Below are 72089 nucleotides of genomic sequence, written 5' to 3' on the forward strand. Positions count from 1 at the left end.
ATTTTTAATTCTGAATATAATTTTGTCAGTGTGTTAATGTCGACCCGAGAAGCGATTGCTAGTTAACTAGACGCAAGTTTGAGGTAAAATGCACTTGGGTTGGCGATGTCAAAACACTATTTAAGCTGTGATTCAAGTAAGGGGCCGTTGAATTATTAGAAAAATAATGCACACCTGAGGTGGTGATTCGGTCACGACTCGAAGCGGAGTCAGTTGTTCCGCTTATACCATATAGACCGTGTGTTTTTTTTTTGTTTTGTTTTGTTTTTTGGGGGGGGGCGGGCCGCAACTTTTTAGGTCAGAGCAACTGCCCCTCAAAATTCCTGTGCACGTCCCTGTATATATATATAGTCTGATATATATTTGGCTGGTAGAAGTTTTTTTGAAGGATTATATATACAGCTATGGAAAAAATTAAGAGACCACTTCAAGTTCAGAAATCAATGTTAAGTGGTCTCTTAATTTTTTCCATAGCTATATGTATATATATATATATATATATATATATATATATATATATATATATATATATATATATATATAATATATATATTTATTTATTTATTTATATCGTCGTAAAAAAATTACAGAGTCTGTTAAATTATCTTTTAAATTATTTTAGTTTATGTACAGTATATGTATATTTGGTTATGGCATGTGCCATTAAGAATTTATTATAAAATAAAATGTATTTTGTGTCAAATAGCAGTCTGTTGTGTAAATCATTCGAAAAGTGAGTCCAATGCCGTTTGTTCAGATATGTCTCCTTTTATTTCAGGTACAATCACACAATCCATATACACAAAGCACATCTTACAGACATCTCTGGAAGATCAACGCCATCAAATATGATATTACAGCTAAAATAAATCAAAGTGTAACATTGCTAGCATTCACATTTAAAAAAGGATCACAAGTCAGTTTATATTCTGTCTTGTTGTGTCTAACATTGCAACTGTACTGCCACTATATTTACAGTCATGTTTGTTCTGGTATGAAAAATACCTGCAGCCACATGCGAGACAGAAATGCAAGATAAGTCTTTCTGTTCAGGAGAAATGCAGAGAGGAGTAAACAGTTGGCTCAGGCACTTGTTGTGGACAATCATTCTGCCGCCTCGAACTGTTCAATGCCACTTCTGCATACACCAACTGCATAAATAATGACAAGTAAAGAAATCAATCATATTCACTGATTAAAAGAGTCATGAATTGAGAAATTGTCATTGATCTTTTGACATATAAGAGGCCATTGTACTATAAAAATATCCTGTAAATTTCAGAATTCAAAAATTGTTATTCAAATATAAAATCCTTGTTATTCCAAAAACAGCTTTTACTGAAACCACGTTTTTTTTTTTGTCACATTATTACGTCATAGTGCGATGAAAGACCGCCTCTGCAGAAGATCAATGCCTACTTCTGCATCATTGCCTCTTTAGCCCCGCCCACTGATTCGCACATGTTATGTAGTATGAGACAGACGTAAACACAGAATTGTTCCAGCAACAAAATGATAGAGACGCCTCTGAGGATTACAAGATGATTTGCAGTGTCAAGTAGTGGAAAAACAGTCTTTGCATTGCCATCCTTGTGATACTAACATTTAAAAAATGTGGAAGAACTTTTTTAACGAAGCTCCAGTCAGATCGCATCAGTAAGATACTGTTCGTTTCACTGTTCGTTCATTTAAAGGGTTAGTTCACCCAAAAATGAAAACTGTCATAATTTACTAACCGTCATGTCGACTTGTTCACCTTTGAAACACAAAGATATTTTTAATGAAATCTGAGAGATTTTTGTCCCTCCATTGGCATTCCATAAAACTACTGTACCACTCTGACTCTTCAAAAAGTTAATAAAGAGATGGTAAAATGAATCCATATGAACTGAGCAATTTAGTCCAAATTTCCGAAGAGACTCGATTTGGTCAATTTACACATCAATTAAGGCGAACGGAAGCTCAAGCATGTTTGCTTGACGCGTGCGAGAACCAATGATGTTCATTCTTACGCAGCGCATTTGGGCTTCCTCAAGAGGTTTGTTCTCGCGTGTCAAGCAGGTTCGGTTGAGCTTCTGATTATGTTTACTGATCAATGTTAATATATGTGAATAAAAGCCTAAATTCAATCTGTTCATCATGTAAAGCAATTGTGTCTCTTCGGAAAAGTTGGACTAAACCACTCAATTCACGTGGATTAGTTTTACCATCTCTTTATGAAGAGTCAAAGTGGTAGTTATGTAGGCTGTCAATGGAGGAACAGAAAGCTGTCAGATTTCATTAAAAAAAAAAATTATTTGTGTTTCAAAGATGAAAGAAAGTGTTACGAACATGAATGGGTACTTAATGACAGAATTAAAATTTATGGGGGAACTAACCTTTCAAATTTACTGTGGATTCATTTTTAAACAAGACAGTTCGCTGAAGGCTTTTCAGAGAGACTGAAAGTGAAAATAAAAGATGATGCAGTGCCAATTACATTGGATCCAACAGTTATTTTACAACACACAAGTGTGAGTAACAGTGTTTCCCTTTTGATACTTCACTCGTACTGCGTATGGGGAAAAGTCTCCCTTTTTCCCCGTCACTGAAGCCTTTTTCAATAACGCAGTGACCTATGGCTCTCTCGCCATAGGTCGCGCAGCTATGCCACGCCGTCATTGGTTCAACAACTCGTCTATGAGTGAACCAATGACGGCGTGGCATAGCTGCGCGACCTATGGCGAGAGAGCGCGCAAACTTTCCCGCCGAAATGGGCGGGGCAAATGGCTATATAAGCAGGCGTTTCGCCATAGGATTTCAGTCCTTTCTCCTTCAGCGACGACAACGCATCTCTTCGCTGATCTCCGCCTGAAGCCTGAGGAAGCTCGCTGCCTTCAAGAAGCTCCCGCCGCCGTCTGAAGAGGCCCCGCAGCGGACCCAGCTGAACTCGCCGGTCGGAGACAGCGCCTGCGCCCTCGCTGACTGCCGCCCCGAGCGCCGTCCTCGAGACACCCGCCTCCCGCTCCCGCTTCCGGCCGCCTTCTCAGCGTGTCTCCTGCCGCCATCCAGCGCGCCTTTGAGAGTTTCTCCCGCGGCTTATTGCCACTCTAAAAGAGCGTTTCCTCAGCGGTTCTACCGCTCTAAAAGAGCTTCCGCGGCCCTCGCCGCTCTAAAAGAGCCCCCCCAATCGCCGTTATAACGGCGGCGGCGTTGCTGCAAATGCCGCGCCACTCTTGTGGCACGTGCAGAGCCCCTCTGCACGATGACGACGGACACAGCGAGTGCGTCGCGTGCCTGGGCAAGTCCCAAGCCGACGGCGCGCTCGCTGGAGCCTCATGCCCGCACTGCGAGAGCATGAGCCTCAGTTCTCTGCACTCGCGGGTCGCCTTCTTCACTGAAGGCGATCTCGCCGTTCGCGCCCTCCCGTCTCCTTCCTCCCGCGAGCCGGCCATGTCTCTTGCGGCTTCTGAAGCGGAAGGATGGGCTGGCGAGCCGGACGAACCTGCTCCCCCGCCTCTTCTGGAGCCCATTGAACACAGCCAGGGTATGGATGCCGAGTTCTTCCGCATCCTATCCAGAGCAGTGGAAGAGCTAGACCTCGACTGGGCCCCGCCGGAGGAGCCATCACGCAGCCGCCTGGATGAGTGGTTCCTGCCAGGGCTATGAGCACTTGCCGCCCCTAGATGAAGCGGTGGCAGCTCACCTTTGTCCTCCCGCGGCTGTGGGGTGGAAAACCAAGAGAGCCCTGCCTTCCAAGCCCTGCAGAACCACCTCTACACTGGCTGGAAGAGCCTACACTTCTGCTGGCCAAGCTGCATCGGCGCTTCACACCATGGCGATCTTCCAGGTGTTCCAGGCCAAACTCCTCCGCTCCTTGGACGAGTCCGGCACTTATGCACCTGCCTTCAAGGATCTCCGCAGTGCCACCGATCTAGCCCTGCTGGCCACGAAGGCCACTGCCCAGGCCATCGGGCGTTCCATGGCCAGCCTGGTTGTGCTTGAGTGCCATCTTTGGCTCAACCTCACGGAAATCAAGGACCTGGATAAGACGGCCTTTCTGGACGCCCCGGTCTCCCCTTCCGGTCTTTTTGGGCCAGCGGTGGATAGTTTCACTGAGCGCTTCACAGCAGCGCAGAAGTCGTCTCAGGCCATGAGACACTTTCTGCCCAAGTGCTCCAGCTCTGCGTCTGCTCCTAGCTGCCCCAGGACTGCGCCGGCTCAGCAGACCAAGCCTGTCCCATCCACCTCTCAAGCAGCACCGCCTAAGGAGCATCGTCAGCGCCCTCGCCCTGCTAAGTGCCAATCCTCCTTCCCGAGACGCCAGGGACCCTGGCCCAAGATTGTGCTGGACCCGGTGACTCCGAAGACGTCCTGATCCAAAAGCAGGAAGGAAGAGGGTCGGGGAATGTCTCGTTACGACCGGACCACCCCAAAAGAAATGCTCTGTGTTGTAGCTGGGCCCACACTTGTTGCGCCCAAACAAAACGCCGTTTTCGCGGCGAACACTATTTTACTTCCTCAAAAAGAGAGCAAATTTCCTCTTCCACCTCCATCGGTGCACGGCCCCTTCCCAGTGGCCTGTCACACGACATCATTCAACCCCTTGTCCGAGGCCTGGCAGGTCATCCCTGACGTGTCAAGTTGGATCCTCGGGATCATAAAGCAGGGCTACTCGCTCCAATTTGCACGACGGCCCCCTCGCTTCGGAGGGGTGCTTCAAACCTTGGTGAACCCGGATGACGCCCCTGTCCTCCGGGCCGAGGTCATGACCTTACTGAAGAAAGGGGCTATAGAAATAGTTCCCCCTTCAGAAAGCGAGTCAGGCTTTTACAGCCGTTACTTTCTGGTCCCCAAAAAGGATGGCGGCCTCAGGCCCATCCTAGATCTCAGAGTTTTGAATCGCTCCCTCATGAGACGGAAGTTCAAAATGCTGACGCTGAAGCAGATCCTCGCACAGATTTGTCACGAGGACTGGTTCTGCTCGCTGGATCTGAAAGATGCATATTTTCACATCCAGATAGCCCCCCTTCACAGACGATTCTTGAGATTCGCATTCGAGGGAGTGGCATACCAATACACGGTCCTGCCCTTCGGGCTGTCTCTGGCTCCTCGCACTTTCACCAAGTGCATGAACGCGGCGCTTTCCCCGGTTCTGCAGCTCGGCCTTCTTCGGATGCGGCCGCTACAGTTCTGGTTGAAATCCCGGGTCCCCCCACATGCCTGGCGGCACGGCCGCTTATGTCTCAAGGTCAATCGGGCCTGTCTTTTAGCCCTAAAACCTTGGATGAACCCTGCTTGGTTCAGTCTTGGGGTACCCCTACAGGCGGTGTCACGAAGGACGGTGCTCTCGACGGACGCATCCAACTCAGGTTGGGGGGCTCTGTGCGAGGGCAGACCGGCCTTCGGCTCGTAGTCCCACGAGGAGAGCCATCTCCATATCAACTGCCTCGAAATGTTGGCAGTGATGAAAGCCCTGCAAGCTTTCCAGGCTCACTTGACGGGACGCCACGTCTTAGTCCAATCGGACAGCATGACTGTGGTGTCATATATAAATCACCAGGGCGGTCTTTCGTCCAGCCGCCTATGCGCTCTGGCGAAACGTCTTCTGGAGTGGGCAACACCAAGGCTTCGGTCGCTCAGGGCGACTCATATACCTGGCAAAACCAACCTGGGTGCAGATATGTTATCACGGAGCAACGTCCCCTCAGACGAGTGGATGCTCCATCCCCAGATGGTTCTCAAGATTTGGGAGCTCTTCGGGAGAGCAGAGATAGACCTCTTCGCCTCAGAAGACAACTCTCATTGCCCAACATATTTCTCAAAGGAAGTCGATGCGCTGGCCCACGCCTGGCCCAGCACACTCCTTTACGCATTTCCCCCGATCGCACTGATCCCGCAGGTCATCAGGCGAGTCAGGGAAGACAGGCACAGAGTCCTCCTAGTGGCCCCGCTCTGGAGGAGACAGACTTGGTCCTCAGAGCTGTTCAGGCTCTCCACGAGAGCCCCATGGCCCATTCCCCTGAGGCGGGACCTCCTCTCTCAGGCGAACAAAACAATCTGGCACCCACAGCCAGAGCTTTGGGCTCTACATCTCTGGTCCCTCGATGGGAGCCGACTAACCTTCCCAGGGACGTACTAGAGACCATATCTCAGGCGAGAGCCCCGTCCACGAGACGCCTCTACGCCCAGAAATGGTCGGTCTTTGTTGATTGCTGTTCCACACGCAACATAGACCCCGTAGAATGTGACGTATCTCCGATGCTGTCCTTCTTACAGGAGCGTTTGGATCTGGGGCGCACCCCCTCAACGCTCAAAGTATACGTAGCAGCCATCTCAGCGTTTCATGCTCCTATCGCTGGCCAGTCAGTGGGTCGAAACAGCCTTGTGGTTCGTTTCCTAAGGGGTTCTAGGCGATTAAATCCTCCTCGTCCCCTTACTGTTCCCACTTGGGACCTTTCCTTGGTCCTTAGGGCTCTCAAAGGTAACCCCTTTGAGCCGCTGAGTTCAGCTGACCTCAGGCCGTTAACCCTGAAAACCGCTCTGCTACTTGCACTAGCATCGGTCAAGCGCGTTGGCGACTTGCAGGCCCTCTCTGTGAGCCCTGCGTGCCTCAAATTTGGGCCTAATGACTCTAAAGTCGTGCTGAAACCTAGACATGGCTACGTTCCCAAAGTGCTCTCTACTCCGTTTAGAGCTCAGGTCATTTCACTCTCTGCTCTTCCTCCCTCCACGGATGAACACGAGCTGGAGTTACTCTGCCCTGTCAGGGCATTGAGGACCTATGTAGAACGATCGCAGCCTTTCAGGCAGTCGGATCAGCTCTTTGTCTGTTTTGGTGGCCGCACCAAGGGGTCCTCGGTCTATAAACAACGTCTCTCGCATTGGATAGTCGATGCGATTAATCTCTGTTACTCCTCCTTGGACATTCGATGCCCCTTAGGAGTTAGGGCCCATTCCATTAGAGGAATGGCTTCCTCCTGGGCCTGGTCTAATGGAGTTTCCATTAAAGACATCTGTGAGGCTGCCGGCTCTCCTCGCCGTCCACTTTTGTCCGATTTTATCATCTGGACGTTCCGGCCTTACAAGCCTGGGTCCTCTCGGTGTAACTAGGTGGCCTCTTCGAGTTCCACCTCTCACCGATCAGGAGTTATCTCCTCCTTGTAGTGTAACAAGGGTTTACGACGGCTTTGCCTTCTTACTTGTTCTCTTGGTCCCCCTTCGGTTTCCAAAACAAGTTATGTCGTTCCCTGCCGTGGCACGGCGTGGTTGAATTCGTTCCCCATACGCAGTACGAGTGAAGTATCGAAAGGGAACGTACTCGGTTACTAACGTAACCTCGGTTCCCTGAGATACGGAACGAGTACTGCGTTACTTGCCGTGCCACGAGGCTGCGGCTTCAGTGTCGTCGCTTCAGTCGATTGGCCTGAAATCCTATGGCGAAACGCCATTTAATATGCAAAACTGCTAATCATACCAAGTACTGAATGCGGCAATCCTATCAAAGCGGAGTGTTCGAAAGAGAGGATCAAAAACAGGATAGAATATAGCCTATTCTAAATTAGGATGTTTTGAGTAAAAATTCTTGATAACATTTTAAGTGGATCTCAGAGAACATAATAAAATGAATAAATAATGCAGTTCATAGCCCCTTTAAACAAACCCAGACAGAAATCACAAGATAGTGAGGTACTTACTTCCTTTTTTGGTTTCACTCTAGCTGCAACTAGAACAAGAAAACAAGTCAATAAACACTAGCCAGATAAAATAACAACTGTATTATATATATAATATATATTCTATATACTATATATATAATAAGAGTGAATCAAAAAATTAAAAGTGCGTTTAAAAAATAACAACCATGAATCAACACTTTAAACACATTAAAAATTAAATCAAATCTTAAACTTGTGTTTGTGTTCTTAAAAGTTGTTTTCCTTACTCTGTTCTTTCTGCTCTCTTACATTTTCTGCTCATATTTTACTCTTTTGTATGCTTGTACTGTTTTTCACTTTGCTCTGTTCTTGTATTTCCAAATGTTGCTGTTCGTGTTTCATGTAAATTAGGCCAGGCTTAAGCATCTCCATTGGTCCACTAGTTCTAGATTGACAGCTCCTCCTCTAGCCAATCAATGGAAGAGAGGGAGATGACATCACTTCAATGCGACTCATGGCTACTGATGCTCACTCATGCAGGGAAGGATCACCGTCACAGCTGGCAATTTCCAAGCTGGGGTAATATCTTTCCATGGCAGGACACTGTTATACTGTATATGTACCTGCAACTCGACCTGTCACCGGTACATATGTTTACCTGGACAATATTTTATTGTTAAATTCACCATCCTAATGACAGCCTGTCACAGTTGTTATCTTCACCTTTAATGCACCTACCACCGGACCTGGCACCGCGAAATTCAACTGCCACCATACCTGTTATATTACTGTTAGATATTATCAGTATTCATACAATAATAATAATCTATGCTTGCTTTTTGTCTCTTCATTCCTGTGTTTTGCACGAGATTATAACATGAAACCTACGTTACTAATGTATTTATATGAGTTACAGTTAAAGTAAGATATGCAACTGTTTAGATCATTGTATATTGCTCGTAATAGTAAACTGTCTGCATATTTTGTCATCTATTGTTTTCCTGTAAAGAGATTTATAGATTTTGTCTTCCATGTACAGTATGTCATTGACAAGGGTGTTGGTTTATGAATTGTATCATATTTTAGCACTGACATTATACAATTATAAAGTTAAGCAATAGCCTTCACACCAGCAAGAGTGCTTTGCCCAATGTTAGAGCGATTGCAAATGTTTATTGAGCTGTTGTATGAATCAATATAGCAATAAGTTAATTTTGAGTGTGTTTTTGCACTATTTTGATGAAAGGAGCATCAAACAAAGCCACAGCAGACGTGAGCAACACAGCAGTGTTTCGTAATTGAATTCTCGATTTGAACGAGACATTTAAATTAAAGACTCACTCATAAAGACAGTAACTTTCCGCCACCTACTGGCCATTTAACTTCATATTTCTATAACATGGATGGACAAGTGCAGAGTTTAGCTTCAACCCTAACCCTAGTGTCTTCAGGATTATTAATACTAGACGGGTGAGTTTTTTTTTTTTTTAATCGGGGTTGGAGCTAAACTCTGCAGGACAGCAGTACTCCAGAACTGAAGTTGCCTATCCCTGATCTATAATTTTATTTTTAAAGCTATATTTAAAACATTCATCTTATAGTAATGTGCAATTATGTAGTTATGTAAATAAACACAATAAGTGTGAATAAATCACTGCATATCAAATCCACCTGTTTTCTGTAACACTATCGCATAGTCAATGCAGAAATGATACATTCAGTCCTAGAATTAATTTACCAGGTTACCTATGATGTTTAACAACAACAATTAAGAAGTATATTAGCAACATTAGCCTTAGCATATTAGCATCATGAGCCAAGTAACATTTTAACACCAAATACCTATATCATGAACATAAAGATTAACAATAATTACAAGACTGCACATTAAAAAGAGTATCTCAAAAAGAGGAATTATTTGTCCATACTTCAGATAACTCTACAGCTTGAAAGTCCTTGTAAAGTATCAAATTAAACTGTTATCTTCCCCTGCATGAGTGAGCATCAGTAACCATGAGTCGCACTGAAGTGATGTCATCTCCCTCTCTTCCATTGATTGGCTAGAGGAGGAGCTGTCAATAGCTCAGCTGTCAATCTAGAACTAGTGGACCAATGGTGACGCTTAAGCCTGGCCAAATTTACATGAAACTCGAACCGCAACATTGGAAACGCAAGAGCAGAACATGGAAAGAAGAGCAAAGAGAAAAACAGCACAAGCGTACAAAAGAGTAAAATATGAGCAGAAAATGTAAGAGAGCACAAAGTACAGAGTACTAAAAGCAAGGAAAACAACTTTTAAGAACACATACGTTTAAGATTTGTGTAATATAATTTTTTTTATGTGTTTTGGTTCATGCTTGTTATTTTTTTTAAATGCGCTTTTAATATTTCAATTCATGCTTATTATATTTCAATCCGACCACGTTCTTTGCCATTCTGATAATTTTGCATTATTTAATTTAAGTTTTAATTATTAATTATTTAAGTTTGTGTTATATATTTTTTTTATATATTTTTACTTAAATTTTTATATTATTTTATTATTATTATATTATTTTATATTATACTTATTTTTTGATCCATGACCGCAATACTTTAGGCGGGAATCTAACCCCACATTAGATAGATAGACAGACAGACTAGAATAGAACAGAATATTTTTGCAGAATAGAGAGTTGGCTCTTACAGGTAGTGTAGGAGCGAGGCGGGACAGGGGGTGGTGATGGATGATCTCGGGTCAGACACCAAACTAATCCCAGAACAAGAGGAAAGCACACTGAGGCACTAAGACACAGCAGAACTCTATGATAGAGGTTTCTGCCCGGTGAGTGTACTGCTGCTGTCCAGGAATAAACACATTAAATGGATTTGATTCAGCCATGGGTTGATGAACCTATTCATACTTACTCATTTTATCTTTAGCAGTATTCTGTATGCCAATTTCAAACCAATAACGTTTCCATAATACACATATAGGTACCTGCAGTAACAGTAACATTTGTCACGTGCCCAGAGCTTGTGAATTGTCCCGGCCAGGTTATCATACACTTGTATGCTCCAGCATCTGACTGGTTGATGTTGTGAATGTCGACTAACAGATGTGTGCTATTGGCTGTTGAGCTGTAATTGGACAGCCCGATTCGTTCAGAGGGAGTGAGGCGAGTAAATCCTGTGGTCCCCATTTCCTGGAATTCCCATCCTCCAGTCCAGCCAAGGACCCCACAGTGTTGCACTTCACAGCTCAACCGGAAACTGCTCCCCTCTGCAACAAGCTTTGAAGCACGACTTCCTCGAACAGTTGAGCACAGTTCACATACTGAAATCAGAGTAAAACAAGCGAGTTGAGCTTTTAGTTAGTTGTTGCTACTGTGATCGAAAACGATTAATGCGAGCTTTTTTTAAAGTTGTTTTTGTAAACATATAAAGTCGCGAATGTGTTTCCTTTTGCAAATGTCACTTTTAGGGGCTCTGTGTAGCCTAAATGTTTTTGCATAAAAAAAAAATCTAAAAGAAATGTTTGAGAACCGTAAATGTTTACACTAGCTATACTAAAACATTATTTTTATTAAGATTTTTTTTTTTTTAAGTAGCCTACTTTTGAAAGTACAGCCGTTTTAACTATGAATTTGAGAAGTGACTTACCTTTTAAGATACACAAAAATGCCAGAAACGTCAAGGAACACCTGTAAGCGCTTTTCATCATTTATAATTTTCCCATACTATCTTTCGACGGTCCTCGCAGCCACAAAACAGATTCGGACGAGCTTTCACAGTTAATAACCGATTCTTCTGTCACGCACTCCGGAGTAGCCTACAATAAAAGGTACTTTTAGTTCTTCTAAACTCCGTAAACACCCACTCTCTTCATTCATTGTCGGGAAATGGACTCAGTTTAATCACGTCTGGCAGCTTCAGCCGTTTTGTAAATGTGCACTTGAGGAAGGAAATCTGTGCGAGTTCACTACAAACTAGGGAAGATCATATCCTTCCTGTTGCAGCAGGCCATTTTAATCACTGTTGGCATTCCAATATAACTGGACAGAAACTAGGAGACAAATGATGGAATCTGGATAGAGTAATATTTGCAACATTATGAACGTGTGTGGTCTGTCCAGCTGTAATTTAAGGCAAATTTTGCATTGGCCATAAACAACCTATAATAGATGGATGGTTTTCCTTCAATTTTTAAATGCAGTTGATATTTTCTTTTCTTTGTGTTGTTGCTTATATGCTACTGCAAATAACAATAGGCTCTTTTGTAATTTTCTAGTAAAACTATCTTAAAATAAGTTACAATTATGAGAAGAAAAACCGCATCAGATACAAAGAGTAAATAGAGAATATTTGTTCTAACTCCACTGGCAAATTATTTTCTTTTTTTTCTTTTTCTTATAACCTTTATTAGATTTATGCTTAAACACAAAACAGATAATGTGCCAATGATTTCCAGATATCTTAGCTATAGCCTACTGGAAAACATGAAAAAAAAAAAAAAAAAAAAAAAAAAAAAAGATTTTTATAAAAATAAAATAATAATAAAAAAAAAAAAAAAAAAAAAAAAAATATATATATATATATATATATATATATATATATATATATATATATATATATATATATATATATATATGTCTGGCATGTTGCCAGATATATCACTTTCTGTCACTATAAAATTCCATGAAGAAGAACTGGCCTGTGTCCCAAATCGATAAGCCTATAACTACTTTAATAGGGCACCATTTGAGGGGAAATCCATTTGTAGTGTTGTCCAAAACCATAGTGGACGTTATCGAGTGCACTCATTCAATCCCAAAATGCACCACGATAATGAGTGTATAATGTAGGCTACACTCGACAATCCCCATAGTGCACTGTAAGGGTCGTGCCGAATAAATTCCCGCGTCTCGCCAAAAGATGGCGCCCTAAGCTAAATCATCCATCCATCCAATATCATACAGGTATAAATTCCTTTTTAATGAATCATTACATTGTTTAATTAAGGTTTATACATGTTGCTAGTATGCTAGTTTCTATGACAGAGTTCAAGATAACACTTTTCATTACTACTGGAGCTGCTAGTTTACTTTGCTAAGTACAAATGATTATTAAACAGCTTAAGCAAGGCCCTTCTGGCGCTCTGTGTCCGAATTCACTCACTCGTTTTCAATGATTCCTTCAAATGGATTTAATAAGTGGAGTAATGTAGGGTATAGTGAACGAGAGTATCTTTGCAACCACAAGGTGGTGCTCAAAGTTAAATAGTTTCACTGCAGTCAGCTGGGAAATCTGGATTTATCCCTGCGCCTCAATCAGCTCCCTAGCTCCCTAGGTCGTGAATCAGTATATAATGAAAGTGAATGTGGCTGACACCCTGAGCAGTGCCCTGACGACTGAACTAGGGAGCTGATTGAGACACACGGTATGTTTGAGGCATAAAAAGGCATGTGTGGACAATTACACAGTTGCTGGAGATAAAAGCCTCAAACAGAACCTGCTGCTGCTCTGTTGCTTTAAGATGAACGACACTCACGTTGTCTTGATATACAATAGGCTACATTACACTTGATGAATCTGCTTAAAATCTATATTTAAAAAAAGGTCAAATTCATGATCAAAAAGAGAAGCCTTGAAAGTTAAAGGTTTCAGATTCTGAATGCCATTTAAGCAGTTTAATAGTTTTTTTAAAGGGATAGTTTACCAAAACCGAATATTCTGTCATTATTTACTCACCCTCAAACCTCCCTTATTTATGTGACAAATGTGGTCATTAACTGTAATATGGAAAGGTTATTAAATATATAGCCTATGCAAATTTCCCGCCCGTCCCGTATAATTTTATTTTTTCTAATACAACGTGATCGTAAAGAGGCGGAGCAATAACTTCGCTATGAACACACATGTTCTAATTATGTGTTTATTAGAGGTTGAATTCAAATCAAACTGCCCATACTACTTCTGAATAGAATGTCTACTTCATAAAATGTATGAAAATATGGAAACATATTGTTCAGATTACTCAAATAAATGGAGGCACCCTTAAATGGTCAGTAATGGAGCTTGGATGTCACCTAGTGGAAAAGTTTGGTACTGCGCCCAAACAAAATTGCACTGAAAGCTCATTTTTTTAAAGGTGCCGTAGAACGTCTTTTTAAGATGTAGGCCTAATATAAGTCTAAGGTGTCCCCTGAATGTGTCTGTAAAATTTCAGCTCAAAATCCCCCATAGATCTTTTTAAATACATTTTTTTAACTGCCTGTTTTGGGGCATCATTAAATATGAGCCGATTTAGGCTGCGACCCCTTTAAATGCTCACACTCCCCGCCCACGGAGCTCGCGCTTGCCTTAAACAGCATAAACAAAGTTCACACAGCTAATATAACCCCAAAATTGTTCTTTACAAAGTGTTCGTTATGCAGCATGTCTAATCACGTAAGTATGGTGTTTATTTGGATGTTTACATTGATTCTGAATGAGTTTGATAGTGCTCCGTGGCTAAAGCTAACATTACACACTGTTGGAGAGATTTATAAAGAATGAAGTTGTGTTTATGAATTATACAGACTGCAAGTGTTTAAAAAATGAAAATAACGACAGTCTTGTCTCTGTGAATACAGTAAGAAACGATGGTAACTTCAACCACATTTAACAGTACATTAGCAACATGCTAACGAAACATTTAGAAAGACAGTTTACAAATATCACTAAAAATATCATGCTATCATGGATCATGTCAGTTATTATTGCTCCATCTGCCATTTTTCGCTAATGTTCTTGCTTGCTTACCTAGTCTGATGATTCAGCTGTGCACATTCAGACATCCTGCCCTTGTGTAATGCATTGAACATGAGCTGGCTTATGCAAATATTGGGGGCGTACATATTAATGATCCAGACTGTTACGTAACAGTCAGTGTTATGTTGAGATTCGCCTGTTCTTCGGAGGTCTTTTAAACAAATGAGATTTATATAAGAAGGAGGAAACAATGGTGTTTGAGACTCACTGTATGTCATTTCCATGTACTGAACTCTTGTTATTGAACTATGCCGAGGTAAATTCTAATTTATCTTCCTAATCTTCCAAAGAAAAAAGTCATACAGGTTTATAATAATATGAGAATTTACATTTTTGGGTAAATTGTCCCTTTAAGCAACAAATGCTGCATTTCAGCAAAAGGAGGCTCCTTAAGAAGGTTCCTTTGAGCTGTGTGATTGTTTCCTACAGCGAGTAACTTGAGTCAACGGACCTTAATGGTAACCAGATGTAGGACGTCAGTGTGGGCTTACAATCTCAGGATATGTCTGTTTTTCTTGGAAAGCCCGCAGCACAACACCAACCCAAAGTTACGCAATGTCCACCAAAATCATTTAGTCATTTAGTTGAGTCATATCAATATAAGCTCATACATGCTGCAGGAGAACTTTTGTAAACTTTGTTAACGTCCCTTTTACAGATCTGAAAGTGAACCTGATCTCCAATCCTCAATGTTATCAATCAAAACAGGAAAACTGGACATTGACCACCTGGGAATGGACAGGAATAGGCATGTTGCTGGTCAACCCACATGCTTTAAAGCAGATAAGTAAAAGAAAACACTTAACAGGTCTGTGCTCAGGAGCAAACAATAGTGTTCAATTGACTAAACCGGCAATAAAACACTAATTTCTTCCATGTTTTCGACGTATACAGTGCCTTGCAGGACAAAGGAGTTAGCTAATGCTTAGAGCCATGTATAAATCATTTTTGTTCACACATGAAAAGATAGATTAGTGTCTTCTGAATAGGACAGCCCAAAGAAAGAACGATTTCTTGGCAGAACAGATTGCTTCATGATCAGATTACGTCCTCAGCCTTCGCTGAATGTACAAGGCTCTTTTTTTCCCCAAGCTGTGAGAACAGGCCCTCTGAGGTTTCTTGAATCCACACTGCAGAAGTATGCAAAAAAAAAAAATTACAAGTGTACGATGGTATTGCGCTAATGCGTTACATGGAATGCAAACATCATTATGTGGTCAGCACCTCTGCAAGTGATTTTAGCTACATCAGATGGCCTGTTCTGACACAAAACACTAACCCAGTTGAGCGTGACGTGTGAACACAGAGCCTGATGTGTCTATTCTGGTGCACAATAAAGCTTTTATTTTGCACAGTGTTACAGTGAGAAAGCCTCTATTGTGCTGGTTTTCTGATACTGTGAGACTTATGCTGGGTCTTTAACAAAAGGCGGAGAGGGAATGAGGATGACTGTACTGCTTGTGACGCCAACAACAGCTTGAGAATAAAACTTCAGCACACTTTAGGAAATATGTAGAGCAAAAAACTGGTACAGGCTGTTTTAAGGGTGTGCAATCTAGAGAAGCAAGTTATTTGATTGTTGTTTGTTTTGTTTTTGTTTTTTTTTGAACTAGATATCAGCTTACTCTTACCATCACGCCTTTGTTTATTCAAACGAGCACATGATAACTTTTAATTTGTTTGTACTGTGTGCACAACCCAATCTCACGGGTAACAACTGTTTTGCGAGGTGGTGATTTCATATGGTTTTTTTTAAACATTTTTATGAATCCGAATTGAAAATCAATAGCAGCATGCTTTCTGAAACAAGCATTGGCGTTGCACTTTGTAAGAATGCTTTTCCAATGAAAAATTCATGAGATTTTCATGGGTGAAATGTGACCATGGCTGCATTTTTTTCCCAGGCTTCATTCCATTTGTTGTTTGTGTTCTGGTTCCAGACATTGAATCCTTTTAATCTGACTTAAATTTGATTGTTCCTTCCATATCGATTCTCTTGTGCTTTCAGTTTGTGTCAGGTGTTTGGCAGCAGGCCATTGCCTTTGCTCTGGCAATACATAATCAGCCTTGAATTAACTGGACATTGGGAATCTGGGGTCGAGAGAGTTTAACAGACTAGAGGATTTTGCATTGTTGGTGTTTACAAGTTGAGAGTCTTCTTTATAAATGAACTCTCCATGCACTAGGGCTTTTCATATCAACATTGGTTCTTTGGCTAATGGACTGTGGCTCAGATTGATTATGCCATCAAATGATTCACCTAAGGCCCATTTAATTTCTGTTCTTATCTAAAGAGAGAGCAGGTGATATGAGACACTAATAGATTTACAATGGCTTTACATGCTGGATAGTACATAGAAGTCGAAGGAGGATAAATAAAATTCAGAGTAGTTCATAACTCATTGAACTCTGTGCTTACATCATCATATCTACTACAACCTCTCACATAGTAAGGCAAGTTGAGGCACATGAAAGATAGTGAAGATAAAGCAGCGTTTGTCCTAAATCAAATTTAGCAATTCACTGAGACATTTACAATCTTTTGTAAAGGAATAGTAAAGGTTCATTTGTTTGGATTTGTTAGGTAGGTCACAACAGTGAATTTGGCTTACCAGAGTCAACAAATGAGCACCGCTCTTCCTTTTTTTAAAAAAAAATAAGCTACATTTAATTTTTTTAAAACAAATAAATAACAATAAATTACAGCATTTAGTATTTTTCTTCAGGAAATGTGAATCTAGTTTGCATTTAAAGGATTTTATCTTCATAAAATGGTATTCTCCAAAGAGAAATGACAGAAAAATGGGGAGAATGTCATGAAAACATTCACTGTTTGCTCGTGACTGTTCTTCCTCATTGGCTCACTTTTATTTACATTACTTGTTTATCCTGAGCATTGCAGAAAGTGCAAAGTGATGAAGTGAAAGTTTAGCCATTAAGTAAACCTTTTTTCCACTAAGCTTTTGTGTAGAAAAGAAGAGGGGGATGTGTCTCTGGCATTAGTCTCCTAGAATTTCAAGGAGCTGGATCTTGGCAACTATTCAGAGCAGCTAAGGGGTGAAGAGTTTCGTTGCAAAACGAGATAAATCCGTTTTTAACATTTTTGTCAAAACATGTTTATTATTATGTTATCATGTTATTATTTTGTTTTATGGTGCTACATAGCTGTATTTTTTAAGTTATGAGGGTTTAAATAAAAAAAAAACAACTGCAGTTGAATTGATATTAATTGGAATGCACAACCAAAAAACAAGATTTTTGAAAAATTAAAAAAATGGATTTATCTCGTTTTGCAACGAAACTCTTATGAAGACTCGGTCTGTGAGGCCTACAAACCTAAAGCATCACAGGCTGAAATCATCTGTTCCAATTCAGCTATGAAGTCTTCTGCCCACCTAAAACTGCTGTCCATGGTTAGTCTGAGTGAATGGTTAAAGCTTTGTTATTGTAAAAAGAAAAACACTGGGTGTTTCTTATAAACGAATCATGGCTGTCTGAGTGCGTCAGACTGAGAAGAACCACATTAGTGAGGCCTATATTGTGACTAAATGCACTATGTGACTCAGAAAGAGCTCTGGCTTAACTTTGGAAGTTTTAATACTGTTTGGGGAAGTGAGCATTAAATCACAAGATTGAGCACAAATATACTGTTATATATGTAAAGTTGATTATATTTTATTTTGAGTATAGTTTCGTACAAACATAAAACATACCTCAACTCACATGATGAAGAACCATCATGCATTTGTTTTTTTTAAATCCATACAAATCTTATAAGAACATCAAAAGTGCAAAATTTCAGAGCAACATCAAGTAAACGTCTGTAAAATGGCAACTTAGGAATTATAAACGTTACATTTCCCTCAAGCGTCAGTCTGAGTGATGTGTAGAAAATATTTTATTTTGTAGTTTGAAAATCATAGTTTAGGTTCAGTATTAGGAAAACAATTCACTGCTAAACTAATAAATTACATTAAAATGCAAAATTAAAATTATTAAATTCCACATGTTGTATATTTATACTTTGTGCTTCTATCAAAAAAAAAAAAAAATGCCCCACTTTAAAACAAGTAAAAACCTCTAAATGAACCAAATTTGATTGCCCCACTGTAAATTCTGTGTTAGTTGGTCATTCAAAGTGTATCATTTAAGGGGCATCTAAAGGCACCATGACTTCTAAATTGACCTGCTACACTGTTGTGTTTCAACAAAGTGTTTGAATGGAAAACTTATAAAACTATAAGACGTTTCGTGTAAAAAAAAAAAAAAAAAAAAAAAAAACGAACATCACATTAGAGCTGACATCACACCTCAAATCTCATGTGACATTAAGTTGAAGAACAGAAATGTGTTAAATAAAGTGCATGGGTTATCGTAATATACTGTCTGTGTTAAAATATGATGATGAACACCTGTAAAATAGCGGACCTTAGTTGACATAGTATGTGCAAATACGATGCAGAAAAAATTTAAAGTTCTCATGAGATACTAATAAGGCACAGAGATGAGAAAATGAGTCTTTACTGGCACTTCAGGCTCATAGGATCATTCCTGCATTGTCACAGGTAAGTATATCATTGGGTTTAGCCTGTCCAATCTGTCTGTGAAACTGTCCTTGCTTGTGTGTCTTCCAGCAATGCACATTTTGCCCTAGAGTTATACTCTTTATGCTTGGCATCTGGGTAAAGACGGCCCTTGATAATGGTGTGACAGCAGTACTGGACAAATTGAGCTCTTGTAAAGAGACGAGTCCGCTAAACACATCTGGGCTCAACGTCTTGAGCCGGCTGTTGTTTGATAAGTCTAAGACTTGCAGGTTCCTCAAACCCCTGAAAGCACCTGGTTGAATCAGGGTCAGGTCAGACAGGCCGCTGAGAGACAGGTGAACCAGTTCTGTCAGTGAATCAAAGGCCCCTGCGTCAATGCTGGAGATGAGATTCCCGTCCAGGTTGAGATACTGAAGTGGGATTCCGTTAAGCGCCGGTACCGTCTTCAATCTGTTCCCTGCAAGCATAAGACTTTTGATGTACAGCGGATGGCCAGGCGTCTTCCTGGTAATGGAGGTCAGGAGGTTTCGCGACAGGTCCACCATGATTGGTATATCCTGTGCCCTGGTGGTGAAGAGATCAAGGCTGAACTCTTTGAAGCGGTTTTCACTCAGGTCCATCTCAACAAGAGGGAGTCCAGTGAAGCAGCCATCACCAAGACCTTCAAGCGCGTTGTTGCTCAAGTCCAACGTCTCCAGGTAACGAAGTTTAGAGAACGCTTTGGGACTGACATGTGCTATGAGATTGCTGCTTAGGTCCAGACTGACCAAGGTGGTGTAGCCCGGTCCGGAGAGCATTGAATCGCTGATGGAGGTGATGGAGTTTAAAGAGAGGTCGAGATGGGAGGTGTCCAGAGGGATGGGGACAGGAGCATTCCCGGGGCCGATCCTGCTGCAGTCCACTTTGGTCAGGCTGAAACTGTCGAAGAGGCCGAAGCTCTCCACCTCACAACGACACTGCGGATGGCAGTTCTTCACTGCTCCCATGACAGCCAGGCCAAGCAAAGAGAAGATGAGACACGGCAATGTGGCCATTGTGAGCTAAAAAAAAAACAAACACACATTAAAAGGGTTTAATTTCAGTCATGAACGTCCCAAGCATTACCAGAAATCGTTCTCACGAAAATCGATTGAATTTAAAAATGTGTCTAATGGTCTTGCATGGCATATGTTATCATCAAAACTGGATTATAATCCACTTCAGGGGCCTTTGAGAGGTTTGAAGAGATCAGAAGTCACTCATTTACATGTGTTAATTCTGTAAACCAACGAAGCCAATCAGCTGGACGTACATGCTTGTCACTCTGGGTCTGTTTATTCATCCTTTCCGCTAAAAGTATAAATATTCAAGCTACTTCTCTTCTCTTTAGTGCAACTTGATGAGCCCCAATTTTTCCACACCTTCTCAAAGGATTTGACCTAATTCTTATGATCAAAGAGCCTATTAACTTTTTCAATTACAGTGACAACTTGTGATTATTACCAGGGTGCAAGGCTTTTCTCATGGAGAATTTAAGACCTGTTAGCACATAATATAATGAAACTCAAAGACTTTGATGCTTTAATAAATGCAAACCAGTATTAGCAATAATTAAGTCCAAATAATTGTTGTACATCGCATAATATCTATATTACCAGGTTTACTTGTGAAATAAATAAAACAATAAATGTCTAAATTTCTGGTAATAATAATTTATTCTAATATGTTATTCTGGTTATTCAGTAGTCTCTCATACTCACAGAAAAAAAGTAATATGTTAAATATTATTAATTTAAAATAACCATTTTCTATTTAAATACATTTTAAAATGTAGTTTATTCCAGTGATGGCAAAGCTGAATTTTCAGCATAATTACTCCAGTCTTCAATGTCACATGATCCTTCACAAATCATTCTAATATGCTGATTGATTTGGTGCTCAAGAAACCTTTCTTCTTCTTATTATTATTATTATTATCAAAGCTGAAAGCAGTCTTAATATTTAAGTTCAAAAGAACAGCATTTATTTGAAATACAAATATTTTGTAACATTATAAATGTCTTTACGGTTACTTTTGGTCAATTTAATGCATCCTTGCTCAATAAAAAGTAGTCTTTAAAAAAAAATTAAAAAAAATTTGAAGGTTAGTTTAGGCCTATATATTGCTTTCATATTGAATAACTTGAATTACACATGTAAATACTTTACATTGATTACTAAAGAAAAGACTATATGTGCAAAAAAGATTACACCATTATTCTACACATAAATATCTGAATCTTGCTTACGCGTTTTCATGAAGCACGCAGAAAACTTTTAAAAAAGCAGGCAGAAGGTCTATGTGTCACACAGGCGGAGATGTTCTGTACTGCTCCAGCTGAAAACTATAAATGCTCTGCCACGCTCTGACGACTTTTGTTGCCTGACCTCCCTACCCATGTGCTCTTTGTTTAACTAAATGACATGAACTTAAACCTCTTTCAACATTTGGCTCTACAAGCAATACTGCTGAATCTGGGCATGGGTTAACCTGATTACAAAACAGGTCAAAAGGGACTAGTTCACACGAATCATAAGAATGATGTAATGTAAGACTTGTATGTAAGACTGCGTGTACTGGTATGGATAACAATTTACAGAACTAGCACACCAGGTAAACAATTACCTCTTATGTAATTGATTGCATAATAGGTACAATGAAAACACTTTGTACACACTAGAGTGCACACTAACAACTATTTAGAGAGTTATAACTATTTATTTTTAAACATTTGAATAACACAATAGCAGCCATGCTATGAGAATGTGGTACCAAAAAAAATATATAAATGTCTTTGTGACCATGCAACTCTAAACACTGTCAAGTGTTTTAAGTCATCATTTACTCACCCTGATGTTGCTCTAATGCTGTATGCCCTTTTATCATTTTCTAGCCACAGATGGGACCATTCTGTGATACTTTTGCATCTGGTTGCTTTTTACTGCCATCATATGGACGTGAGTGCCCGTAGTGTTGTCAAAAGTACTGACAGTGATAGCAAGTCAGTACTGAAATTTTAAAAATATGACTCTTTGAGCAGATTCGTAAACACCTCTGATTGGCCATTGTGTTCACAAGCTCATCAGATATGTCTGTGATTGCCTACGATGATCAACGCACAGAAGCATTTGAAAACACACGTAAGTGTTTGAAAGTAGGGCTGTATGATTATGACAAATCATAACTCATGATAATTCCCTTGAAATTGTAATAGTGAATATTACAGGGATAGTTCACCCAAAAATGAAAATTCTGTCATTTATTACTCACCCTCATGTCGTTCCACACCCGTAAGACCTTCGTTAATCTTCAGAACACAAATTAAGATATTTTAGTTGAAATCCGATGGCTCCATGAGGCCTCCATAGGGAGCAATGACATTTCCTCTCTCAAGATCCATAAAGGTACTAAAAACATATTTAAATCAGTTCATGTGAGTACAGTGGTTCAATATTAATATTATAAAGCGACGAGAATATTTTTGGTGCGCCAAAAAAACAAAATAATGACTTATTTAGTGATGGCCGATTTCAAAACATTGCTTCATGAAGCGTCGAAGCATAATGAATCAGTGTATCGAATCAGCTGTTCAGAGCGCCAAAGTCACGTGATTTCAGCCGTTGGCAGTTTGCCTCACAATCTGAATCATGATTCGACACACTGATTCATTTATGCTCCGAATCTTCCTGAAGCAGTGTTTTGAAATCGGTCATCACTAAATAAGTCGTTATTTCATTTTTTGGGCGCACCAAAAATATTCTCGTCGCTTTATAATATTAATATTGAACCACTGTACTCACATGAACTGATTTAAATATGTTTTTAGTACCTTTATGGATCTTGAGAGAGGAAATGTCATTGCTCCCTATGGAGGCCTCACGGAGCCATCGGATTTCAACTAAAATATCTTAATTTGTGTTCCGAAGATTAACGAAGGTCTTAAGGGTGAGGTTTTATTTTTTTTTTGTAATTGCGTCTTTGAACGTTTATGTAATTGTGGCATCTGTAATTGTAATCATGATTAGAAATTCGATTAATTGTGCAGCCCTAGTGTTTTGAAAGCACCCATGTGTATGTGTGCAAGCACTCGGTGAAGAGCGTCACTGATGTCTATTTACAACATGTTTTGGAAGCATTGATCTTTGTAGCCAATCATAGACACATCTGATGAGCATGTCAACACAAAGGCCAATCAGAGGTGTTCATGAATCCGCTCAGCACGTATTTTTTTAAATTTCAGTTCCGACTTGGTATTGCGGTCAATAATTTTGACAATAGCGAGCGGGACATTTTGTGGTCAGAAAAAGAAAGAAGGGCTAAATATGACTATTTGTTCAGGATATAGAGACAGACTTGGATATAGACACAATCTCAGGCATGTATTTCCCTTTCTGCTCTGGTCAAGATGTATTCCTCTTCAAGTTAACATTTTGCTAAATATTTATGCCAGTCCTACTCTCTTCTTAGGAAATGAGCAGCATTTCCTCATTTTAAGAGAAACGTTAATGTTGCTAACAGGGCCTTGTGAAAGCACTGAAAACCATTTTATTTATTAATTCTGTATTTGGTAATGATTACACATATGAAACACTAAGTTTAGAACATTCAAAATGAATGGGATTTGGAGGCATGTGTGACAGGGGTTATGAACTCTCCAGGTGTTGTACACCTCCCACTGTAAAACTGTCCCTCCTTAGAATGCCTGAAGTCTGAGTGGAATGTATTTTAAGAGCAATCACTGTCAGTGGTTAGCAGCTACATATTTAAACCATTTATCTTTCTCCCCTTTAGTGAGTCTGTGAGGCTCGCCCATCGAGTCAGTTTAAATGTACTTTGTCTTTCCTGGAGTTAACATAGCCAAATGAAAACTACAGTACAAGAGAACTAAAGTTGGTCCTTAACCAATTTAATTAGACAGCAGACATCCTAATCCAATAAAGCTGAAAGAATGCAGTACTTTAAGGGAGGTCAGATTTAATGGGAGCTTAATGTCTCAAACAGCTCAACTTTTGTATGCCAGGTATTTTCTGTGATGCCAACTTCACGGCAGCACGTAACCTTGAATTGCACGTTAGTGACATTTTATGGTGGTTGACTACAGTACAGTTGACATAATGCAGCTTGCCACCCATATCCTAGAAAGCTCAAGCACACTGCACAGCATTATCTCAGTTTTATGCAATATAATGTAGCACTTGTGATCCCTAGAACAAGAAGAAGTGAAAACAATATCTAGTCAGGAATAGAATATGGGTCATATGTGAATTTCTAGTAGCATTACTGATGGGTTGCTATTTTATTCAGGTCTACTGACAAATGGCACCATTTGGTGGGTCTTTAAAGAGTAGCACTTAATAATGCTAATGCCTCTCCCTTCAACAGGAAACAACATTATTGCGCAATAGTTTGTAGCCATTCATTCAAGTGAGAGAAACAGCAATTTAAGCTCAATTGCAAATAAACTTTACATTTCGACATTTTTACATAAATTTAACGCCATCATCATTATTTATTAACTGTGAATATCATGTTTATTGTTGTATTTTAATGAACATTTAAATTTTGTATAAAGAATAAAACAATAGTTAATATTTATTTTTGAAAATTCTTCCGTGCAAAACAATATTGGTTGATTTCTGATGTCTATATATGAAAAGACCGTTCTATTAATTTAATTTAACGAATTGGTTTTGGTTCAAAGTCTAGTGACTGCATATCTTGACAACATTGTGGGTATCATATGTGCTGTCTAGGAAGGCAGCTCACTCACTAGGTTTTGAGACGCAGCCAAAATCTCTGCTTTGATGGTTACACTCACATCTGTACTCAGTTAAAAATACAAACGCAATAAAAACTTTGTAACAGCTTGACAATGCTCAACAAACGTGTAATTGCCACGACGCCAGAACGCACAAATATAACGTTAGGCTTTTCGGTGTCCATGTCTTTACTCTTTATTACGCAAACTACTGGAGATGAAGGAATCAGCATTCATTGTGATTTTGTCAGGTAAAAAGGACAATATAAACAAACGCCAACAGTAAAACAGGTTTGTGAGACACAGGAGAAAACTTTTTTCTTTTTCATAAAACTTACCATGTGCCGCGACTCGTCTGTCGGAGAGCTTTTACTTTTCCAGGCCAGCATCCGAAAAGACTTCAGTTTTAGTGATTGTCATATCCAAAGCTTTTTGTAGTGGGGCAAATGAGCACGTCTGCGGTATTGTTTGGGTTGTGACTTTGTCGATCTTTCTATGCTACAGACTCGCCGCAGAGGATGAAGCGATAAAAATCCACCGCAAGCGGAGTCTCGTCTAGAGTTTCACTCACTGATGATAATCCGCGCCCACCACCGTCTAGACGGGTCGAGCTTCAACAGCGCCCTCAAGCGGCGAGCTGATACTACTACAGTCACACGTGATTTAAACACTGCATACTGGGGGGTTGAATTATTTTATGATTCCAGGCATGTTTTTGTTTTTATTATTAAATAATAATAATTTTTTTATTAGTAAATAATACATTTATACTGTCACTATACTAAAGCCAAAGCAAATGATAGTAATATCATCTAATTAATATTTGCCTTGTATCAAAGGAAAGACATGCCTAACTCTAGTGTGTATAGCCTATATCCCTGACAAACTCCTAAGGGAAAAACTCCCAAGAACACTATATGCACATTGGGTTTTTTATTTTTCACTGTTAAAAATGAGGGCTGCCAACAACAATCATGATTAATCTTGTCATTTCCCACCAGTAATAATATTATATTCAAAAATCAAAAAATGTTACGCCAAAGTCCCTTTTAACACAAGTCATTTCACTCGACGGCCATCTTTGAAACGCCTCTCGGGCATCCTGGGCATCATGCAGCTCCAAAGCTGTTTGCCAAGCTTTCGATTAAACTTCATATTTGAAATCAACAATGAAATCTGACAACAACTGTCTCATAATTTTTTTTTTTACGCTCGAATCATGACTAAAAACCCTGTATGTTTATGCTGGATCAAGTTAATGCGCATGCGCAGACCTAAACGCGCGTCTCTTGTGCCTCATTTTGGAGGCGCGTGTCTGACTGTTTCTATAGAAACCGGTGCTTCGGCGATTGGCTCTTATTTAGAAGGCGGGACTTATTCCGCCATATTGCGCATTACACTTTTTCCCATTCAAAACAATACGAGTGACACGTCTTGTGTTATTCTATAATCTTTGCGCCTTCCCTATTCAACTAACGGATAAAGCTTAAATGATCTTTTTTTTTCTCGTAACTTAAATACGGAAGGCGGGCTGGTGGAAGCTAGATATTTTACTTCATAACTTGTTAAATATGGATTTTTTTTACACAAACGCATCGTTTCGCTTCAGAAGGCCTTTATTAAAGGGTTAGTTCACCCAAAAATGAAAATAATGTCATTAATTACTCACCCTCATGTCGTTCCTCACCCGTAAGACCTTCGTTCATCTTTGGAACACAAATTAAGATTACATAGCCAGTAATGACATTTCCTCTCTCAAGATCCAGAAAGCTACTAAATATATTTTTAAATCAGTTCATGCGAGTTCAGTGGTTCTACCTTAATATAATAAAGCGACGAGAATATTTTTTGTACGCCAAGAAAACAAGATAATGGATTTTCAACAATATAGTGATGGGCAGATTTCAAAACACTGCTTCTGAGCTTTACGAATTGAATCAGTGACTCGGAGCGCCAAAGTCACGTGATTTCAGCAGTTTAGCCGTTTGATAGGAGATCCGAATCACTGATTAATATATCTCTGTGTTCATCAGAAAGAAGAAAGTCATATACACCTAGATGGCTTGAGGGTGAGTAAATCTTGGGGTTATCATTTGAAAGTGAACTAATCCTTTAAAAATAAAGGTTCTTTATCAGTATTGACGGTTCCATGAAGAACATCTCTGGAATCTTTCCATTGCACAAAAAGTTCTTTAGATTATTACAATGTTCTTTACAGTAAGAAAAAAAAAATGGTTATTTTAGGAAGTGTTTACTGAAAGTTTCTTTGGAAAACCAAAAATGGTTCTGGCATTGCTGCGAAAACCCACTTTTGAAACCTTTATTTTTAGGACTGTATATGTTGAATTTAAGGAATAAAAAAAGCTCCATGCTTGTTTATGATTTTCCAGTGGATTTAAGTCACAAAAACAACCATTTACTTGTTGGAATTCTTAACAAAGCTTCTTTATGTTTTTTCTGCTCTTTGCAGAGTTTCTAAACAAATTTATGCAGAAGAAGTGAAATAAAGATTCAAGATAAGGAGCGCAAGAAGAAGGAAATGAAGAGCACAACAGTGATTATAGAGGAACAGGAACTGTAGTAAAGTTTTAACTTTTAACTTACAATCAAGCTTACAATCATAATTCTTTTTCACCCACTAGATGGCAGTACAATAAAACAAAAACTATCGACTTTCAGAGGCCCCCATTTCAATGAAAGTAAAACAGTCATTTTAGTTATATTCACAAATATTATAAATTGTAACAAAAACATTAGAAAGAAAGTAGTATATGAAATGCATCTTCAATAGTGGTTAGTTAATTAATTATGTCAACCTAGCCAGCCCTACTAAAATCTATACAGATATATCAATACAAACCCAGTAAATGTTTTAAAGGCCAAGACCCTTTGGTTTGTTTCCTTTAGATGCGTGCAGCAGACTGCTGTATTATTACCTGTAAGTGCTTTGGGTTGTGGTTGCTGAGTTTGCATCCTCTGTTTCTAGTTGTAGGGCAGAGGTGTCAAGGTGCAACTTTTAAGAAGCTCAGAGGCTTATTGGATAAGGGTCAGCACATCTCTGTCACCCTCCTTCCTTTCCCTCTCTCACTCTCACTGCACAAATCACCAGAAAATCTCTACAGTATCCTGAAGGCAAACATACACAGGCCTACATTGATGCCCAGGTGCATTAAGCTCCTCAAGCAAATCAGAAATCCCAAAAGTCACATGATCAATCAGAAAGTCAAGACTAAATGCAACGTTGCACAGCAAATGTTTCTCCTATGTGAAACAATGAAGATTTGATACTGATCACACAGTAAAACAGCTTTTGTTCCATAAATGTTTATCTTTACCAGGGCTCTGTAAACCATAAACATTGTGCTAATAGTCTAAATGAGCTCAGAGAGACCTCAGACGTGTTCTCAAAACACGAGGTTTAACTGACGCAGGCAAATTTAAGAGAACTCTAGGGATCATCCAAGGGAGCGCCCTTCGTTAAATTTAATTATACCCAATACACCTTGTGCAAATTCAATTGAAGGGGGCCTATCACAACTACACCAAACAAATGCTTAATTACACTGCATAAACGCTTGTGCGCCACGGGGTCTCCATGGCGAGGTGGAAATGAGACCTTGCCTTAAATATGAACCTTAAATAAGAAAGATGAGAGCTTAAAATGTAAAAATATACTATTTATAAAGTTATTTTGGTGTGTTTGTGTAGCTTTAAGTGTCTGGAGATTGTAACTCTTGAACAAAGATATAGTAGTTTGGCATAAAGTGTTATGTTTGTTTCTTTAAAAAATGAGAAGTGAAGGTGTTTCATAATATGAATATTTGAAGCTTTTGTCTGCAAAATCAGGCAAATCGTTGTCATGTGATCACAAAAAAAAAAAATAAAAATGGAGAGGACCTATTTAGACTCGAGTTCAGGTCAAAAGAGTAACCCTAAGCAAACTTATTCATCGTTATGGTATTCATAAATAATATAAGACATGTTCTTAATAATAAAACATTTTTGAAAACTTATTTGAACATATTTTACTGTTTTGAAATAGGCCTATACAATTAGCATTAGCATTTGTTTGTTGTTATTCACATAATTTCAAAAATCTTTACACTTACATAAGTTTTGAGACAATGTCTTCCTTTTATCACCAACATAAAAAAAAATAATATATAAAATTAAACTTATGTTGTTAAAAATCACTTAGTAGTAAGGCGTTATATGATTGGTTCAGTGCATTTAATTCTTCTTGGCGCATTAAAATGTCTTCGTCTTAATGTCTTTATAATGTCTTTAACGCTTGTGATGGCTGTACGCCATTATGTGCATTAACAATATTTTATTTGTCCTCAATTTGTTTTAAAAAAGTAACTAATTGATTTCATGTCAAGCTCAGTCAGTAAAGGTGGGTCTGAAGCGTTAACGTATGTCTGCAATCCTCTTATTTTGTCCCTGACCAAGTATGGATTAGATTCATCCGCGGGTCACTTTCAAAGGACTTTCATTGAATAGAGAAACATCTAGGCCTCTTGATATTTTCAAGGAGATTTATTTGAAACGTTTATCGCCTTTTATTTTATTTTATACTATAAAATGTATTTGTTGTTTTTTAAAATCGTTAAGGATTACAATAACCTGCGATATAACGAAGCTAAGGTAAATAAGTTAGTCCAAATCGACAAAACCATCGAACATTTTTGTACAGCAATAACAGTGAAGCTGGAAAATGTTACTGAAAGTTAGGTGTGAATTGTGAAGGTGCAGGAAAACACTTTTATTGATGACTGCAGGCATTAAGCAGCTCTCCAGGGTGCTTAAGTTGAATCTCCCAACGCCTCTGACGAGCTTCAGCAAACTGTTGTTTGTGAGCTGAGATCTACTCACATTTATTTATGCCCACGGAACGACTGATGCTGGAAAACCGTCGTGAAAGATGACCTTGTAACTCTATGAAGGATATAAATCTACCATATGAAATAAACCACTGGAAGAGGAAGGTAAAACTTTTTGGAAATATTTTCGTGCATCAAGAGGCCCATATGAATAATGGTAAGTTCAATTTCTAAATTTTATTTTACCAAGTAATGTGTTTCAGTTTGTGCACTTGCATAAATATAAGTATGCTAGGATTTTTTTTTTTGTGTATTTCTAGTGTATGAAGCTAGATTGAAAAAAGCAATAAAATAATAATCGAAGATAATATAATACTATGTAAAACGTGTTTTTAGGTTAAATCAACATTCCTTGTCGAAAACACATACTACTATGTTCTAAATGTTTAGAGTTTAAACTCGATTTTCTTCATCAGTAATTGCATTTAAAGTGGACAAATGAACTTGTCACTTCAGGTGGTAAATGTGGCTTTGATTTTATTCAAATTAAACAAAAACCTTTAACTCAATTTTTCAATAATTTTAGTGAGTTGAAATGTTTACGTTGTGTAGAAAACATACTATCTATAACAGATAAGTCCATATCTATCTATCTATCTATCTATCTATCTATCTATCTATCTATCTATCTATCTATCTATCTATCTATCTATCTATCTATCTATCTATCTATCTATCTATCTAATCTCAATTTTGGGGTATAATATGTCACAGTTTACTTTATTTTGCTATCCTCGGTTACATAAAGGAACTATAGTGTCCTGCACCCACTAGTAAAAATATATAAAAAATGTCCGAATATTTTTTGGTTTGACCGTATAATTGAATGTTTGGCCTTAAAAATAATGCTAAAAGTGTGCCATGACTTCAGTTCATATCTAATCTGCTGTTTTCCAGGTGTCTCTTTGTGACGTCCATCTCTCATAACGGCTTTAAAGGAGGACAATGCAACATATTCACCTCCCATTTGGAGGTGCTTTATGGGAGTTATCCAGTTACCCCTGCTGCCCCATCCTCAGGAGCAGACACAGCCTCTCGACGCTTCCATTTTACAGCATTACACTATGGATCATTCTTGGTGTGTTGACATTCCCATGCTGTGTCCAATGCCTGATTTTCAAAGTAGGAGTCCTGGGGCCTTGGAACTGTGACCCTTATTACTCAAAAGCACTTCCTGCCATTGCGTCCAGACTGGCTGTTAGCCGCATAAACGAGGATTTTAGTTTAGACCTGGGCTGTACAATGGACTTTGTCATCCTTCAAGAAGCTTGCGAGACATCAAAAGCATTGACCTCGTTTGTACAATATGAAAACATAGTTGATGTATTTTTAGGCCCTACAAATCCAGGATACTGCAATGCTGCTTCACTCTTGGGCAAGAATTGGGACAAGTCTATATTTTCATGGGCATGCATCAACTATGAGTTAGACCGGGTCCAGGGCTACCCAACATTTGCCCGAACTTTACCATCTCCGACGCGAGTGCTTTTTAACGTGCTTAGGTATTTCAGCTGGGCTAACATAGCCATCGTGTCTTCTAATGAGGATATATGGATTGACACGGCTGCCAAATTGGCTAGTGCTCTCAGAAACCAGGGCCTTCCTGTTGGCATCGTTGCGTCCATGGGGAATAATGACACTATGTTGGAGAACACGTTGATGAGCATTCAAAACGCAGGGAGGATAAAAGGTAAAGTGTTTTGGAAACAATATATATATTATATATATATATATATATAGTGCTGGGTAGATTACTTACAAATTGTAACTAGTTACTGATTCCAAATTACATGACAAAAATTGCAGTAATCCATTACATTACTTAAGGTAATGTAATCTGACTACTATTACTTACTTTTGACCTTTGAATACAATAATTGTGTACCTTATTGATATAAAAATACAAAGAGAAAGAAAATATATTTCATTCTTTGCTATCAATAACATGAAGTGCATTAAATATTACATTACATTAGGGTTTCCCACACTGGGGCTTGTGATGAAACTGCAGGGGGGTTGTGAGTTTACTGAAAAGCTATTAATGAAATCATAAAACAATAAATAAAAACAATCCAAACAAAATGCTTGATAAAAAAGATGAAATATTTGTTTACCTGCATGTCATGTGACCATTAACCATTATTTTTATTGACTTAATTTTCATTTTTACCTAACTTATTAACTTAAAATCTAAGGGTGTACTTCAAGTAAATATATTAGGCCAAAGACATTCAGCTGACAAAAAAGTTGGGGAACCCCTGCATTGCATGTAAATATGAAATGACATGAAATTTATACATTTTAATGTGTTTGAAAGACAAAAGCCTTCCAGAAACAGTAATACATGGTTAAATGACTCACTGAGTGATAATAAGAATGTAAGAATGATTTCAGTAATGCTATGAGGGTCTCAGTTTTCAGTGATAGATCGGTTCATTACTATTGGCTGGTCTGTGTAATTCCACAAACGTGGAAAACCATTTGAACGAATATAAAAAGTAGGCATTGTTTAGAAATAGTAGGGAGAATCAATAAAATATGAAAAAATTAATGCCATTGTGCGAATAATATGTAATCATGTAATCAATAAAAAGTAACTGTAGTCTGATTACAAGTATTTTAAAATGTAATGTAATCTGATTACAAGTACTTATTATTTGAAATCTGATTATGTAATCCAGATTGCATGTAATCAGTTACTACCCAGCACTGTATATATATATATATATATATATATATATATATATATATATATATATATATATATATATATATATATATATATATATATATAGTTTTATTGTCTACTTTATGCATTTGTACGTATAATTGGAGCAAATATATATACTGTATTTTTTTTTTGATTGAAACCAACATACAAATGACTGCTTACAAAAAAACCCCCAAAAAAACAAGCATAGTTGTAATTGGACTTTTTACTCAAAATCCTATAGGTAATGAAATACAGCTCATATGACAACTAGCCCCTATATGTTATGATTAAGCGGATGACTTCGTCTTTCATCACTTTCACTTTATTTTGATAGAATGGTCAGAAAGAGGTATATCTTCAACAAAAAACAAAACAAACAACAAATATATGCATTTATTTATACTAATTTAAATAAGGTATTTTTATGATAAGATACAACCTACTGTTTAGACTGTATATGAATCCTAATTGCTTTTAAAATTCAAATCAATTTATTAAATTTTTATGTGTGTTTCAGTCATTATTATGTGCATGCATTCAACGCTCATTGGAGGAGAGCAACAAACTTCTTTCCTGATGAAGGCCTATGACATGGGATTGACAAATGGTCAATATGTGTTTATACCGTATGACACGCTCCTGTACAGCCTGCCCTACTCCAACACAACCTACTTCCCTCTGCAAAACAACACCAAACTGCGCAAAGCCTATGACGCTGTGCTCACCATCACTGTGGAGTCTGAACTGATGTCATTCAACGAAGCGTTCGATATGGCCAAACGACTTGGAGAACTGATAGTGTCACAAGAGCCAGAGCAGGTGTGGACGGTGCACTTTGACACATTTATGAATCTTATTTGTACACTCAAATGAAACGTTTGATTAAAACATCCTGCTACATTTCAGGTATCTCCGCTCTTTGGTACAATCTACAACAGCTTGTACCTCTTTGCGAAGTCCATGCACAATGCCAGAAGAGCAGGCAAGTGGTTCTCCGGGTCCAACCTGGCCTTCTTCACGAGGAACGTCACATTTTCCGGGTTCAACCAGAACATCCGCACAGACGCCCAAGGGAGTGGGCAGACCAAATATGTGATCTTGGACACTGATGGTTGGGGAACTCAACTGTATCGTTGTTTTCAAGTAGACATGACTTTGGACATGGTGCTGTTTGCTGGCAAGTCCATAAATTTCCCTGCAGGTTCACCTCCACCATCAGACTCCAGCTGCTGGTTTGACCCTAATGCCATCTGCACAGGAGGTACAACAGACACACACAGAATTCTACACATTTTGCACAGTTTTTCTTTTGAACTAGAAACAGATATTTGACTTTTAAAGGTGTTTTATTTCAGCTTAGAAGTCACACACATTTCTCTCAACTTGTATATATGTGTATATGTTGTCATAGTCACAGCTGTTGTGTATAAAGCTTTTTAATTGTCATTTTTATGCTCAATATTTTGGGTGAATGATCAATATTAAAAACTATTATTATTATTATTATTCAAAGTCAAATAATATTAACAAATGTTTTGCAAATTATAATATTAAACATTGATATTATTATTCAAAGTCAAATAAATTTAAGAAATATTTAGTATTTTATGCTAGAAATATTGTTTTTTTGTAAATTATCAATATTAAACATTGATATTATTATTCAAAGTCAAATAATTTCAAGAAATATTTAGTATTTTATGCTAAAAATATTGTTTTTTTTGTGCAAATTATCAATATTAAACATTGATATTATTATTCAAAGTCAAATAATTTCAAGAAATATTTAGTATTTTATGCTAAAAATATTGTGTTTTTTTTGTGCAAATTATCAATATTAAACATTGATATTATTATTCAAAGTCAAATAATTTTAAGAAATTAAATTATTTTAAATTTTTAGAATTAAATTATAGTTAAATTAGCAGCTATATTTAAGTGTTTTTAAACAGGAAACTGGTATTTTTATGCTCAATATTGTTTAGGAAATATCAATGTTATTATTATTATTATTATTATTATTATTCAAAGCCAAATAATTTTAAGGAGTAATTAATAATTAAAATTAAACAGTCTCCTTTTTACTTGTAATCAGTTACATTGTTGTTTTTATATGACCGCTGTTAACTGATGAATAGCATTTTAAATAGTATATAATTTGTAACTTATATGCAATGTGTTTGTCAGCTAATTCATTCTTTTGTGTTTTAGGTGTGGAAATAATATACGTCATCATAGCGTTTGTCATTGTCTTCGTTATAGTTCTTGGTAGTATTGGCCTAACTCTCTTCATAAGGTAAATTTGCTTTGGTGGTTTTGATAGAACCTATTATTTATATAATTTTATGAATATATATAGAAGGTACAAGAAGTTGTGCCTGATCTTGTCTGATCTTTGTAGGAGGCGAATCCAACAAATCCAGCTGATTAAAGGGCCCAACAGAATCCTGCTTACGCTTGAGGACCTGACCTTCATCAACCCGCAGCTGAGCAAGAGGGTATGCGTCACCTTACCTGCTGCTTTCCTTAAATTGAAAATGTTATACTATATTTTTTACATTTAATATGTACTCTTTGCTCACAGAAAATCACCCTTGAGGATCTTGAGGATTCAAGAAGTTACCTTGAGGAGAAGAGCACAGGTGATCTGTCCCGCTCTGTGAATAGCATGGCAACGGCTACACATGAAAATTCAAACGTGGCTGTCTATGAGGTGACTTCATGTGTCATTTCATTTTATTTATTGAACACACCTTTATAACTTGACCCAATTTTTAACTTTCCTGTAGCTAAAGCAGTAAAGACTAAAGCAAGAAATGATTAAATGTTCAAGGAATAGTTCACTTTCGAATGAAAATTACCCCAAGCTTTACTCACCCTCAAGCCATCCTAGGTGAATATGACTCTTCTTTCTGATGAACACAATCAGAGAAATATTAATAAATATCCTGACGCATCCGAGCTTTATAATGGCAGTGAGCGATACCAACAAGTATGAGCTGAAGAAAGTGTCTCCATCCACATCCATACATCATAAACATACTCCACATGGCTCCGGGGGGTTAATAAAGGTCTTCTGAAGCGAAGCGATACATATATTTAAAACAAAATCAATATTTAACAAGTTATGAAGTAAAATATCTAGCTTTTGCCAGATCGCCTTCCGTATTCAAGTTACAAAGAAAGTCTAAACTGGCGTCACTTGCACTTTTTCCGTTAGTTGAATTGGGAGCTTTTTGAACTGCAAAAGTTTTACACTTTCTTCGCACATTGAATATGGAAGGCAGTCTGGCAGAAGCTAGATATTTTACTTCATAACTTGTTAAATATGGTATAAAAATATATATATGTGCATCATTTCACTTCAGAAGGCCTTTATTAAGTGAGGAGTATGTTTATGATAGATGGATGCACTTTCTTCAGCTCATACTCGTTGGTCCCAAGTGACAGAATTCTTCATTTTTTGGTGAACTATCACTTTAAATGCAATGTAAGTCGCAGTGGATAAAAGTGTCTGTCAAATGTTAAATGTGAGTTGTTTTATCTTTGCAGGGCGACTGGGTGTGGCTAAAAAAGTTTAAGGAGGGACATTTCAAGGAGGTTAAACAGAGCACCACTAAGTTTTTCACCAAGGTATGGGCTCTAAACCTTTAATTTAAAAATAACAGTTTGGTATGTGCTTGTTTTTTGTGTGACGGTTCCTATCACATTTATAATTCCCAGATGAAGGACCTACGGAATGAAAACGTCAATCCGTTTTTGGGGTTCTTCACTGATTGTGACATGTTTGCCATCGTCACTGAACACTGTTCTCGGGGGAGTCTACATGACCTCCTTCGAAATGAAGATGTCAAACTGGACTGGATGTTTAAATCCTCCTTATTGTTGGATCTCATCAAGGTACTTTTGAATGTTATGATGAATATTATTGTAAACTTTTAAAAATCTCCAGATCATTTTCAAATCCATTCTGCACTCTATATAATATCGTTGTCTTTGTCAGCATTATAATCTGATGGTTTCTGTTACCCATCCAATAGGGCATGAAATATCTTCACCACAGGGAATTTCCTCACGGGCGCCTGAAGTCTCGTAATTGCGTAGTTGATGGACGTTTTGTCTTAAAGATCACTGATTATGGTTACAATGAGATTCTTGAGACCCAGAAAGCTCCAAAGGAGACCCCACCTCCAGAGGGTATGGGTATTTATTTTTTAAAAATCTGACTTATTTACAATGCAATTCTTACTTTTATTCCATCTAATTCCCTGATATATATAAAAAAGACATACTAAAGCAATTAATTGTCTTTCAGATCTATTCTGGACAGCTCCTGAATTTCTCAGAGATCCTGAAAGTCCACGGAAAGGCACTTATAAAGGAGATGTGTACAGCTTTGCGATTATACTTCAAGAAGTAGTCGTAAGAGGAGCACCGTACTGTATGCTCGGCTTGTCTCCTGAAGGTTGGTTGTAAATGAACTGTACTTAATCTAGTTAGGACAGTGGCAATGGACAGTGACTAACAGGACAGTGACATGTTTATTGTATCAACAGAGATAATAAGGAAGGTGAAGAAACCTCCGCCTATGTGCAGGCCCACTGTAGCTCCAGATCAAGCTCCACTGGAATGTATCCAGTTAATGAAGCAGTGCTGGAGTGAACAGCCTGATAGAAGGCCTCCTTTTGATCAGATCTTTGATCAGGTGAGCTTTGAGTGCATTGGCAAACAAAGTAACAAGCTTAGGATCTAAGGAACTTAGATTTTAAAATGCTTGCTTACTTTGTATAAGGATTCTACAGTATATTGTGCCAGCCTTTTTGTTTTAATTTATTATTTTATTGTATTTAATTGCTTGTATATTTAGTATATTTCATTATGTACATTTTACAGTTGTTTTATGTTATTTTATTATTATTTTTTATAATAATAATTCATATTTTTTTGTTGTTTTCTATGTTTAATATTTTGTACATTTCAAAAACACTATATTTTAAAAGTTTGGGGTCCATAAGGATGCATTAAATTAATCAAAAGTGACAGCAAAGACATTTGTAATGTTACAGTACAAAAGATTTCTATTTCATTCATCCAAAAAAAACAAAAAATCCTGAAAAAAGGTTTCACAGGTTTCAACAAAAACAAAAGCACCAAATAAGCATACTATTTCTAAAGGATCATTTGACACTGAAGACTGGAATAATGATGCTCAAAGTTCAGCTTTGCATCACAGGAATTTAAAAAAAGAAAACAGTTACTTTAAATTATAATAAAATTTTTACTCTATTTTTGATTAAATAAAATCTTGGTGAGCATAAGAGACTTCTTTCAAAAACGTTTTGAAAAAAAAATAAAAAAATAAAAATCTTTCAAGCCCCAAACCTTTGAATGGTATATTTTATTTCTAATATGACAACATGCATCTCACCGGATAGCACTGTGTACAATTTTCATGAGCATTACAAATAAACACACTTTCATTAATGTTTCTTCCCATAGGTCTAAAAAACAACTATATTACATCTAATGATTTTTTTCACTCACAAATATTCACTCATAACACTTTTTTATTTTCTGCCCTCAGTTCAAGCTCATCAACAAGGGCAAAAAGACCAATATTATCGACTCCATGTTGCGGATGCTGGAGCAGTACTCGTCCAACCTGGAGGACCTGATCAGGGAAAGAACAGAAGAGCTGGAGGTAGAGAAACAGAGGACAGAGAAGCTTCTGGCTGAGATGCTTCCTCCGTGAGTGTTTTCATACACCAGCACACTTCTCACATACTTAATTTGATTTTTCTCAAGTAAGACGTGTTCCTCGATCAATATTCTTTCTATCTCAGTTTAAACTTCTTTTCAATTTTCATTCAGTTCTGTGGCAGAAGCTCTGAAAACCGGTGCCTCTGTGGAGCCAGAGTACTTTGATCAAGTCACCATCTACTTCAGTGACATTGTAGGCTTCACTACCATTTCATCCCTTAGTGATCCAATTGAGGTTGTAGACCTGCTCAATGACCTTTACAGCCTATTTGATGCTGTGCTGGGCAGCCACGATGTCTACAAGGTAAGCTTGGATCAGGGTTATTACAGGGTTATTACAATGTTATTACAGTTTTGTGGAAATCTATGACAAATACCCGAAACTGACTAAATGGTACCCCAGACAGTCGTGTAATGTAAGAAGAACAGTGATCAGACGACTTTGAAAATTGCCCAGTGTGTACCCGGCATAACTGAAACTAACACAATAAAAAACTATTTTTGTTGCTTAAAATAAAATAAGTTGACTGAAATAATTGAAATAAAATTAAATAAACTGAAATAACTAAAACTGAAATAAAAATGGCTTATATGTCCAGGTCAACATGCCGAACAGCAATCGATTTCCATGAAAAGACATTTAACTCTTCTTCATCACAGGTTGAAACAATTGGAGATGCCTACATGGTGGCCTCGGGGCTGCCGAAGAGGAACGGCAACAAGCATGCAGCCGAGATTGCCAACATGTCCCTGAACATTCTCAGCTCCGTGGGAACCTTCAAGATGCGGCACATGCCAGAAGTTCCGGTCAGGATACGGATCGGCATTCACTCAGGTTAACCTCTAAATCTCCAGCTGTTTTCATCTGCTTAGTGGTAATGTTATGAAAAAGCTCTTGCAATGCTCATGTAATCTTTTTGACAGATTATATTTCATTGTCCAAATATGTAGTTCTGTCCCACACAATATTGCATCCTTTATCTTATCATGTTTCTTCTCTATCCAGGGCCATGTGTTGCTGGAGTCGTGGGTCTAACTATGCCTAGATACTGCCTTTTTGGAGACACAGTCAACACCGCCTCTCGTATGGAATCTACAGGGTTGCGTATGTTCCATTCAGAATTTTTTCTTTGCAGATGTGATATACTAATCTTGTACTGTCATGAGAAGATCTGTTAATGAACATTATTTCCATCAGCTTACAGAATTCATGTTAACATTAGTACAGTGAAGATTCTCCACTCACTGAACGATGGCTACAAAATAGATGTTCGAGGAAAGACTGAGCTGAAGGTACCAAAAAACAAACACTTTCTTTTAATAATCATATTAATTAAATTATATTTGAACTAAATTATTTTTGGACATACCCTGTACTGTCCATAAGTATGGGGTCAGTTTGATTTTCTTTTGAAGAAATTAATATTTTTATTCAGAAAGGATGCATTAAATTGATCAAAAGTGACAGTAAAAACATTTTTAATCTAACAAAATATTTCTATTTCAAATAAATGCAGTTTTTTACTGTTTTCAAAATTGATCAAAAGTGACATTTTTAATCTAACAAAATATTTCTATTTCAAATTGATCAGAAGTGACAGTAAAAACATTTTCAATCTAACAAAATATTTCTATTTCAAATAAATGCAGTTTTTTACTGTTTTCAAAATTGATCAAAAGTGACAGTAAAACATTTTTAATCTAACAAAATATTTATATTTCAAATAAATGCAGTTTTTTACTGTTTTCAAAATTGATCAGAAGTGACAGTAAAAACATTTTCAATGTAACAAAATATTTGTATTTAAAAAATAAATGCAGTTTTTTTACTGTTTTCAAAATTGATCAAAAGTGACAGTAAAAACATTTTTAATCTAACAAAATATTTATATTTCAAATAAATGCAGTTTTTACTGTTTTCAAAATTGATGAAAAAATAATAATAAATCTTTCTTGTGCACCAGTTCAGCACATTAGAATGATTTCTGAAGGAACATGTGACACTGAAAACTGAAGTAATTTTAAATTTAAAATGTTAAATAGTAAAATTAATATTTTAAATGCTTGCTTTCAAGAACATTAAACTTACTCAACACTTTTAAAATTTACATTATTTTTATTTATTTTTTTTAGGGAAAAGGCATTGAAGAGACATACTGGCTTGTTGGAAAATCTAATTTTACTAATCCTTTGCCAAAACCACCAGAGATCAAACCAGGGTAAGATTTTAATCATATTTAACCATTTATTTTACATATAAACATTTTTACAATATTTTAAATAAGCTTAGCATTTAAAATATTGTAAACATATATACATATATGTAAAGCAGTGCGGCCTTTTCATTATATTGCACTTTATTTTACTCTTTCCAAATAAATTACTGTACTTTCAGATTAATTTCTGTTCTTTAGAATAATTCTCTTTGTACTTATGAATGGGATACTATTTACGGATTGGATAATTGGATTTATGCATCAGGGAAGACAACCATGGTTTGAGACCTGAGGACATTGAGGCTTACAGGAGAAGGAAAGCTGAGAAAAAGGCATGAACCTGTAACCAATTGCAAGGAGGTAGTACCTTGCATGCTGTGCTGTATTTGTCGTGGTTAGGTTGACTTCTGGTGGGTTTGTGCCGTGATGATGGTGTTGATTGTGCTGGACTAATTGCTTGTCCGTTTATTCATGCATGCTGTGTATTTTTACAGTTGTTGTGAAATGCATCCCTTACAAAGTCCTAAAATTAATGCTGTCTGTCGTCATCATTTATAACTTTCTACATCAATTTTCATCTTTTAGAGATAACTGGCAAGAAATGGTGACGGAGGAGGTCAAGACAATATTTCGCAAGGCCAACAGACAAGTGGACAAGCCCAAAATCTGAGAAGCACAAGGAAGGATGTTAAAACTGACGAAGAAGGAAAGACACATGACAAGTTGCATGAGAGACACAAAGGACAATACGAGCATGTGTGTTTCACTGCAGCTTACAAAAAGACTACTTTAATAGGATTGATTGTCGTCTGTCTAATCCGACTCTGCCCAGCGCAGCAGAAACAACAGAGCTAATTAAATGGCAGCTGAGGAACAGGTAGCCAGTGAAAGTGTGTTTCTTTCCCAATGTCTAATGCTATCACACCTGCTCTGTTTTGGCCACAGAGTGGTCCCATGTGCATCCCATACCAAAGGCGAGTACATGTTTTTTTTTTTTACAGAGGTTTCACATTTTTTGTTTTCACACATATGTTACTGTTGGCATGGGGGAGCTTTAATTGATTTCCTTTGATCATCTCTAACCAAAAAACAATGTAGTGACATAATCAGATTTGGTGAAGCTTAGTGGACATCTGTTGCTAAGACCAAATGCGATATTCTAGTGATGTTTATGCAAAAGCCAAATTGACTGAGGGTGGTTGATACCAAGGAATTACAAGGCTGCTCTTAAAGGGTTAGTTCACCCAAAAATGAAATTTCTGTTATTAATTACTCATCCTCGTGACGTTCCACACCCCTAAGACCTTTGTTCATCTTTGGAACACAAAATAAGATATTTTTGATGAAATCCTAGAGGTTTTTTTAATCCCTCATAGAAAGCAATGAAATTACAATCATTCGAGGTCCAGAGAAGTAGTAAAAACATCGTTAATATAGTCAACATGACTACAGTGATTTAAATTGTGGCTTATATTGTGTTCCAAAGATGAACAAAGGTCTTACAGGTGTAGAACAACATGAGGGTGAAGTAGCTTATAGTGACAGAAATTTCACAATTGTGAAATGTGACTGTGTGTATGCTGATTAACAAAATGAAATGCAATAATTCTGTGAGTTCTATTAATTTATGCAAAAATAATTATTTATACTATGCAGGATACTTCATATTAGTTGCCATACATTTAGTAAACAGAGCAAAACTAATGCCTAACTGCTTTTATTTGTCATATTAAAGCAGACTAATCAGTTTAATAAAGGGTCCTGTCTCTCTCTCTGATGAAGCACATGTGCTTGTACTGGGTGTAAAATGAAATGTTTAAGTTGCTGTGCAGTTTAAGTTGTATTAAACATGTAGGCTGGGTTTGTCTGAGAGGGATTGACTGCCTTATAAGCTGTTTAAAATGATAACTTGCATTTTCTGTTAATCAAACTTATGGTATGTTACATTGTTACATTTTTCTGACTGTCTCATTTTTTTTGGGAGTTAATGCTTTTGGCCAGTCAGATCTCAACAGGCTCCTAGCATTTTTTTTTTTTTTTAATTGTTTGTTAAACATGTATATAAGCACTCACAATATAAATAATGAATTTCAGAGTCTATAATTGTTACATTTTCTGAACAATTGTATGGATAAAGATAGCTGTAGAAATCATTCAATTTCATGATAGCAAAATATAAACTTCTTTATGTCCAGACAATAACATGCTAAGCTGAATAAGTAATTATTTTGCTTTGTCTCTTCTTGCAATATAGGCTATAATGACAGCTATGGGACAGCCTCAGTAAACAATCACTTCCACCATTTCCAAACAGACGAGTCATCATATTCACGGTTTCTGAACCGTGTGCGCGCGCACACCTGGGGGAACGTGTAGTCTACGCGTGACACAAGTAAATGCAGAAACTAGGAAATTTATTAACTTAAACGTAGGCCACTGATGCCACTGTTTGATATTAGCTATGTTTTACAGTATTGCTGATTTCAAGCACCAGATTAAAGTTCTTGTCGCTATGATGAACATTTCTGAGCGTTCAGTTTCCCTCAAGTATTTCCTGTGGGTTATAAAATGGCGTTTTGATGTATGAATAAATCAAAGGTGGGCTACGTGCTTAAAGGTGATACAGAGGATTTTTTTCGTCGACTGAGAATCCAAAGACTTGCTGAGTTTTTGAAATGAGCGCATGCGTAAGAACAGCCCCCCTCCTTCACAGCTCATTTCAAAGGAACGCCTCCTAAAAGTTGTGCACGAGTATTGGAACACGACTGTTTACCACCGGCATTCACTGTGTCGTGTTAGTGGATTCATTATGTCGGACTCACCGCAGGTAACTCGTAATCTGCACTTGTTACTCCTGTCTCCGGACAAAAACATTGCATGCAGCGCCTGTGGAGTGTGGAAAGTTACTGGAGCGCGCAGCCGCGCACGTCTCGCACAAGGAACGTCATGGCAGTGATTGACAAGGCAGAGGGCCAATCGTTTACGCAATGTTTTTAAGGCCCCACAGATGATGTATATTAATATTATTACTTTCAGTGCACCTCATAGTCTTTTATCAGTTAGTAAAGGCAGTTTCAAGTAATATTGCAAAAATGTATAAAACAAAACATCCTCTTTAGCACCTTTAACTTTCACGTTTTGTTCCACAACACAATAACGTACACACAATCACGCCTCAAACTACTAAATAACGACTACATAACTTTATACAAGTATTTGAGTGCAGTAATTGACCATTGGACAACGATAATTAGCCCATTTTTAGCCTCATGTTAAGCAGTGACAGCATATATATATATATATATATATATATATATATATATATATATATATATATATATACACACACACACACATATGAAACCATATTTAAAGAGTAGGCTTAGGCAGGCTATAAGAATTGTGTTAGCCCATGACACATAAAGTTTGAAGTTGTTTCTGGATATTATAGTTATTAATCTGATTGTGCGTCTGTCGTTTATCATATTTTGATGAGAAATATTTCTCAAAGGTTGCGCTAACAAAATGTTTGAGAACATGACGTCTTGTGTGCAGTTTTGTTGCTTACCACAAGATGGCCCTGTTATAAAGGTTTTGCACCGTGGTCCTACAGTATGCTACACAAAGCAAGGATTTAGTAGATATCTCTTTAATCATATTCCTTAAACAGGTTGCTTTCATTTTTGCATTGTCTTCTGGGTTATCATGACAATGTTTACGCATTATCTTGACGAAATCTCCGCTTTGGCTATTTCTTTAACCTCTCCTGATTGCCCATCTCACCGTGAGAACCCTTCACTCCAGCCACTAATCCTTCTTTTGTATACGTCCACACATTAGCACATTCAGCCTACAGGACGGATCTGCTCGTGAAAGGAAATAACTGATTTCCCACGTCAAATGTGCTCTTTGTGGTTTATGGGTTTATGGTGCCATAAAGACAGCAGGCTGTCTGGGAAATCTGTGTCCCTTAACAGGTGAGGAGGTGAGACAACAATATAAACACCTCAGTGCTATATATAAACACACAGCTAAAGCTCCACATTCCAGCACAGAGGAATCTGTCACATCAAACCAGGCGGAATGACTGGGATTAAACTACTAGGAATGACAGAGCAATGACAATGTGCTGTCATTATTAATGTTTAGTCATTCAGGACAGTGTGACTTTTATTTTATATATTTATGTATGTGAAGTGTTACTCAAAAAAAAAAAAAATCTAGGACAATATATATATATTCATTTCAGTTTATTGAAAAAAAACAAAACAGAAGGAAAATTAATATTTAAAAAAAAAAAATCACACTCTCAAAAGATACTGTATGATAAAGACAATGAAACATGACATCTAACAAAATGGAGGATTTAGAAGACAGGCATCAGTGCAGGAGTCAAGAATTCTTGATGGAAGTGAAATCAAAGAACCTACAATTGTGCTTGAGAAACACTTGAATAGGACTGCCTTTTCCCTTTAAACATTAAAGATAAGGCAAACCCTACACAGATCTCACATACTCATAAAGAGGGCTTCTACAAGCACAATCATAAAAACCACAATACTACAGCTTAACATCAATGACACTACACTTAATGTAAGTATAGTGTCTGATTGAATTATGCACATGAACTAATTGATGTCAAACCTCTGGGTACATTTGTGGGGTTCTAATTCCTCACCTATAGCATTGCATTGCTCCTGATGTATACCACCAATCTCCTTAAAATGATGTTTTTGTACTGACAGGTTCACAAACACAGATAATCCATTGGAATAGTCACATGAGGTAATAGCCACACCATTAACAATAATAATAACATTTTAAACATCACAAAATAGAATTCAAGTATCAGTATATAAGTTACAATTCATCTCTCATTTTGTCACCCTTAGGACGAACTAGCCTGCCAATAAAAAGGATGGAGTTGGTCTTGTTATCTTTCACAAGGAAGATGAAGGGATGGTCAGCGTAGAAGAGCTTGGGGTTCCTGATCTTCTCACTACCATAAATGCTGGTGTCAAATGGGTTTCCCTCTGTGTCCCACTCCAAGGCAGAGGCATGGAAGACATTGGCGAGGTAAAGATCTTTCTTGCCAGAGATATTGGACAGGTCTGCCTTAGACTTGTCCACGGCCTCGGTAAGACCAAGTTCTCCAAGATGTTTCTGCAAAGCAAGGAAAAAGAAGCTCATGCATCATGCATATAACATTAGTTGTGGTTTGCAACCAACTATATAGCAAATATGATTTACCTGAAGGTCGTGGCTAACTTCCATGCTAACTTTAGGCAGTGAGATGGCGACCGCTCTCTCCTCGAGTTTGCTGACCCAGGTGTCCAGCTGCTGGCGAGTGAGCAGTTTCTCCAGTCTCTCCAGAGGCTCTACATGGTAAGGCATGATGAAAATCATGCTGGACTTCTTATGTGCCAAAGGCATGCTGACCACAAACAGCTTGTTTTCTGTGTCTTCATAGAAGCCGTAGATGCCTGCAAAATGTCAAATTAAATACTGTTGAGTTCTTTAGCAAGTATAATAGATTTTGGGTAAGAGACTTCAAGATAAACTGCTTCTTTTACCTGTGCGATGCATCATCGGAACAGAGATCGTGTGAGAGCGGGAAACCAGGAAACCACGGTTATCAACCATCTTGTGGTGGAACTTCTCATCCCAGTGGGCTGTGGAAACAGAAACGAGGTTAAATTAGGTTGATATTATAGTCAGTACTGTGTTGGCAAGTTATTTTTGCCTGGCTCTCTCTGAAGAAGTCAATAATTAAATATAATTGTATGGACATTCCTGGAACTAGTATCTTAATTTTAAAGCACTAACATAAATGCTTACGTTTAAAGAACATAGCATTGACGATCATAGCCCCATCTGTGTTTTTCACATCCTTGGTAATTTCTGGCAGCTTTCCATCAGTTGACTTGGCAGCCCACTCATTGATGGAGTTGATGGCGCTTCTCTTATCACGGAAGTTGATCTTCGAGTGTTCGTAGTTGTAGTGCTTCTTGCTGTTCTTGACGAAGTCCTCTGCAAAGCTGACGGAGCTGGGGCCGTACAGCCTGTTGCTGATCTTCCACGTGACGTTGCGGGCCTGAGGGTTGCTGACCTCACTCAGAAGCTCAGACAGGCCTGTATGCAGATGGTCGTCTTTCAGGGTGTCAGCTTTCAATAGGCTCTTGACCTGGGACGCAGTGGAGGATTTGCCCCCCATGGCTACCATGCCCAGAGAGGAGGCCACCACCACGGGAGAGATGAGGATGTTGTCAAGTCCCTTTTCTTTGGCGACATTGTGGTAGAGATTGAAGGCCAGGTTTGCGCTGGTGTCTGCCATGGAGGTTGCATGGGTACTCAGCTTTTTGTCCTCACCAGACACGGCCACAGCCAAAAGGCACAGAGCAATGAAGTTGGACACCCACATGCTTGCTGTATTTTTGGGTAGTAATGAAAGCCTAGAGGGGCGACAAGTGATACTGAGTGCAAATTCACCAATTCTTCACCAATGCTAATGTAAAAAATGTCTATGTGTTTGTTTTAGGAACAAAAGGCTGCATAGTGAATTGTTTGATCATATCAGTCTGAAATAATTTTGTATTTTAATTCAAGTTTTTGAAATGTATGCACCCTAAATTGGTAAACCTACAGAAATTACGCCTGTAGGTCATGTTTTCTAGGTCGAACCAGTTAAACAAAAGCAAGGCAATGACTAATCAGACAGGAATGTGTGGCTTAACATGAGCCCAAGTTCTGAAATGTGCCAAATCACTTTCACTTAAATATTATATATTATGTTGCATGTTGCGATTTAAAACTTGAGGGTAAAGTAGGTTGTAAGATGTAATGTGTCCTTATCCACTAATAAGCACAAGATGTAAGTCAGCATGGTTGATTATTATTATTATATTATTATTTTTTTCTTCTTTGTATGTTGATTTTTATCATCTGGGATACCTTGATATGTTTTCATATTCATAGTTGTCAACGATTGCGATTTTCACTCTGAAAGACAAGAGGTGCATTTGGGTAATCTACATAAATATGTACATTTGTTATAATGCAAAACTTGAACTCTTTGCTTCTCGTCTTAATTAAGGTTCGATTCGAAGCAGAAATTTGAGAAGTCTGATGCTACTTCATGCACACAGAGAAAGAAAGACATGTAGACTCTTCTTATTGGCTAGAAGATCTTAGGGAGAAACTTTCAACCAATCAGAATTTCCACAGTAGACCCGCATGGGGTAGCACTGATTGAGTGATAGAATAAAACCACTCCCAATGGAAAAATTTGATCACTCTTTACAGTTTAGTGTACAAAAACAACAAAAAGATTGCACAAATTTGCATCACTAAAAGAAACTAAACATATATATTTTTTTAAATCTATTACTATTACACACCCTATAACTGTGCAATGCATAAACTGACCTGTAGGTGTTTTATCAGTTTTTGTTGTTGTTCTTGACTAGTTTTGTATAAGATGACAAAAGTAAATAAAAAAAAAGTTTTCCCTTTTTTTGAAAAAAGCTAAATAATCAACAACCTTAGTTGATTATGGATCAAGTTGCCTGTAAATACATTTTAAAAATGCAAAACAGACTGAAAAAAGCAGTAAGAAGAGTAAAAAAAGAGTATTCTCTGACCCTGTGTGCAGCAGCCTTTTTAACATGCAAAAATAAGCAATTCCTAAAAAATATTTGTACGTAGTTACCTTGGACAGCTGGTTGGATGTTTTCCTCTTCTTTTCGTGGATGTGCTCCTCTTCTTTTCTCAGATGTGCTCCTCTTCTTTTCTTGGATGCCTTGCTGCAGAGTGTTTGAAGCAGAGGCCTTTATAGTCCAGGAAAGAAACTTCTAGAAGCTGGAGCTGGGATATTCAAATGAGGATGTCTGGCTTTCCTAGGGAAGTTGGGAGAAAGCCCTCCCTCTGGATCCAATGACCACAACTCTGACATTCTTCCACTGCAAGGTCCTAAAGCCTTCTGAAATCTGAAAAAAAAAAAAAGCTACTAAAACACTGCAACTAAATGAGTGTCATCTTTATTAAAACTATGAAAAATCTTATTTAATGGCAGTAAGTGTGTAAAGGAAGATGATAATATTTTGTCCTGTGTTGCATTTTACCACTGAGCCCAGGTTTGCTCTGCTGAGTTGGCAGTGTTTTGCAGACAGAATGTGCATTTTATGCTAGAATATAAAGTTTAAAAAGACAGCTTGTCGATAAATGACACAAATAACTGCAGGATATATAAAACAACTGTTTTAATCACAGTTTTCCATCTTTGTCAACATTCCTTCTAGATTCTTCTGTCGGGGGATGCAGAGACATGCTCCCCAGATCACATCCTCCCCCAACACTGCCACGTCAAACCGTAAATTCCTTTCCAGGCCGTGGGTGTGGTGCAGGAATGGCTGCTATACATTTGAAACTAACTTTTATCATTTTACTGAGCTTTTTTTCTAAATTGTAGAATGCTGTGGTAATCAAAAACAATCATTTTTGTTTTGTTGAACTTACTCTTTTGCATATTCACCTTTTTTCATCAAATGCATTTTGGATACCCCCCACCTCATTACCTATTCTCTGACCCCTAATGATACACACCCAATAATGCGGCTGGATTAAACCATAAATTCCTGAAAAGGTGAAAAGGCATATGGTCCACTTTTAAAAAGCCATTTTATCTTTCTTTCTTTCTTTCTTTCTTTCTTTCTTTCTTTCTTTCTTTCTTTCTTTCTTTCTTTCTTTCTTTCTTTCTTTCTTTCTTTCTTTCTTTCTTTCTTTCTTTGTGTAAATAAGTTAAAGTAATCCATGCAGTAATCCATTAAAGATAAAAAACACTCTCAAATTGCTCTAAAATGTTCTGATTTTTTATTAGATACATTTCTAAATTTGCCTGATACGCACAAAAATGTATTATTGACCAACCTGTGTGTGGTATGCGTTGATCAAACATGTGGCTTTGCTGCTAATGACAATCAGATGTTTACCGGAGTCTCTTTAAACATCTCGTTTCCACCAGCTTATTTGCTACAGCTAACTTTAGTTATTTGTTTAAAGGAATATGCTCATGGAACCTCAGAAAATCTGCACAAAGCAGTCATTGAGTTATGGGCTGAGCTGGGGGGCTGTGCCAAATATGTATGATGTAAGATGCAAGCTAAGTTACTTCTCAAAAGCTGATGTAATTTATTAAAGTGTTGCACATCTTTAATTTCTTATCGAAGAATGGGAAAATAGATTTTTATAAGAGAAACAGAACTTTTTTTTTTTTTTTGCAAAACTATGCATAATTGGTAAATGTGCAAAAACAGATGAATTAATTTCCTTAATTACCTGAATTCATGCAAATCATATAAAATATCATTAATGTAGTTGTGTTGTTTCAGCATTGCAGCAATCAAAAGTTTCCATCATATGATCTGGAACCCCCATTCATTTTTAAATTATTTTTGTGTGTGTTTTTAAGAGGCGCAAGTTTTATTTTATTTATTTTTTGCAAGACAAACTTTTTTCTTAAAGGTGCAGTGTGTAAATGTTATCCCTCCCTTTCGAAGCACATAGAGAAGCTACGGTGGTTGTATGGCTGACACAAGAAAAATGTCATCATCTGAAACAGAGGAGAGCAGCCAGTCAAGCAATGAAGTTTCTTATTTCTAACAATGAACGGTCTCTGCTTCTAATAAACCAACTGACTACTACTATAGCCTACTTCTTTGTGCGAATTCAATGTAGCTAGTGATGATGCAAGCTGCCTCTAAAAACATGAACAATTTAGAAGAAGAATAAAATAGTGATAAAACGCACTCTGTAGAGCAGTTTGTCCTTTTATGGCTACTGTAGAAACATGCCGGAGCAAAATGGCGCCTTAACATAAGGGACCTGTGGTGTATGTATATAGAAATGGCTCATTAATAACAACATAAAGGTTCATTATGTAAGGTCTTTATCCAGCACCGAAAACATAGTTATGTATATTATATTGTATTTCTGTCAATAGATCCTCCCAAATTTGACACATTGCACCTTTAAGGCTGTTCACACCAAATACAATAACTATAAAAATAGCTCTAAAAATCGTTCTAAATATAAAATAATAAGAGTTCACAACACAACTATAATGAAAACGGCACAGAGGAATGTTATCGTTGGAATCACTTTCAGAATGATTTGGTTTTTTTTCCAGCTGATGAATGATAAAAACACTGGCAGCCAATCAGAATCCATCCTGCTTTAAATAATGTCATTTATTACTCACCCTCATGTCGTTCCACACCCTTAAGACCTTCGTTCATCTTCAGAACACACATTAAGATATTTTTTATTAAATCGGCTCAGTGAGGCCTGCACATTACATTTCCACTTTCAAGATCCAGAAAGGTACTAAAAACATATTTAAATCAGTTCATGCGAGTTCAGTAGTTCTACCTTAATATTATAAAGCGACGAGAATATTTTTGTGTGCCAAAAAAACCCCAAACAAAATAATGACTTTTCAACAATATCTAGTGATGGGCTGATTTCAAAACACTGCCTTGGAGCTTTGCGAATGGACTATATGCACGGGTTACTTCCTGGTTGTAGTTAAGCCAGCTCGAGCACTTCCGGTGAACTGTTAGCTGTTCATTCTGTAGTCGTTGTACATCGACACAAAACCATCTATGGTTGACTTTTTAATGTTGTATTTATATTTTAATGCAGTTATCACATTTACCTAATTTGCCAATAAACCAGTTTTATTGATTGCAATAAAGACGAAGCTATTGGGACTGTTTAAAAACGCCGTGTCTGTAATTAGGCACGCACACACATTTTTTCCCCAGCGCTTCAAATGTTATTTTTAATGTGATGACCACAAACATTATTTGTTCATCCTTCTGAGATTGTCCCCATTGTAAAACCGAACTTTTAAAAATGTAGGAAATTTAACATTTGATAGAAAACACTTATCTAAAAATAAAAAAGACAGTAATTAGCATTTTAACCACCAGATGGCGGCAAAGTAGCATTTATTTGCGCACATAGCCATTTCCTCTAAACGTTTTTCACTTCGTTTTTGACTAAATATTAAACATTATAAAATAACTAGGTTTAAAATACATTTTGTCAATGTGAAGTATGAAATACTCACATAATCTTATGAAAAACAATAACTTTTATTGTGAATTACACAGAAAGCGAGCACCGTGCTTTCCCTTTGTAATCACAGCAGCTGTCAGTCAGTGCAGTGCAAGATCAATGATTTCAGCACACTTGTGAAAACACACATTTATTCAATTAATCTAACTGAAGTGCACAATAAATATTTAATTTTTGAAGTTTTTTTTCCACATAAAAGTGTGAAAACTAATGGTCGAATTGAATTTAGCCGAGGAGGAACATTGAGGTACGTCTTTATTTTTATTTTTTTTTATGCTGTCTTGCGTTTGAATAACTAAATTAATGCTATGCCACACTATTTAAGTGACTATATTCTGATTATAAACTAAGTATTACACTACTGATGCTCAACACACCAGCAAATGACATCTCACCGGAAGTTTTCGAGCTGGCTTATATTAATGCGGAAGTTCTAAAGAACGCTCCGTGCATATAGTCCATTGAATCAGTGACTCGGAGCGCCAAAGTCACGTGGTTTCAGCAGTTTAGCCGTTTGATACGAGATCCGAATCACTGATTCGATTCGTAAAGCTCAGAAGCAGGGTTTTGAAATCGGCCCATCACTATATTGTTGAAAAGTCTTCCTTTTTTTTTTGGGCGCACAAAAAGTCGCTTTATAATATTAAGGTAGAACTACTTAACTCACATGAACTGATTTGAATATGTTTTTAGTACCTTTATGGATCTTGAGAGAGGAAGTAGGCCTACCATTGCTGTGAATGCAGGCCTCACTGAGCCATCGGATTAAATCAAAAATATCTTAATTTGTGTTCCGAAGATTAGCGAAGGTCTTACGGGTGTAGAACTAACCCTTTAAAGAGCTCGAGCATTTAAAGCGGCAGACTACAAAGCTGCAGAACGCTCTTAAAAAACAGCAATGGTCCACTGGTGTGGAGGCTAATATCGTTATTATTGTTATAGCCTAGTTATCTTTATAGTTTTTGCTGTGAACGGGTCTTTTACATCTTTCAGGTTTGGTGCAGTTTTTTCATAGCACCGTAATTAAAAAATAAAAGCAAAATGTAGGCAAACCTCCTCAGTAAGTAGCTACAGTTAATTTATGTGCTATAGGTGAGAGTTATTAAGTATTATTTTGGCTCTGTCGTGACCAAATGGAGGACAGTCTTGTGCTCAGACTGATGAGGAGCAATGCCCTTCAATGTCTCTGGGCCTTTCTGTGTTGCGTTAATGAACAGGCTCTAGTCATCATCAAGGATAAGGAGTAATTGACTGTGACCTTAGTCACTTTTACAAATTGAAGTCACAATGATTAGTTCTTAAGGTGTTAATCCCAAAATGTGCCTTGGTATGTTTTAGGTTTTGAGGTAATTAGTTCGATAACCTTGCCCGTAATTGCATAACTCAAAACATTTTTTCAGCAAACACAATGTTGACCACTAGATGGCGATCAAAGAAAGCGGTTGTATCATACAGCGCTGTCCAAATTCATGGGTAGACTCTTTTCTTTCCCCCCCATAATGAAATTGGTAGCTATTTGCAGTTTGGTATTTTAAATCTTTTGTTTATTGTCCTTTTATCAGACCGTTGTATAAAACGGCACCTTTTTGACTCCAGATTCATGGAAAGCATGCTTTTCCACAAGTAGCCATCACAAACAAATAGAGGAGTTTGGAGATAACTGACCAGCTGGAGTCTGTGACCAACAGCTGATTAGAGGACAGGCGTCCATTTTATTTGCACAGGGCTACAACAAAACAAACGTGCCCACACACATTTACTCACTTAAACTTCAAACTTAATGTGTCCCTAAAGCAAAATTGTTCCTAAAGGCCAAATAGTCCACAAAAGTCTAATATTTCCACTTATAGCTGCATTTTAGTTTGTAGTCTTCTTAACTTCTTAAATTATTTAATGCATTATACAGTAATACAGACAGCACAATTTACTTTACTTTAATAGTTTGTACATTTTTTACAGTTAGAAGAATAGTTTAAATGGCCTTTAAATAAAAAATAAGTTAAAAAGGATACTGAAAAATGTTAGAAATAAGTGTAGGCCTGTACAAGAACTATACATAGGAGTATTACATTAAAAGCCTTTGTTTAAATAAAACAGATCGTTTTGTAATAATCCAGTAGCTATACAATACATTTTTGACAGCTTACAATTAACAACGTAATTACAAACTAATGCTAAATACACAAAAACATAACAAATGTTGTATTTTTAGCTCATAGCACTGATAATTTCGACTCTCCTTCATACTGGACAGTAGGGAGCACAAGAAGACAGAGCAGCATTTGGCCCCGCCCACAGCGCATCGGCCCCGCCCATAAGCAATCGGCAGGACTGCTGCTGTCTCACTCCCATTAGCACGAGCGCAGGTACAACGCTCAACTGACAGCACAAAGAACCGGAGCCGAGCAAACAAACAAACAGCATGCCCTTTTAGTTCACACACTTTTGGTTATTGTTTCTCAAAGTGCTTATCGTGTCTGCCAGTGCGAGTGCCTTTTAATCTAGTCTCATATTCTTTTAATATCCTTCGACTGAGTTGCTGTGTCAGTTGTTGGCTACCTGTCCCGTTAGGTGAGGAAGAAAGGAAGGAAGGAAGGCATACAGGAAACGTTTCCCAGAGTTCACCAGCTAAACAACTACAGGGCAAACGCGTCTAGATAAGGTAAGAACTTGTTATTGATTTTTTTTTTCTTGTTTTCATTTCGTCATCCGCTCTTCGTTAACCGCTGACCAAGTATTAAATAGCGAAAAAAAAACTGTTTAGCACTAGATGTATTAAATCTATCCGTTTAAAAGTAACACTTTATGTAATATTCAAAGGCAACCAGGTGTTCGTATTGTAAGGACGCAGATGTTGACAGGGTGCGGTGGGGGGTCTTAAAAATTGCCATCAATGGAAGTCAAAACAAAAAGTTGAGTTGGTGGATATTAAAAGTCAGTATTGATTTTTAAAAACGTATATGTTGGACTTTAAGATATTTTATTAACCACAAAAGTTAGATTACAAATTCGGGAAATGCTCTGTAACAGAAATCGCGTTGTAACCATGGCAACAGTATGGCGTTCTCGCACTTTGTCCAAGTGGTGCTCACTGCAGAGCCAAATGACGTCCTGCTCCCCCTCTCTGCACGTCATGGGTTGAGCTTGACCTATTCCAGCACCTATGTGGATCTAATGGGTGCAGGGGTAGGGTTATGGGTAGGGTTAGGGCAGGGATGGGCAAACTCGGTCCTGGAGGGCCACTGTCCTGCAGATTTTAGCTGCAACCCTGATAAAACTCACCTGTGTGTAATCCTGAAGACCTTGATTAGCTGGTTTAGGTGTGTTTGATTAGGATTGGAGCAAAACTCTGCAGGGACCGAGTTTGCCCACCCCTGGGTTAGGGTGTGGTTGGACCTTCTATCTCCACCCATTACGCCCAAATTATGTCCTTAGGATCATCATCAGATAAAACATGAGGTGCATCCCATTTTGCGTACTTATGCACTATTTTATGATGTTTTTTTTGTTTGTTTTTTTTTTAGAATAAATAGTGCGAGCAATGTGTTTACACTGACAATTCCAAAAAGAAAAAGTACACTTTTAAAGTCCCCCTGAAATCAAAATTTAAGTTTTTTAGCTTTTAGTATGAATATGTTAGCCTTAAGGTTATGAATAAGCTGGTGTGTTCCCAAACAATGACAAAATTCGCATTTAGGAGATATAAGCATTCAAAACTTACAGTCTCTCACTTCCGCTAAAATGGATCACGGATTTTCATGACATCACATCGCACTTCAGTTTCTCGTCAAATCTCCGGTCCAATCAAATGCTCTCTAGAATCTGAAGTCCTGCCCCCTCCTACACTTGAAATTATTAATTTGCTCACACAATTACTAGTTTCTACATGGTGAATGGCACATAATGAACTATATAGAGAATAGGGAACAATTTAGACAGTGTAAATATGCTTTCCTTTGACGCGAATGAAGTCCGTTTTTTGCATTAGTGTCGCATAAACCGCCGTAACACGAGCACAGTCTTCTCCGGTCCAGAGACACGAGAGCACAGAGCGGATCATATGTGCGAGTCAGCTCAGACCACGAAAGGTATCGGACCCATTTAAATTCTGCACAGAATGCTGTATATTAAAGCAATATAAAGGACATTAGAAGGGGAAACGGTTAGAGATTAGAAGGAAACCGAGGTTTTACAGAGGCTCTGGCTGAGCTGTAACATAAACAATACGCTATTGCCTATTTAAAAAAGGGGCAGGCCTGTTCAAAATATCACCCTGTCTTCCTGTTTCAGTTGAAATTACATCAACACATTGAATAATGCTGCGCGTTCCAACACTCTTCATTGGGCCTTTAAATACCCGGATGATGCACCGAAAAAAACGAAGGGTGCATCTCAAGTAGCTCCCAAGTTCAGCAGTCAGGGCACTGATCAGGGAGTCGGCCATTTTAAGGGCTGTCTCAATTGCAAAATCCTACCAGTGTACTGAAACTTTTGCTCCCTAAAAATTCCTACAATGCACCGTGAAAACCAATGTGCATTGAAGCCTTTAATGGACAGAAACCATCTTTGAAAAAAAATATTTGAAGTGTAATTGAATTTTTTAGTTTGTCTCACGCCACATTACATTACATGGCGAGGGTGGGGTTTATGACCTATACTGGGACAACCACCTAAGGGCTTCACTTTTCAGGACTTGTGTGGCACGCTTGGTGAGACATAAATCATGTGAGTCAACTCATTACACATAACGACCAGCGATACATGTTTTTAAAAATACAAATGCTTATTTAATTATATTTCAGCATAAACATCCATTGCTAGGCAGGTAATGAACATAATCTAGCTAAGATTTATAATTTGTTTAAGGCTGAAATGTTGCAAGAATATGTAACAATCAATGTACTTATCATAACGTACTTTAAATTATAAACATTAAAAAATATAAAGTTATGGTCAGGGTCAGAGGTCACCTTTCCTTTCCTTTCCTTTCCTTTCCTTTCCTTTCCTTTCCTTTCCTTTCCTTTCCTTTCCTTTCCTTTCCTTTCCTTTCCTTTCCGAACCGAACCGCACCGAACCGAGCTCGACTCTCACATAAACAAGCATACGGCCGTTGCTGGAAGCTAGTGATTATAGTGTATAAAGTTTTAAATATAGATATTTTTCTTTCAAAAACCCACTTCAGATGGCATTTATTATCCCACTGGAGTTATCTGGATTACTTTTATGCTAGATGGATGCACTTTTTGGAGCTTCAAAAACTCGGACACTATTCACTGCCAATACAAGGCTGTGAAGAGCCAAGATATTATTTAATATAACTCCGATTTTGTTCGGCTGAAAGAAGAAAGTCATATACACCTAGGATGGCTTGAGGGTGAATAAATTATGGAATAATTTTCATTTTTTTGGGTGAACTGTTTCTTTAATTACGTAGCAGAGGGGCTAAAATAACCGTATAAAATTTATACACTACATGAATGTACATGGTGCATAAGTACATTGTACATAGACATAACTATGAATGTTGTCCATTTAATTTAGATTTACATTTTACAAGTATGTCACAAAATAGTTTTTTGTTTTGAATGCTTTTCAGATCGACCTTTACATTTAAGTTTAGCACAAGGAATGCCAAAAGACATTCTGTGTCGCTCCAACATCAACATTGATTTTGTAAACAAACTTTATTGTTTGGAATTCCCCTTGCTTGGCACGCAGATACGTCCTTTCTGTTTACGCGAGGTGACATGATCTCATCTGTTTTCCCCCTCAACATCCCTTTGTTGGTCTTGGAGCCACTCATAATTTTAAGCTCTTAGAGGTAAATATTTAATATTCTATTAATCATAGTTTTCCAGATACTTTAATAGGATGTGAGTGACGTGACTAAAAACAATAAAACTGTCTGCACTGGATGGGGTGCAATGTGAGTGACAAATCTCTGACAGTAAACTGATGCCTTATTCTATTTATGATGTGCTGACATGATGGACAAATGTGCGAGTGACAACAGTCACGTCCAGGTGTAGACGCTGTGTAAGAATCTCCACAAATTTGAGCTTTTGAATATCCAAAAGATTTCTAGAAACCAGAGTAGTGATGGCTTACTCTGGTTTGCCCATTCAGGTTCTTTATGATGCATAGATTGTCAGAATGTGACCAAATTCTGATAAACATTAAAATATTTTTACGCATGTAAGGGCCGGTTTCACAGACCAAGCTTAGGCTAAGCCAGGATTAGGCCTTATTTCAATTAGAGCATTTAAGTAGCTTTTATAAACATACCCTAGAAAAAAAACATTACTGGTGTCCATCTTGAGACAAAACAATGGCTCTGACATATTTTAAGATATGTTAGTGCAAGTTGCTTTCAGTTAAAACAGCTCAAACATGCATTTTAGTCTAGGCCGAGTTTAAGCCTTGTCTGTGAAACTGGGGGTCAGTCATTAATAGGAATGTTGTTGCAAATCCAACAAAAGGATGTTGATCCACGAACATCAGGTAAATCACTTTAGGTACTTTAGATGATCAAATCAGTACAATCATAACCTACATCTGTGACTGTCACTAGCTGTTGGGCCAGATAACCTTGCTATGTTTAATGTTGTAATCTGTAGCTTAATTGTTGCCCTTTGACTTGATTAATATCAATGCCGCTTATCAGTTAATACTGAGTGAGTCACATTTGTACATTTTAAAGAAAGTTTATATATTTTGGAATACTACTATGATGAAGACTTTTAGATTTCAAAATTCCATTTGATTGACACATCTAAAATGCCATTAGAAACAAAACCAGACCAAAAACTGAAATTAAACCCATTACTGTTGTATGTTGCAACATATACTTTTCCTGTCTTTCATATTATCTTTGGTTTGTGATGAATAAAGATCTATTCAAAGGTCTGTTAGCTAAGTAAAAAGAAAAATCACTGCCGCCCATTTCTAAGGAAACAGTCTTCATTTATCTAGCATGGCGGATTTAACATTGAATTATCCCTCCTTATCGTAAGTGAGCCGGGTGATGCTGTGAGATGACCTATTATTATTGTCAGTCCTGTGGGAGCTGAGCCATGTGCTGTCTTTGATTAGCTCACACCCCCCTCCCACATGTCAAGGAATAATGGACAAGACTGTGAGACTCAAAGCACAGCGTTGCATCATTAGTAGACCAAATAATGTCTACCCTCTTAAGAAACAGCATCTGATGAAGTGCACTTTGAAAATTGGGGGTCTTTAAAGGGTTAGTTCACACAAAAATGAAAATTATATCATGATTTACTCACCCTCAAGCCATCCTAGGTGTATATGACTATCTTCTTTCAGACTAACACAGTTGATGGCTTTTTGTAAGAAAAATATCCATATTTAAATATAAGTTATAGGCTATAATAACTAGCTTCCAGCAGATGGCTGTACCCATCGATTTGTGGCGGAAGAGTGAGCCTAACCTCTGACCCGACGCATGATGCAATGATGAACGTGGACGGGAAGAGGATAGAGAAAAACAAAACAATGGTCACAAAGTCACAAATTAGAAATCTTAAAGAGAAATGTCGATATAATAGAAGATGAGCTTGAGTTTGCTGCCCAGCCCTATTTGTTTAAACCACAAGAGGCGTCTAAGCTTACGCTACTCCTACATCCTACATCCTACGTCATAAATCGCGTCAGAACTCTGAAGTTATGCAGTATGTGTACGGTCAACCCATTGCTTCACTTCATAAGGCCTTTATTAGCTCCCTGGAGCTGGATAACCAGGATATTTTTTAAATATATCTCTGATTGTGTTTGTCTGAAAGAATATAGGCATATACACCTAGGGTGGTTTGAGTGTGAGTAAATCATGGGATAATTTTCATTTTTGGGTGAACTAACCCTTTTAAGTTCATTGTGATTGGTGTCGAATGATTTTTAACTTAGTACTACTAACAGCAGAAATCTGTGGTTATTTGGTCAGTAAGGATATTCTTACTAATTAGCAGCAGTTCAGTTCAGATGCGCCCAGTATACTGAATGAACGCAACACATTACATTTCATGTAGTATCACTGTCTTAGTACATTAGTTAAGGTCGTTATGAAATGAAAATTAACCATTTTCTAAAAGCATATATGGATTGCAAGTGCCCCAAACTTGTTGTTTGTTCAAATTTCTTTGTTTTTCTTCTTTTGAGTGGTGATCTAAAAATTTGTGGCTTGAAACAGATGGAAAAATTAACAGGCCTGTGCTGCAATTCTAGTGACGTTTGCCCTCCAGATCTCTGTGGCAGACACGTGACCGAAACTATGAATTGGCCATGTATCCCATGTTTCCATGTCGGACAGATGGCACCTGTGTTTACTGCCTCTGAGATTTCATGTGGCACAGAAAGGGTTAAGGCTTTGATGGCCTTCGTTTCGGCCAGAACAATGTTCCTACTGTTTCCGCATGCCTCGAATGCCTTTGTCAGGTGCTGGTTTTCCAGGGAAATGTTTCAGCACCTTCTGCATGATTAAGGTTTGATCCAGAGTTACTTTCTTCTCACAAGTCCACTGGACATAATCACTAGGGGTTGTTGCAAACTGCTTCATTAGGCCATTCTTGTGCTTTCAGCATTAGCATTTAGGAGGGCAGCGGGTTCAGCTGAATGGAGAACGTGCCAAGCTCAGCATCCCTCTGTTTGGAGTGAGTAAAGCCATCTGAACTCAGTATGTTTATCCTGGTTTGTTGTTCGTTTTGCTCTGTCCCTCATGTGTAGGAGGTGTTCAGTCCTTCCTTTTGTTTCATATTTTTATGGCAAAACCCGCTTTTCATACAAGGCTGGCCACTGATTTTGTATTTGACTTAATTTGCATCAAGAATTGCTTTAGGAATAAAACAATACATATCCTGTTTTAATTCCATGTTTTGATATTCCACACTAATACACACTGTTTAGGGTTAGGATTTGCCAATGTGCCAAAAAAAACAAAAACATGCCAGATTTTTGCTGCCAGTCTGAACAAAGCCTTAAAAGGCTCTCAAGACACAACTGGGGGAAAGCATGACACAAGAGTAAATTCTAACCAAAGATGGTCGATTGCAGGCAGTCAATTAGTTGGCTTAGGAGGAATGATTACTTAAAGAGCACCACTGAATGGTGTTATGTCTTTAGCTCCATTACTACTCTCCTGAATAAATGATGGGGCATTAAATTAACCACATTTGATCTTTTAAAAATGGCGCTGTTCCACATTAGCACAATGTGTGGGTGCAGATGGATGCCCTGTCATTTTTAAGCTTTCTGCCTGTAATTAAAACTATATTGTCTCTGATGTGCATAGATAAGCTAGTGTAAAAGATGTCAGAGAAAGAGAGAGAGAGATTATTTTGTTAACTGTTAACTGCATGTTGCAGTTCCAAAACCTGAGGCGAATATTGTTAATTCTAAATTAAACCTGTATATATTTAATTCAGTACTGAAAAATCGATAATATAGTTGTGCAATTCATACACTACCATTCAAGAGTTTGTAGTCTAAGTTTTTTTTTTTTAAGTCTCTTATGTTCACCATGGCATTTATTTGCTCAAATATGCAGTAAAAAAAGAAATATTGTGAAATATTACAATTTAAAATAACTGTTTTATATTTGAATATATTTTAAAGTGCTGTTTATTCCTGTGATGGTAAAGCTAAATTTTCAGATTTTCTCTATTCTCTAATTTTCAGCCATTTCTCTAGTCTTCAGTGTCACATGATCCTTCAGAATCAAAAACAGCATTTAATTGATATAGAAATCTTTTGTAACATTATGAATGTCTTTACTGTCACTTTTGATCAATTTAATGCATTCTTACTGAATAAAAGTAATAAAATAATAATAAAGTGTAAAAATTGTACACTCTAAAAAATGCTGGGTTAAAAATAACCCAAGTTGGGTTGAAAATGGACAAACCCAGTGATTGGGTTGTTTTAACCCAGCAGTTGGGTTAAATGTTTCCCAACCTGCTGGGTAGTTTTACTTAACTCAACTATTGTTTAAAAATTACAGTATTGTTTACTTAAAATTAAATTAACATTATAAATATGTTTAATAAATGAACATTTTAATTTCATTTAAGATTCATTTTAAGTCAGCCATATAGTCATTTTCAAACAATAGTTGGGTTAAATAAAACTACCCAGCAGGTTGGGCAAACATTTAACCCAACTGCTGGGTTTGTCCATTTTCAACCCAACTTGGGTTGTTTTTAACCCAGCATTTTTTTTTTGAGTGTACTGACCCCAATCATTTGAATGTAGTGGAAATATATTATTTTACCTAATATTTGTGTGTACAGTAAAAAAAAAAAAAAAAAAAATGAGGCTTTTTTTTTTTTAAGATTTAAGCAATTTAATCAATAGTAAAATTCCATATAGGATGGCATTTGAGATGCTAAAAATGAACTATAATATTGTAATTTTAAGAACAATTTTGAGCAAACGACTCATTGGTTGTTGTTGCTTAGACTTGTGAAAATATGTTGCATTTTGCAGGTCAGTTATCATTTTTGGCATTTGTTCCTCAACTGTCTCTCTTTTTCCCCCCAAATGGCACCACCTGGTGCTTTTAATTAGTGCCATTGAGTAACTAAAAAAGCCTGAGTACACAGACGCTGCCCAGCTCTCATCGGTGGCATTTTAAATCATAGACTGTCTCCAGTCAGGGAGGAAGGAGGCATCTGTAACACTATATTTCTACCCTTATAATTGCACTGATGGGCATTTAGCACTGTAAAACGGAGTTAGTCTTTGTGTCACTTGTCACAACCTCTAAATAATGCCTACTTTTAATTGGGCCTGGTTTAGGGTACTTAATTTTCCTTTCTGAAACTAGATGTCAGATAAATTAGTTGTATTCATATTTAATAGCTAGTATTTTTTTTCCTTTCTTTTTTTTTGTGAGTTGATGGCATTTTAATTAGGGCCAGTGAATAATTGTCTTTGTTTTTGTTTTTTTTAATTAAAAAAGTCACTGTGTCCTGACAGTGAAAGTTTGAAAAATGACAGCATCTAACGTCCGTGTTCAAGGCAACAGCAGCTTATATTTAACTCAAATCTATTACAGTGTCTTCGATCAGTCAGAACAAGGTCTTCCTTTAGATGCTCATTGCTCAGCGTTCTGCTGACTGGCCTTTTTTTTGTCCATTGAAGATGTCCTCTCCTTGTCCTGTCCTGTGAGACATGACGAAAACTGTTTGCTTGAACTTTACACCCAAGAGGACAGAATGCTCAGTGAGTGAAAAATGTATAAGGAAACTCATCGGACATGTGACCCAATTCACACCCTAACCAATTCTGGAGTGGTTTATCATGATTATGATAGCTGTTATGACAGTCTATTAGTCATTTACTAGTAGGAAATGAGAGACTTGCTTATTTGTTTTTGATTGCCATGTGTCCCTAAACCAGCCTTTGATTCATTTAGATGGCGGAGACTGATTTAAAATAAAACCGCTGATTTAATTAGCTTTTTTCCACTTTGAAAATACATTCCCGTCAAACTCCTATGTAAGAAATAAATGGATATGTCATGTAAGGGATGGGGTAGTCAGATTGTTTATCTTGTTTATCTTATTTGTAGGGGTGTAACGATATATTGTTTTTGTTGATATATTGTGACACGATATATTGTTACACCTCTACTTATTTGTACTTGATTAGCTTAAAGTCGGCATGAAATGGAAGTTGGCTTAGTCTTTTCTTCTCACTTATGACATAAGTGAAACGGCTTCTCAAACCAGAAAAAAATTTACAAAATCTTTCATTTCTTTTATTTAATAGGGAAATAGACAGTTTATTTTTGCTAAAGTCCCATTATTGTACAAAGCAAATCAATAAATATCACATTAATTTTTACCTGCACTAGGATTAGCACTAAATCATTTGATTTGAAATGTGCCGTAGCTTCATTCTTACCCCTGTTTGACGGTACTCACAAATTATGTTGGATCTGGCCATATGACGTTATGACTTAGAGTGGTCTGTTGTTTTCTTGACAGTATGAAGAATTATGGCCTCTTCTCTTTTTCATATAATTTTATTGTAGTAGATTACAATCCTCAAGCATTCTCTTTGGGCTCATTTCATATCTTGACATGAGGTAATGACTTTTAAAAAATGACTTGGGGTTTATGTGTCATTTGTGTCACTTTAATAGTGGTCCAGAGTTTCACAAGCAACATATTTTTGCTGTCACATAAACATTTTCCATTGCAATATTTGTGTCATGAGCCCTAAAATGTTTATAAAATACTGCGGTGTAATGTTGTGCTATGTTGGCATTTTGGACCCTCTGAATTAAAAGATCTCCACATCAGCGCTTTGCCATGCTCATTAGAATTCTGTGCGAGCTGCGCTGTAAAGTTGGCACGTTTCTTCACAAGAGAATCCTTCGGCAAAAAAGATTGATGTATGAAATCAATCAAACTTGGACTTTTTGTCAATTTCTGTCATCATTTCAGAATAAGCCTAATTGGACTTGAACTGTTTTTCCATAAATAATATAGCATCCAAGAATATATAAAAAAAAAAAAAGCTCTTGCAGTCAGTGCACAAAACTGTGAGCATCTACCACCAAAAAGTACCAACCACCAAAGACAGATTTGACATGAATGAATTGAATAAATGAAACGCTACAAATCTGCAGGAAAATGTGGCCCATAATTTTTTTGATCATATGTGAATGTGACTCAGATCTGTTTTTCTCATGACCATGTGAACAGCACAAACCACATGGAATCTGATCTTTTCAATTCCGATTTGTGCCACTTTGATATGTGGTCCATAGCTGTCAACCCTCCCGTTTTTTCCGGGTTTCTCACGTATATTAGCGCTTTTCCCGCTGTCTTCCCGTAAAATATCCCGTATTTTTATGCTCTGATTGTGTTAACTCAGAACACGCAACTATCTGTGTCTGTGAAGTGGCTTGCACTTGGGTTGCTAGACCTCCAGTCAAGCAGTTGGCACAGACAGTAGCTTAGGCTACTATCGAAGAAGAAGAAGACAGTTGCAGCGGCGGGCGGGAGGAAGAGGGGAAAAAGTAGCGGGAAGTGAACTTCAAGGAGAGTAGAGTAGATGAGTGTGATGTGCGATGATGGATCAGGACGCCGACGGCCAAAATCACAGAATTACATTAAGCTAAAACACGTTGTAGCAAATGAAAATGTGTAAGTAATGTTTACTTTGTTCATAAATAAAGCATTTTACATCCATCCACATCCATTGGTCAACACATACAACACATCCATTGGTCATTCTTTAATATATATTGTGTAGTTATAAACTCTTTAGACTGTTAATGATTAGTGCTTTTTGTAAAAAAAAAAAAAAAAAAAAAAAAAATCCCTTATTTTGGGGATGGATTCCGGGAAATCTCTCTTATTTCAGTGTTCAATGTTGACAGCTATGATGTGGTCCTAATTCCAATACAGGTCAGATGTTTTGCATTGCACCTCAGTCTGAACAGTCGAATTCTACATCACTCTAGATCAACATTCGTCACAATTCTGCACTCATGAGAATCACTTCAAAGATCTTACATACCCAAAGTTGTCAAGATGGTTGCAAAAGTCAGTGAAGGACAGTGTGTCAGAACTCGTAAGTATTACAGTGATAGCTCTAGATACAAGCAAAACCTGAGGGCTCATATCATAAATGTTTGAAAACTCTGCTTTTTTTTGCACTCGTCTTTGTTTTTTGTTTTTTTTTTAATTTTGGTCAGTCCAGGACCATGATCTGTTCACACAGGAAATTGATATTGGCCACATTTACAGCAACAATGTAAAGAGCTATAAAAAAAATCAGATTTGAGCAATAAATCAGAATTGAGCATTAAAGGGGACCGCTTTTACAAGATGTAATTTAAGTCTCTAGTGTTGGTTTCGATTACTTTTTGATTAATCATCCAGCCCTAGGATGTTTTTTGAATGGTTAGTGGATAAATTTATGTAGTTGCTCTAGATTTGATTCAACTCATCGACTAGCATGTGTCGTCATGTTAATCTTTTGTGCAAATCCAGTGTTGAATTGACCCTAATTTGTGAAGCAGTCCGACGTAAAATGACGGCATGGTAACAACACTCTTCTACAACAACTCTTTCTCTTCTCTAAAGCAGCCCAACATGGCCTCACCCCCTTTGTTGTGTGTTCTCTGGGGCAGGGTTTGTGTAAATGTTATGGTTAGTGATGTCACTAACCCGGGAAGAAGTTTGTTGTAGTCCTTAAAAAGCAATTTCTCTAAAAGAAAATATTACAAGAAAATATGCAACATTACACACTATCTAAAGTAAAAAAAAATGGAAATCATTAAGGCTCGCAGTGTGAACTTAGCCTTTTTTGGTCACCATTTCCTTAATTCACAAAAATACGTTGGGAGCCAGTTATGGTGGTTTAAAATGGTTTAACGTGTTACACAGGTTTAATGTTCGGCATACATTCTTGATTTATCTTGCTTTTTTCATTTTTTTATTTATTTTTATTTCCTGAAGTTGCTCTTGGTCTTATTATGTGTTTGAAGACTAAACTATACTGGATGAATTCCAATCTCTTGAGGGAAGTTTATCTATTAGTCCTAGAGAAATAAAGTTGTTATAAAAGTCAAAGCAGAATAAAACTTTTTGATAGGCAAAAGTAGCATACATTGCACAACCACAAAAGTTGTATGCATCCTTTTCGGTTTGCTCAATTCATAGTTTTCTGTCGCGGAGCCTTGGCAGCCAAAACAGCCTTGTAACTGCAGCACAAGTCTCAATTTTCAATCTTAAAAAAATAAAAATATGTGAACAAGATGCAAGTTTTGGGCACTTGTGATCCATATACAGTACCTGCAGTGATTTAAATCACTAACAACAGCGATTTTTAAAAAAGCTAACATGAAAAACACGAGGGTGGGTTGCACCAATAAGGATTAAATAAGGAAAAGTTTAACACTAATCAAGGATTTGTTGATCTGGCTGTTCCCCTCAGAGCGTGACATCACGTGAAAACTATCAATTGGCTCAATTTCTCAATCAATAGTCTAAGAAACAACCTCCACCACCCCAAATATTATTTCACCTCCAGCCGTAGCAACTCTGCTGGTCTTCCGCCACTCAGACCCTGTCTGTGTTTATTTAGGTGGGCTGTGGAAGAGGTCAAGTCCGAACTGTTTGTGGTCTTTGTAAATTCCAGCCTGAAGTGTTTTAAAAAGGGCCTGTGAGCATCTAATCTGTGAGGTTACATTCACTCCCTCGTTTTTAGGGAGTATTTTAACTCAGGCTTTGTGCAAGGTATTTGGCAGTTTTGCGCAAACAGATGGTGACTGGAATATATTTTAGTTGTTATAGAGAGAACGAGTAGGGGGGGCTGCTGACACAGCATTGGAACGCTTCCATTTAGGAGGGATTCAGACATAAACAACCTGCTAATATGAGTCAGGCCATGGCAGAGCCTGTATCATCACTTCATCACCACTCCTCGATTTAGTAAAAACAACATGTTTTAGACTGGACACATGATTTCGACTAGTTAGATGCCAGCCTAGTGCAACTGTTTTTTGTTTCTGTTTTCAAACTGAATCCTAATGCCAATCAGTATTATTTTCTGTAGTAACAGTTAGACACAAAGGTGTCTGTGGATATTAAGTAGTAGGAAATATTCCCTTTAAGCATCAGTTACTCTGAACATCTGAACTGGAACAAATTGCTTCTTAAAAAAAATAATTTACCTGATACACATGAAGAAAAGCTTAAGAAAGTAATTTGTCTCCTCCTGTGGAAAAATGAAACAGCTTTGTCCTGCAAATCGATCAGATGTGACATCTTACCCTTTATAGAAATGAAATCTTCAACCTTTCCCTAAGGCAAAGAGGTGATTGTTATCATTTTCTGCAATTGTCTCTTCACTTGTCGAGGACCAATGATGGTAATTTGTTGCGCATCAGTTTGAGGAGCCCTCGATTGCCTGCGGTTACTTTGAATGCCTCACCAAATTGACCGTGATACAGTGACATCTTAAAAATAACTCAGGGTCTTGATTAGTTTGTCACCCGGCTGTAAACAGTTTATCCTGCTTGACTTTTGCTTAGTATAACCAGTACTTTGACCTAATTATATAGTAAACAAACATGTTTAAGATATAGTAGACCAACTCACAGTGGTGGACATTTCTCCCTAAAGGTGCGGTCACATTTACCCTTGTTCGGCAACTTTTGCAGACAAAATCCAGTCATTTTAATAGGAATCCTCATGATTGGGAATTTTTCATTGGGGGAAAAAGTTCCTTATGCAGACTTTACAACAGGTTCATGTTCATGGATTTGCCCCACTCACCAACAAAAAGCTGCTTGAAAGTGACTTTTCTGTGAGCTGTGCTTCATAAATTACCACACTATTGACAATAAACAATGGCCCTTTTTTGCCACAAAATTTCACTAATGTGGCCGCACCTTAATGCTTTTGAGACTGTCAAGGTATACTGGCCATGGGAGGTTCCTTTTAACTCAAGCTTTCTCTTGTAACTCTAATCTGAGATTCAAACTGCTGAACCATTTCCCTTAATGGAGGCTGTTTTTCACTGTTTTCTGGCAATAGGAAATGAAGCAGCAGAAAAGGAGAATATTGTTCCTAAACTCTCTCACCCTTGACAGAGCACTAAAAATATGGCGCAAGAGTCAACTAGAGGTTTCAGGGCTGATTGCCCGATGATGAGAGTTTCGTGCCAGTTGACAGAAACCGACTCTTGCTTACGTTCTTTGGGTGTATTTTTATGTTGCACAAGTAAACATTTGGTTTTATGTGATGTATTGAACATTGCTGATGTGAATTCTGTTGATTTCAACATGTCATTATGCTAAAATTATTTAGCTGGCTGACGCAGATGAAATTCTGTTGAAATTGCAAGAATGACGGTCTTGAAAATATCAGTCAGAGGGCAAATCTAAACAAATCAGCCATCAGCAAAAGTGTTTATGAAATTTTTATTTTTTCCACAGTCTATTTCTTTCTGACTCAGTTCTAAAAGAATATAAATGCTATATATATGAGGATTATGAGAAAGCTGGGTGTGTGACTTTGTCCCTTACTCAAACATTTTATGCTGACATCATTAGTGCTGTTGGGGTGACATCATAGTACATACATACCGTATTTTTCTGGAATATCATTTTTAATCATCTTAAACGTGCTGTGACATATTCCAAAGCATATAATGCAACTTATCTGTGTTTTTTCCCCCTTAAAGGTTCCCTAGAACTTTTTTAAAAAGATGTAATATAAGTCTAAGGTGTTCCCTGAATGTGTCTGTGAAGTTTCAGCTCAAAATACCCCATAGATTTTTTAAAATACATTTTTTTTAACTGCCTATTTTGGGGCATCATTATAAATGAGCCGATTCAGGGCTTCTGGCCCTTTAATTCTCATGCTCCACGCCCACGGAGCTCGCGCTTGCCTTGAACAGTGCATAAACAAAGTTTACACAGCTAATATAACCCTCAAATGGATCTTTACAAAGTGTTCGTCATGCATGCGGCATGCATGCGTCGGATTATGTGAGTATTGTATACTGTTATATTGTTTACATTTGATTCTGAATGAATATGAGGCTGTGCTCTGTGGCTAACGGCTAATGCTACACTGTTGGAGAGATTTATAAAAAGAATGAAGTTGTGTTTATGCATTATACAGACTGCAAGTGTTAAAAAATGAAAATATCGATGGCAATGAATACAGTAATGAACTATGGTAACTTTTAACCACATTTAACAGTACATTAGCAACATGCTAACGAAACATTTAGAAAGACAATTTACAAATATCGCTAAAAATATCATGATATCATGGATCATGTCAGTTATTATTGCTCCATCTGCCATTTTTCGCTATTGTCCTTGCTTGCTTACCTAGTCTGATGATTCAGCTGTGCACAGATCCAGACGTCCTGCCCTTGTGTAATGCCTTGAACATGGGCTGGCATATGCAAATATTGGGGGCGTACATATTAATGATCCCGACTGTTACGTAACAGTCGGTGTTATGTTGAGATTTGCCTGTTCCTCAGAGGTCTTTTAAACAAATGAGATTTATATAAGAAGGAGGAAACAATGGAGTTTGAGACTCACTGTATGTCATTTCCATGTACTGAACTCTTGTTATTTGATATTTGATATTTGATTATGATGCCAAGATAAATTCAGTTTTTCATTCGACGGCACCTTTAAATATGCAATTTTTACTTGGTACAACATATAATCAGATGCAACTTCCAGGAAATATGAGAGACTTCATAGAGGAAATTCAAAATACACAATTTCACTGACAATGTCTAAAAGTGAATCATTGGTTCTTCCCAAGTGTTTATCTTCTCCCTTTTACCTGATAATTAAGTGAACTGGTGACCTGGCAGAAAGTTGATATAAAGAGACAGCAGACTTTTGTGCTGCATTGTGACTTCACAGGTGTTGTGTAATGTTTTCATTTGCTGACGGTTCTGTTGAAACACAGAATGGCTGCATTTCATCTCCAGTTCATAACAACCGTGACTAATCCTAATTATTTTAACCTCCATGCTAATTTATTGAGCAATCTAATTCCTGGATGATAATGAATAAATACATGATGATTCATTCTTATTTAGTATATATTGGTTCATTCTAGATGTATCCTCGCATGCAAATATTAAACATGTAAAATATTAATGTAAAAAGCCTTCAGCCATGTCTGGCATGACCAGATCAAAATGAATCCTATATAATTATCCCACCTGTTAGATTACCATTCCCCTTCTAAATTTTTCACACACCCAAATGCACAAGATGCTTAATTATTCAGTATTTATCCAAAATGGATTCTCTTCTCTGCATGGGAGTGCAAGAATAATTGCTTTCTTTACAATTAACTAACACTGACAGCTAATTTACAGTAATGAACATGAGACAAGCATTAGAAGCTCATTTTGGTTATGAAAGAAGTTATTTTTTTGCCATATAACACACCCTTTAAAAAGCATATTTCAGTCTGCCTTGTACAAGCTGAGCTTTTTAATATAATATTACATATTTAACTCCAAGGACATGAATTGTTTTTGCTAAAGCAGATTAACTAATGCTAGTACAATAGCTTGGCCCCTTCACTGTAGCGCATTGCAGGTTCATAACTGTCAAAATTAGGTGAAGTGTCCTCTAATATTGCCTGTAATATTCAGTTAACCTATTAGAAAAGTGTTTGCTATCATTTTCCGTGTGCATTTTCATTATTTCTGAAGCGGGCTGAGCGTTCATGCACATTCACATGAGATCTTAGTGACGCAACTAACTCCCATTGCTCTGTTGGGTCCTCTAATTACCGGATACGCCTCCCACCAATGCTATGCATGAAAGGCTGCTGGTGGTCTCTATTCTCTGCCTGATGTCCCTGATTACTGTTTGGGTGAACTTCACAATGAATCATTTAGCAGATAAGCAGAGGAGGTACTCAGAATTATGATATATCATGCTTATAAATATGTTCATGATCATTTTCTTGCATGTTTTTTGGATCAGCCTATGTCATATTTTTGCAACCCAAACATGTTTTCATTTCTCTTTCTGAAAATGTACAGTACTGTTCAAATTTTCCAAAGTTTGGGGTTGTTAATACTTTTAAATCTCTTTTGCTCACCAAGGCTGCATTTATTTGATCAAGAATACAGTAAAAAGAGTAATATTGTGAAATGTTACAATTTATATTTTAATACATTTTAAATTGTAATTTATTCCTGTGATGACAAAGCTGAATTTTTAGCAGCCGTTAATCCAGTCTTCATAGTCACATGATCCTTAAGAAATCATTCTAATACACTTTAGTCGTAGGAAACATTATTATCAATGTTGAAAAGAGTTGCGCTGCTTAATATTTTTGTGGAAACGTGATATTTTTCAAAATTCTTTGTTGAAAAAAGTTCAAACAACAGCATTTGTTTGAAATAGAACATTTTTAACAGTGTGTACACTGCAAAAAAATGCTTTTCTTTGTATTTTTGTCTTGTTTCCAATCCAAATATCTATAAAAAATCTTAAATCAATATGTATTTACTAAAGTAGTCAAATTCTTATAAGATATTATGTCTTGTTTTCTGGGAAAAATTAAGTGAGTTTTTGCTTAAAACAAGCAAAATTGTCTACCAATGGGGTAAGAAAAATAATTTTGTTTCTGTTTGAATTAAAAGTTTTTTTCTTACCCCATTGGCAGATAATTTTGCATGTTTTAAGCAAAAACTCACTTAATTTTGATTTATTTCCCCAGAAAACAAGACATAATAACTTTTACTCAAGTAAATGCATCTTGATTTAGGAATTTTTAGATATTTGGACCGGAAACAAGATAAAAATACTAAGTAAGAAAGCATTTTGCATATTTGCTGAATAAAATGATTAATTTCTTTAAAAAAACATAAAAAATCTTACTGACCCCAAACTATTGAAGGGTACTGTAAACATAGTTTCTTAAACATAAACCGTTTTAACAGATTTGTAGCTGAAATCCAAAAATGAACAACATTGAAAGTACTTCTCTGTCAGCATTTCTGAAATGCTTGGATTTGTGTAAATGAAAAAGCTGTCTCATTAGATGACAGTGTTTTGGCTGATGCCAGTGCCTCACAGGCTTCCCTGAT

At 37.4% G+C, this 72089-nt stretch overlaps 5 protein-coding genes across 11 annotated transcripts in view; 2 read left to right on the plus strand and 3 right to left on the minus strand.

Annotated features, from left to right (window-relative positions):
* Nucleotides 1-749: 749 nt before the first annotated feature.
* LOC137005111 (uncharacterized) lies at nt 750-11552 on the minus strand. Of its 2 annotated transcripts, none has more exons than XM_067365895.1 (5): nt 11280-11552; nt 10618-10953; nt 10324-10473; nt 7677-7705; nt 750-1151 (listed from the first exon to the last, which is right to left on the minus strand). In XM_067365895.1, exons 1-5 carry the CDS (start codon nt 11338-11340, stop codon nt 1050-1052), a joined length of 678 nt encoding a protein of 225 aa, XP_067221996.1. In that variant the 5' UTR covers nt 11341-11552; the 3' UTR covers nt 750-1049. The 2 variants fall into 2 exon arrangements, with proteins under 2 accessions (XP_067221996.1, XP_067221995.1); XM_067365894.1 differs by having other exon boundaries at nt 10324-10476.
* A 7133-nt stretch (nt 11553-18685) lies between these two features.
* On the minus strand, nt 18686-25306 carry tsku (tsukushi small leucine rich proteoglycan homolog (Xenopus laevis)). 2 transcript variants are annotated; one of them, XM_067365033.1, is made up of 2 exons: nt 25092-25306; nt 18686-20016 (listed from the first exon to the last, which is right to left on the minus strand). In XM_067365033.1, exons 1-2 carry the CDS (start codon nt 25140-25142, stop codon nt 18967-18969), a joined length of 1101 nt encoding a protein of 366 aa, XP_067221134.1. In that variant the 5' UTR covers nt 25143-25306; the 3' UTR covers nt 18686-18966. The 2 variants fall into 2 exon arrangements, with proteins under 2 accessions (XP_067221134.1, XP_067221135.1); XM_067365034.1 differs by lacking the exon at nt 25092-25306 and adding an exon at nt 21244-21771.
* A 5275-nt stretch (nt 25307-30581) lies between these two features.
* On the plus strand, nt 30582-40995 carry gucy2f (guanylate cyclase 2F, retinal). Its single transcript, XM_067365085.1, has 18 exons — nt 30582-31326; nt 32867-33168; nt 33256-33610; nt 34561-34645; nt 34751-34847; nt 34934-35062; nt 35902-35982; nt 36073-36249; nt 36390-36546; nt 36665-36814; nt 36906-37054; nt 37934-38097; nt 38221-38413; nt 38770-38944; nt 39116-39214; nt 39308-39402; nt 40243-40328; nt 40911-40995. Exons 1-18 carry the CDS (start codon nt 30582-30584, stop codon nt 40993-40995), a joined length of 3324 nt encoding a protein of 1107 aa, XP_067221186.1.
* A 3685-nt stretch (nt 40996-44680) lies between these two features.
* Nucleotides 44681-48180, minus strand: serpinh1b (serpin peptidase inhibitor, clade H (heat shock protein 47), member 1b). The gene is made up of 6 exons (XM_067365510.1): nt 48034-48180; nt 47277-47324; nt 46164-46777; nt 45899-45997; nt 45576-45808; nt 44681-45488 (listed from the first exon to the last, which is right to left on the minus strand). Exons 3-6 carry the CDS (start codon nt 46744-46746, stop codon nt 45186-45188), a joined length of 1218 nt encoding a protein of 405 aa, XP_067221611.1. The 5' UTR covers nt 46747-46777; nt 47277-47324; nt 48034-48180; the 3' UTR covers nt 44681-45185.
* A 5635-nt stretch (nt 48181-53815) lies between these two features.
* Nucleotides 53816-72089, plus strand: part of gdpd5b (glycerophosphodiester phosphodiesterase domain containing 5b) — a 61496-nt gene continuing 43222 nt past the window's right edge. For all 5 annotated transcript variants that reach the window (XR_010892233.1, XR_010892234.1, XM_067366219.1 and 2 more), the window contains exon 1: nt 53816-54123. The gene's annotated coding sequence lies outside the window, so the exon portion shown is untranslated. The remainder of the gene's footprint in view (nt 54124-72089) is intronic.

The sequence above is a fragment of the Chanodichthys erythropterus genome, chromosome 17, assembly GCF_024489055.1.
Source record: "Chanodichthys erythropterus isolate Z2021 chromosome 17, ASM2448905v1, whole genome shotgun sequence".
Taxonomy (NCBI): Eukaryota; Metazoa; Chordata; class Actinopteri; order Cypriniformes; family Xenocyprididae; genus Chanodichthys; species Chanodichthys erythropterus.

Coding starts and splice junctions, on each gene's coding strand:
- LOC137005111 (XM_067365894.1), bottom strand. CDS start 11,340: ATGATGAAAAGCGCTTACAGGTGTTCCTTGACGTTTCTGGCATTTTTG. Junction 10,954..11,279: donor ATTTTTGTGTATCTTAAAAG/GTAAGTCACTTC, acceptor CTCTGATTTCAG/TATGTGAACTGTGCTCAACT. Junction 7,706..10,323: donor GCCTCGCTCCTACACTACCT/GTAAGAGCCAAC, acceptor TTCTTGTTCTAG/TTGCAGCTAGAGTGAAACCA.
- tsku (XM_067365033.1), bottom strand. CDS start 25,142: ATGCTGGCCTGGAAAAGTAAAAGCTCTCCGACAGACGAGTCGCGGCAC. Junction 20,017..25,091: donor CAGACGAGTCGCGGCACATG/GTAAGTTTTATG, acceptor TTTTTTTTTTAG/CTCACAATGGCCACATTGCC.
- gucy2f (XM_067365085.1), top strand. CDS start 30,582: ATGCAACATATTCACCTCCCATTTGGAGGTGCTTTATGGGAGTTATCC. Junction 37,055..37,933: donor TTGATCAGATCTTTGATCAG/GTGAGCTTTGAG, acceptor TTCTGCCCTCAG/TTCAAGCTCATCAACAAGGG. Junction 38,098..38,220: donor CTGGCTGAGATGCTTCCTCC/GTGAGTGTTTTC, acceptor ATTTTCATTCAG/TTCTGTGGCAGAAGCTCTGA.
- serpinh1b (XM_067365510.1), bottom strand. CDS start 46,746: ATGTGGGTGTCCAACTTCATTGCTCTGTGCCTTTTGGCTGTGGCCGTG. Junction 45,809..45,898: donor TCCGATGATGCATCGCACAG/GTAAAAGAAGCA, acceptor GACATTTTGCAG/GCATCTACGGCTTCTATGAA. Junction 45,489..45,575: donor AAGTTAGCCACGACCTTCAG/GTAAATCATATT, acceptor CTTGCTTTGCAG/AAACATCTTGGAGAACTTGG.